We start from the raw sequence: 68,969 nt of genomic DNA, 5'->3' as shown, positions 1-68,969 counted from the left end.
CGCACTCCAACAGAGATCGTATCGTTGCTACAGCGATATGGGGGTAGCTTCGTCGACGGTATTGTTGCGGCGTGCTACGGCTCCTCTATCACTGTTTGGCTCGTCCTTTTCTCCAACCACCCACCTTTCCCGTGCAAGGGAGGACAGTTCCGGCCCACCGTCGTGCGATGCCGAGTAGAGCGGAGCGGAGGAGGGAGGTGGTGGTGACGGCGTCAGTCGGCGAGGTCAAGGGCGACGGTGGCCACCAGCACGCCGACCACCAGGTCGATGCAGCGGAGGAGGAGGATGGCACGGTGGCGGAGGGAGGAGCTCGAGGAGGAGACGCGGTGGGGAGGGAGGAGCGGAGGGAAAATGGAGCTCGGGAGGGAGGAGCGGTGGGAAGAGAGGAGATAGGGAGGGGGGGGGGGGGGCGGACGGAACGAGGAGGAGGCGGAGTCTTGAAGGAAATCAATTTAATATATAAGAGAGAAAATAGAAGATGAAATATAGAGTTTCTGTTGGAGATGGATGGAACGAAGGAGAGTGTAATAGTGATAGGGGAGACTGTAATAGTGTTATAGGGAGTGGATTTTTAGAGTTTCTGTTAGAGATAGCCTTAGTATTCGTGAATATTCATCGATTTAATTCGCACCAAATTCATAATTTGATTGATTTTTGAATTTGGATTTAAAAAATAAAAAGCACAAAAAATTATAAAAATACTAAAGATAATTCTAAGAGCTTTTGTGAAAAAATAAAAAATAATATTGTTTGCATTATATTTCATATAAACGAAGTTTGAAAAAAAGAAGAAAATATTGAAATGGGTCGTATGAACCGGATGATTTTGACTCATCACATTAAAAAAAAGTTTAATAAGCAAACACATATTTTTCTTGTGTAGTACGTATTTTAAGAGGATCTTTAAAATTTGTTTCACTTTATTTAGAAATTTATTAATTTCTCTATAATTTTTACAAAATTCACCAGCATAAAATGGACATGGTAAGAAACAATACTGTAATTAACTTTTTCATATCTACCATTATTTTTCCTATATAAATAATAGGATAAGTAAATTAATAAAAATAGTTTCACTAATTTTGGAGATACGATGGGTTAATTATGAATTAATCTAGTTGCAACACATTTTCACTCATTTTGCATGTTAAAATAACTATTTTTTGGTTTTACAAGGTCAAGCTATTTTTTGGTTTTTTTTAACTTCATTGAAATTCTAGAAATGCACTAGGCAAATCAGAAAATTCGACCAGTTTTGATGAATTAGTTCAAAATGCAGAAATTTCAAAAAATCGCTCGGTAAATTGGAAAATTCGCTCTGGTTTTGGTTGAATTCGATCGGTTTTCGCTGACTTGATTCGGTCAATTTTTGTCTCTAATTTACAAATTTGACCGATTGAATTTATTCGAATACTTACCAAATTTCACTCGAAATTCTGGTTTTTGTGAATTTTAAAAAATCGTTGGGTCCCAGTTTTCGGGTGCCAAACGATTTTGTAAACCCTGGTAGCTACTTTTAGTTATTATTATCATAGTACTACTAACTATATCTTAGGTGTGTTTTTATCGTGAATATTTTAGAATTTGATTCCATAACGTCAACTTGTTGAGATTATAAATATTTGTAAGAATAAGTCGAATCCATCGTAAAATAAACATCGTTCGTTAAAGCTTGAGTATATGAAATATGTGACTATCCACTAGACTTACTTCATACACATAGAAAGAATATGTATTGGTTGTCAACAAATTTTGAGAGTCTATATAAAAGTCAACGAATTCTCTCTCGTAAATAAGTTAAATCTGAAGTATTAATTCCAAGAGAAATTCACTAATATCATGACGGTTTCAATAAATCACTCGAGTAGCAAATAAAGAAGTGGATGCCACTTCTCCCTCTTCCCTCGCTCCCTTGCATCGGCATCCACAGCCATCACCTTCCCGGCATCTATGACTTGAAGGAGATCGAACCCCCACCCAAACCCCAAAACCCTAAGCTAGACCCACCTCAGCTGGCGCCGCCCTAGCTTAGTGGTGCATTGACTGACACTTGGACATGGCCTTGTACTCTGACGACCAGACAAGAGCTGTCCACGGTGGCACCGCACCTTATCCGGCTCCAGAATCCCAGCCACTCAATCACAATCCAAACCAAACGGGAGCAGCAAACTCCAGTGATCTGAGCCCTCGCAAGCTTGGTTCCTCTCCGCCTTCGATCCCTGAGCTCCCGCGCGCGGCAGCAATGGAGACCCTCCTCTCCCCCTCCACACTGCTCACCCCTCTCCGCAGCTCCAAGAGACCGACTCTCGCTAGTGTCTCGTCCAGGTCCACCGTCTCCTGCTGCGTGCTCAAGAAGCAGAAGCCGGCCCTCGCAGCTTCCAGTGGAGACAGCGTCGGCGTCAGGAACTGGGTGTCGTTCTTGCACCATGGCCTGGCGGCTGCGGCGCTGTCGCTGGCCATCAGCCTTGCCCCGGCGCCCGCCCCCGCGGCGGCGTCGGAGTTCGACGTGCTGAGAGACGGCCCCCCCGTCGACTCGTACGTGGTGGACGACGCCGGCGTGCTGAGCCGTGTGACCAAGTCCGACGTGAAGCGGCTCGCCCGCGACCTCGAGGCCCGCAAGAACATCAGCCTCAACTTCATCACCGTCCGCAAGCTCACGGTACGTACGCCGCCGGCATTGCCGCGCATGCATTGACACCGAGTCCTCGTAGCTAGCTTGCCCATGATCGATGGATCAAGGATGCTGCAGAGCAAAGCTGACGCGTTCGAGTACGCGGACCAAGTGCTGGAGAAGTGGTACCCGACGATTGAGGAAGGCAACAACAAGGGCATCGTCGTGCTTGTCACCAGCCAGAAGGAGGGCGCCATCACCGGCGGCCCCGCCTTCATCAAGGCCGTCGGCGACCAGATCCTCGACGCCACCATCTCCGAGAACCTCCCAGGTACGTAGGTGACGCACATGCCTACTCGCCGGACCGGCCGTGCTCTCGCCGCCGTGAATATATGTTTCATTTCAAATTTTCAACACGACGGCCGCAGTACGTGACTAATTAATGCGTAACTTGCAGTGCTCGCCACGGACGAGAAGTACAACGAGGCGATCATCAGCACGGCGAAGCGGCTGGCGGCGGTGATCGACGGGCTGCCGGACCCTGGAGGCCCATCGTTCAAGGAGAACAAGCGGGAGTCCAACTTCAAGACCAAGGAGGAGACGGAGGAGAAGCGCAGCCAGTTCACGCTTGTCGTCGGTGGCCTACTCGTCATCGCCTTCGTCGTGCCCATGGCGCAGTACTACGCCTACATCTCCAAGAAATGAGTAGCTTGCTGCCATGCGTGTACAGTAAATTCATAACGAAGAGGAAAAATCAAGGCATCTCCCAGGTTTTCTGCTGGAATTTTTAGAAGTGAACAGATTATGATTAATACAAGTGCACACCCGTGCCGGTTAATTTTTGTTGCGGTAGTATATATAACTGGATATATTTCCGTGATTACCAGGTTCATTTGATGCAAATCAACAGTTCATTACCTCAGTTCCTCGGCAACGACTAAAGTTATTTCCCCCCTCCTGGAGTAGCATAGATCACTTTCTCTGCCTGTTTCCAGTACTGACTGCATCGTGAAACTATGCTACAAACTTGGATAGTGCAATAAAACCTTCGAAATCGGGCATAACAAGCTATTGGCAACTGAAAACAAGCTATATATGATTATTGACAAGTAATAAATACATCGTTTTTGTAACCAATGCAAAGTTACAGTGGTTGATTCAAGAGAAAATAAGTGTATGCTCATTAGAATCTCGGTTTTATGACGAATGGCATCTTGTCCACAAACGGGGGATCCGAGTATCTGCCAGTCAGGATCTGTGATGAGATGTGGAAATTTGCAGCTTCCGTGTAATGTATTCCGTCCCAATTGACGTATTCAGTACTGTCACTGCACCCTTTTGCACTTACCGGATTACCATTCAGAGACTTCGTCTGTCCACACGGTACTCTACTATCGTAGTTCAGGGGTGGCCCTCCATATCCACAGCATGCTTGTATGGGATGCTCGAACCCTGTCAAAAAGCACAAGCAGATATTAGAGCTGTTTCTTTAATTATTATTCACAAAAACTGCTTCTTAGGTTTCAGATGAGCTAGCAACAGGCCTACAATACTGACATTCGAGTGAAATGTCAAAATCCACAGTACAAAGTCAAAGAAGGAAAATGTTGCATACGTGCAGGCAGAGTGATGCAAAGTGCCAAACAAATAAAGCATCTTTATTTTCCACCTCTTTTAGTGGGGTTTATTAGTGCAAGCACTTGTTCAGGATTGATAGTGGCATTTCATTGTAAGTCCTCTCTTTGAAGCATGTTTAACACTCGAGAAACATCTTTTCCCAGTGCTGCAATATGCCGACAAATTTAAATGATATGGATGCATAAGTTTTTTTTTCCTGATAACTACGTCATGTGGAAAGTCTATGCTGCATACCATATCGAGAGTAGTTGGCGATGAGGCTGTATTTGATGGTGTAGATATCTACATAAGTGATGCTGGCCCCGGCAAGTTCAGATCTCAACTTCGTACAAAGTGCATGCAGCTGTAAGTTGAAAAGCTTTGCAGCACGGTTGTGCTTTGCTACACAGTGAAGCTCATCCAGTTGGGATGGGTCTTTTCCAAAAAACGCTACGTTTTGAGGTAAGCAGCCGAGAGGGCCTGTGTTGTGAATCCAGAATTTCCTAGCACCTTGCTCATATAGTTTCTGAAATTAAAAAAAGGGAACACAGGAAAAAATTAGGAGTGAAACTTCGAAGCTCCTTGTTATCAAAGCAGCGCATAGTAAGAAGAGTATGGAAAGAATGATAATGCAGAATTTGAGGTCTATGTGAGTTATCATGACCTGGTCTCTATACAGAATCACTTACAGAATTTAAAGAAAAGGCGCATAAAGCTGTAAGGATGAAAATGCACTAAATTTTACAAACCTTGAGCCCAGTTTCAAATTCCAACAAAATAGTCGGAATGGATGCAACGACTTGGTCCTCTGTTTTTGAGTAGAATTCGCCAGCAAGATCATTTTGCCCAATATCGAACATGTAGAGTCCCTGTGAAAAGTAATCTGCCTGAGGAATATACCGCCTATACAAATCTCCTGCAAATGTAAAATAGAAGTTACTTCATGTCTTCACCAACACAACTCTGTAGTCTGGATCGTTCAAATCAAAAGCTTTGTCTGGTTATCAATTGTAGTATGGAGGAACTTAGTATTCTTAAACATCCAGCAGATATATATTCATTCAAAACCAATTAAACACACTGGAAGCCTGTCACAAACCATTCAGATAGCCTAATCCTAGACCTATTACAATACCAAGAATTAAAAATAGTATTGTGTTCGGTATAATAATTCCAAACATGCCATCGCTTCTATGTTTTGTTGGGTTGCCTAATGTACTCCTAAGATGAAATAATGGAATCTTCTTTGGTCTGTGATTTTTTTTTTATATATCTTGAGAATTGTCAGTTCTTTGTAAATCACTCAATATTATGTCTTATTCATTTTTGATGGTGCACTTTACTTTGCTGAGAAGGTTGTATGCTTATGGGATAGGCAAAATATATTCCTATCTTGCTTTGCAACCCACAATTCTGAAGGTATGGCCTAAAAGAACGAACTTTCATACCTTTGGACAGGAGCTTAGTAACTTTGTCCTTGAAGGCAAAGAATTGCTTAATCTGAAGGCCAAATGAAAATGGGCTGACAGATGTCGGATTTGCTGGTGTGATTGAACATCCAGCTTGAGCAAAATTAACACCGGTCTGAAAGCTAGCTTCACCAACAGAATCCAAATATGCATTGAGGAGCGGCATATCCATTGCCTCCACTGCAGGAAGAAGTTTATGAAACAGGTTACGATTACAGACAACACAATTCCGTTGTGTGACATAAAAAAGGGAAAATAAAAAAAACTTGGCATCAAGCCCTTCCTGATATGAATAAACAAAATTGTTGTGTTATCAGCTATTCACCTCTACATAATTCTAGTTTGTGCAAACGAAACTGATATACTGTTTTTCATTGTCCTTGTCAAATCAGCTGTAAAGCATTGTCCTTGTCAAACTGCTTAAGTGCAAGCACATGGGAATGCTCAATTAGTACACCCAGGAAATAAGGCAGCTGGATTGCGACCAACTAAATCTCACAAGTTAACCATATATAACAGTAATTCCCCCTAATTCCGATAAATTGCATCAAGAAGCAGCACTCGCTTTCCCGCAGATCTACCGAATCTTGCCAAACTATCGCGACGAACAGGGGGGGGGGGGGGTGGCAGATTGCCGGAACAGGACCGCATACACTCACAACAGTTCCTCAACGGCCAACGTGTGTTAGCACAGTGCAGACAACCACCAATGACCATTTGCAATAATGCCTCAATCTCCGCTTCTAACCACCGCATGGACGTATTCTGGCCTATCCTGCCAAGGAACCATCCTAACTAAATCTCCCTTTTTCCAACAACCGCCCGGACCAAATGGGCACACTGCGTTCAAGAATCAACGACAAGTCATATTATCTGTACACCGGCGGTCTTCCTCTTGCTCCACTCGGAGGGCGCCAAGAACAAAATAGCAACAAGTCAGCTTCAAGAATCTGAGCCATTAACGATTCTACTCGCGCAATTCAAGGAGAATCCAATCGTCCGTGCACCGATTCTTTCTGGTGCAGTTCATACGGTAACATTTTGCAGCACTAGCGAAGCAATTCAAGGACATGGATTTGTGAGGAAAGGGAGGGAGAGGGTGAGCGTACTGAGGAAGTCGACGATGAGGCGGCCGTCGCAGAAGCGGCCGGCGGGGCCGCCGAAGAAGGTGGAGCCGTAGGGCGGGAGGATGGACTCGAACCCGGCGGCCACGCGGCCTCCGGTGTCGGAGTTGGAATCTCCGAAGTTGAACACCGCCGGGAAGTTGAAGTCCGTCGACGCCGCCACGCCGCCGAGGCAGAGCGCCACGACGAGGAGCACTAATGAACGCATGGCGACGGCGGCGGCGGCGGTGCTTGGGGCTCCCTTGCCCAGCTCCCTACTCCACTCCACTCTCCTCTGCTGTGTTGTTGCTTGCTACTACTCCAAGTGAGGAGGAGGAGAGGGAGGTGAAGCCTGGAGGTTGCTGATGCTTGAAGCTGAAGCTTGCGAGGAGTTGGGGCAAGGCAAAGGCAGATTTGATTTGAGTCTGATTAAAGTGTGTGCCTACCTTTTTGTGTTGATTTTGTAATTTAGTCCTTGTGGTGTTAGGGTATTCTGAGAGTATTCTAGCTTGACCCAGTGATTACATATAATCTTTGGAGAAATCATGGTTGATCGTACATATCCACTGTTTTAATACCACGTCTGATGGATGCAAATATATGTATTCAGTCTGGGATAGAAGTAACTAATTATAATCTTAATTATTACATCCACTCATGTAATATTAAATTCGATAAATTAAATAAAAATTCAGCTCAATATGTTTAGACATATACTACCAGTCAAATACTCTTATTTTTAATAAATATAACTTCTCTTATCTTATTTCTATTCAATCAAACTGTACGGTAGAGCTCTACAAAACCTCCGAGATAGCCATATCAAATCGAATCATGAAAAACCCGTAGGTTTCCTGCCTGATGCGTACTCGCCGAAACTCGAATGTGACCATTTGCTACAAGACAAAGGCTCATGCTCGACGAGCTAGCCACTAGTTGCCAGCCCGCATTTCCCAATAAGTTTTTCGTCGTTTTTCTTCCAAGAGTTGGGCAGCCAAGATATTGCGGTACCTCCTAAGAAAAAACGATTCCCTTTAGAAAAGTGAATTTACTCGGCTATATAGAAATTTCTTTGGAAAATACAACTCCACGTGATTTTATGAACGTATAACATATCTTGTCTGTCTATTTCTCTCGCATAATATTCATCAATTAGTTGATTTTCTTGTCTATTCTATGATTTTTTTACCCACACTCTAATATGAATATCAACTTAAATAAACAGTCTTGATAAAACATGTGCAAAAGCTAGTGGAAATTTCATATTCGAATTTCTCGTGCGGAGGCTGAAGAATATTGCGGTTGAAACATCACCTCAATGCTTAAGCTAACGAACTTGAACTTGAGAGGTGGGGGCATAAAATTACTAGGTAAAGGTAGTTGGTGGTGTGGTGCCAAACGGGGTCATATGTGGCAGAAAACAACGGTTTCCGCGAGAGATTTGCGATTTGCTTTGTCCCCACCCCGTTTGCTTGTTCCTGTAGATGTCGTCTTCAGCGCCAAAACCACGCCTGGAGGTACCACTGTATCAGCGATCAGGATCCTCTGCAATTGCAGAACATAGAGCTATAGTGAATTGTATCAGGAGCACTCACAGCGGTTGATTTGGAGATGATGGATTGCATCAATTGCTACAGTACAAATCCGTGCTACAGTAGGATTAAACATTGTTGCTGCAGTATATACAGTAAACAATGATTAATTAATATTGAGGACTGTAGCAACAGACTTATACTCCCTCTGATTGTAAATGTAGGTCGTTTTAGTCTCATTAACTATTCTCTAAATATAAATCATTCTCGAATTTATATGCACTTTTTTCCCCTTCTTGCCCTTATTCAATAAATACTATCGCACTCACAAATTAATGAATTATCTTTTCTAATACAGAATAAATAAATGACAACAAGTTTATTTGATCTACTTTCTTAATTCTTGTGCACAAGTCTAAAACGATCTACATTTGTAATTGGAGGAAGTATTATTGTACAAACAGTAATCTTCTGTATTAATCGTCATTAATGCAGAGGATCCCTGTCCTGTACCAGGCATTCTGCAGTAGTTAGGGCGTCACCAACGAGATACAGTCAGCTAGCTACAAGCTGATTGGAGTACTATTTACAGATAACGTGGAGCTTCCTTACAGCAAGCAGCTATCTACACGCTCTTACTGTTACTTCCACGATTGTAGGCTTGCAGCAAATGAATACCGTGTTGACAATCGGGACCGGTTGGTGGTGAAAACACGAACTAATAACAGCTCTACCGTGTTTGTTTTCGTGGTTTCTCTGCACACGAGAATACAATTTTTTTTGTTAGGTACAACTAACTGTACAAGTGCGAAAGGAACAGGCAGGCAAATGTGGTTAGGAACATGTCTCAGATCTCAGATCACAGGGGACTTGTATGCATAACGACAATATAACAGGTATTAGTCAACAGTATAGACCATAAAAAAAATCGAATCCAACGAGCTGCATTCCGGAAAACAGCCATAGATATTCCATACATTCGATTTCAAATATAAGCCATTCTTGACATAAGATTGGTAACATAAGAATCACAACGTTTGCTAGGTTGGGCTTGGGCTGGCTCGGTCTTGAAGTTTTTTGGTTGGGTTTTCTCAAAGCCCGGCCCGGGCTTTGACTTTGACAAGGTCTAGTTTCACCATGTGGCTAGTGGCTACCTGGTTAATCTTCCCATTCCATTGGCCACTTCTGCAGACACCAAACAAATTGTTGTCATGCCAACATGCTATTGCTAACATGCCTAGTGTTTCAAGTCCTGGTGTTATGTGACCGGTCTTCCTGGTACTGACCGGGAGAACAAATCACAATCCCAAAACATTTTTGATCCAAATGTAAACTTTTGAATTTAAATAGGTGAACATTAATTTAAACTAGGACCATCAAGAATCAGTCCAATACAAGTTTTGCATTACAACTAAATAAATCGAAAGAGAAACTGGCTAGAACTGGTGTCACCCTGGCTCCATTATTTTCTAAAATCCGGAATTTCAAACCCACAATACAAATGTTTTTTGTGACCGAACAAAATGTAAATAAGGTTCAGCATCAGCTTTGCTTATTCAATAGATAAATGAATCAAGGTGCAGAAACGGTTTGGCTATCCTTACAAAACCGTGTTCCTCAGCTTTGACTTTGATCACTGAAGACCCACTGAATTAATCGCAATAGAATGTTCAAAAAGTATGTTGATATCACAGTTTGAACCGCATGGTAATGTTCAGTGGAGAGATTGTCAAGAACAATACAGCGATCATCGATCACGAATCAACCTGGCTATGATAAACAGTTTTCTATCCTTTTACTCGGCGCAGCGCTACTGCCACAACTGAAAAACATAGTGTTCCTCAGCTTCAACTTAGATCAGTGAAGAATAATTGAATTATTAGCAATAGAATGTCCAAAGAGTCTACTCATGGTAATGGTCAGTGAGCTGATGGAACAGATCAAGCACCAAACCTGCGATTTCTTCACGGCCGGCTAACTATATTTTGCTCCTTGTGCCAAAGGACAACATCCTTGTAGGGCAAATCTCCTCCAAATATATCTAGAGCACTCCCAACCGTAACATCAACTTGACTGTTGCCTGCTTTCTTTATCCTCTCTAGGTCGTCCATTGTTGACACACCCCCAGCATAAGTTACAGGGATCTACAAAGTCAAAGATACAATTGTGAGCTCATAAACAGTACAAGTGCATATCCATTATCCAGAGACTCAAAAACCTGAAGCCATCACACTAAAAGTAGACTAAAGTTTCATCTGAAAATAATCTTCAAGAGTTTTGACAAGGTACAATAGTTCTAGTTCAATAGAAACAAGCATGGAAAGGTGACAAATCAACTGAGTTTGACTTGACTAAGTTTTACCACTCCAAAAAAAAAAAAAAAACTTGGCTGAGTTTTAAGTTATGACCATACTTGACTTGTTATGTAGCTTTTAGAACAACCATCACCACCACATAGTATTTGCTATCCAAAGGAATGAAGTACTTTTTGCTTCACCCTATTTAGGTATTTAATTCTCTTACAGCATTGTAAATGCTAAAATTACATGAAAACTAGAGGAGGCAGTCACAAAGAGAAAGTAAAGAATGAAAAGAACTATATGGAAAGAAACTGAAGTTCTTTATTTAATGTAATGCATCAAGTATAGAACTGCACATACAGGTGAATGACGCCCCAATAGTGCCACAAGTTCCTCATCAATTCCTAACCTGCAATTCAAATGCTAACTTAAATAAGTGGTGACTGCGCTAAGAAAGCTTTACACTCCTACAGCAGGACGATCAGAAGTGATGTCAGCAGATAAGAAATCTAGTTTTGGTGAGATCGAATGTTTAACATGGATGAATATACAAATGAACTAGATAATGCACACTAACAAACAATTCAAAAGGCACACAATGGTTTGAACTATTGGACACATTCCACTCAAAGTAAAGAGTAAACTGTAACTAAATACATATAGAAGTATAAAAAAATTCCTTCCTTAACATAGTAGTATTTCCTTTTGGGAGGAGGACATTAACTTCAATTGTTCAACAATTTGTCTTCAAATTTACATAAAAAACTCACAAAAAAGGGATCTGTATAGAGTAAATCAGTATATTAATGCTGAAACTCAGGATAAACTGCACATATGAAGTCTAGAAAAGGAGCCATCATACAAATTATAGACAGATGGAATGTTACAACTAAAAAAATATCCCTCGTGAGCAGATATACAAAAGGTGGATTAAATAAATAGGAACATAGTTCACCTTTTGCCCTCTACATCAACACCATGAACCAAAAACTCGTCTGCATAGGCAGCAAGATGTTCTAATGTTGGTTCATCCACAAAGACATCACTGAACTTTTGCCACCTGTCAGTCACGATGGTGTATCTGCCATCCTAACAAGAAACATTTGGTTAGAAGATAATCAAGGATCGAAAGAGCAGTCATTAAGATGATAACAGTGGCCATAATGGAAAAACGCTTGCTTTCTTTCTGTGGATTACAATTTATGCAGTGATCTTCTCTAGTAGCTCCCAGTGTGTTCAGCTAATTTACAGCCACTTAGCACCACTAATTGCACCCTTTCTTACTTTATTTTTCTCTTCATAAATTATATTTGCTATTTTTGTTGGCAATTTGTTAATTTGCAGGCTAGACGATTTGATTTTGCCAGGCTCAGGCCTAGGTTTTAAAATGATTTTTAATATATATTTATAAATTTACTCCATTAAAAATAGTATTTGAAATATTTTGAGTGCACACTTAACTCTATCCATTTCATTGCACTACGCAAATATTATTAGCGTAATTCAGCAATTCACAACTTTTACATTTTTTCTCTTGTTTAATGACAACTTCAGTCCCACATACGAAAGTACCAAAAACAATAGTGTAAAGTAATAACAATGTGTAATGTATTGAATAAACTTTTGAACAAAAGAAGTCTGATGTACTTGGTACCTTTTTTCGACAGCTAAGGTCCAAAACAAGCCTCTGTTTCCCAACCAGCTCAACAAGTTGCCTTAGCCTTTCAATGTTCATTTTGCCATTGCTAAACACATACTACGTAAACGACACCAATGCATGAGTCAGAGGTATTCAACTGATAGATAAGGGCATAAGGCTAACTTCAGTAAAGGCAAGTTGCAGGTTAACTGTGCCAAGAATAATATAAATAATGAAAATACTTTGTCAAACAGAGCAGTTATGTACAATAAAAAAATAAATGTTAGGTGTTGAGAAAACAATAATATCATCATCATAGACCAATGAGGTATCAAAATATTGTACAAACTCTTTTTTTATAATGTAATTACATGGTAGGGGCTTCCCCTACTGTATTCCCTAAAAAAATTGTACAACTACAGAAAACAGGTAGGAAATGTGAATATAATGGGTTAGGCTCTAATCTTATCCTCATACATACACATGTATACATTAACAAACATAACATTAGAAGGTTTCACAAGATGAAGGAAAGGAGAACAAAATAATTTACACAAACTTAGAGCATGAGCACGTACAGAGGTTACAATCACATGACTGGCCCCTTCATTAAGGTAAGATGTTGCATTCTCCAAATTTATTCCACCTCCAACTTGCAAACCACCTAGTATTACGATAGCCCAAGTTTATTATATTATGTCATTGATGGTGCCTCAAGGCTTACATATAAACAAACTATACTAACAGAGGCACCACAAGCAGAAGGAAGATACTCTCTAAATTAAATACTTAGTTGGTGACAATGGCACAAAATATTAAAAAAATCTCAACAGGCTCTAGCCCTAATGTCATCATTTACAGCATAATCTCACAGCAGCTTGGGGTTTAACACGGGCAAATGGAGCTGAAGTGAATGAAGTATCAGCTGCTAGCCTTCAACCTGCCTTTGCTGAAATCTTCAGTGGGGTGGAAGGCACATATCACATGCCAATGAGCTAATCCTCACCGCACTAATTTTAAATCTATTATTGATTGAGTAAACTTCGAGTCCAATGGGCATAACTATAATATCCGACTTATCAGAATGACATTCAGAGCACTAAAATGTGGTACTATGATGCACACATATCTGACAAAACGAGTTCATCTACTACATAAATATAGCTTCTTAACAGATAACACAAAAAGGCACACATGTACACATAATCATATATTTATGATATCCATGGTGATCAATTAACAGATTCCACACCTAATTTTATTGCATAGATCATCAGTATAGCTGTTAAAAAAAATGAGACAAATATAATTTGGCAACTAGCATCAGCAGTTCAGCACCATCTGATCATGCATTATTTACCCGGTCAAGTATGCACAGTTGTACCCAAGAGACTAATCCAATGAGCAATCACAGTTCTTGTAGTAACCAGATAACACATTCTCACCAGGATATGCACGTAGTGCCTCCAGGGCAGCAGCCTGGCTTGCAGGATCTGCGCCAAGCATTATCACGTGCCCACCAATAAGTTCATCTTCTTTATAAAGATTTGCAAATTCTGCAGGAGATTTGTCTGATTCAAAGTTCGTCACAAGTGCTGTGCTATCATTCAATGAATCCCGAAGAGTAGAGCCAACAATCTGTTTAACTTTCCCCTGAAATTTTAAAACATAGCCCATCAGATAAATGATGCTGATAATGACAGAAGGTGTCTGAACTTAGATTATTACAAAGCACTCGCTTAGCAGCGTGAATCAATGATCAGTGACCACAGTTCACTAATTTTAGCACCATTAGTCCACTACCTTATCACAACACAGGAAAACGAGGAACATACAGGTCGTAAAAACTGGTTGGGGCACTAATTTGCAATCACGTCGAAGTTCAGAGCAAACACTGACCACAATGTTTTCTTTTTTATTTCCCACAAGAACAAAGCAAAGGAACCATTCCTACGCACCTTGTGGATGTCGATGCATGGCCTGAAGCTAACGGCAGCGTAGACGACGGCACGTCCTCCTGCCAGAACGCACGTCGAATCTCAGGTTCCCGGACCACTCGTAACCAAACACCACAGCATCACATCTCAAGCAAGAGGGGGGGGGGGTGCGAAAAGGGAAACATACCTGACGCGCCGCATTTCGCCAGACGTACCGAAGCCCGCGAGCCCGCCCAACAGCGCTGCGGCGCGCACCGCGGAGACGGCACCGTCGCCGCGCATCTGGACGCCATCCTCCGGCTGCGGTAGGTAGCGAACAGATAACACCAAAGACGCAAATGAGGAGAGAGACCTCTAAGCCACCGATACGGAGAGATACATGTATCCAAGGAGGGGTGCTCGCCCGTACCAGGAGCGGCGTCGCGGCGGCCAGCGGTGAAAGGGTTCGGCGGGAAGGGGAAAGAACGACGGCGGCTGCGGCAGAGTTTTTGGTGAGAGAGCCAAAACCTAGCGAGAGTACCCCGTAGCAGGGGTGAACCGTCGCATTGAACGGTCCAGATGCACGTAGAGATGGGTCGGACGGTTAGGACGCCACGTGCGCTGGTTAATACCCTCTTGTCGCACGGATCTAAGCATTAGGCCACTACATTAATAAGGCGTCTACCTAATTAAAAAGGTGATATGACCAGCAATTTAAATATGGTAGAAAAAGAGTTTATTTTTTATTAAAGAAAAAAAATTGTTCTATAGTACCAAAAGTTTATAATTTTGGATTTATACACTGAAAGTTCACGATTCATTTTAATAGCATTTTCCCTATGTTCCTTCCTGTAGCATTTACGTCCCTTCTCACCGTTTCACTTTATATTTAACCCTTGCTGACTCGGATGGGCATGCGAAAAGACCATCCTACCCTCCTCTCTTTTGTCTAATACAACACAAGTCTATCTCCCCCCCCCCTCTCTCAACTGCATCGCCCTCGATGTCGGCGCACCCGCCCTACTCCCGACGCCCCCTCCTGCCGCCACCTACATGCCGCGTGGCCCCTCCTTCCTTCGACCAAACTCCCGGTGCCCCCTCCCGCCACGTAAGTCGTCGAACCGCCTCTCTCCTCGACCACGTTGGCAACCATGGCAACAAGGTCAGTTGTGTCTTCTTCAATCAACAATGTTGTTTATCTTCCTCTAATCCAGTGCAACAAGTGCCATATAGAGTTGATTTGGTTGTGTACCACAATGAGAGGAACAAAGGGAAAGTGTATTACAAGTGTTGTAACAATTTTGGTGCAAGTGAATTGCTAAGTTTAATTTAGGCAACAATTTTTCCTTTACCTTATTCAAGTGTTGACTGCACATGAATGCCCCTTATCGATTCTTCAAGTGGAAGGAGGATTACAGAGAATTTATGCTGTCTCTTGAGCATCTTCAGTCAGATCAATATCTGCAACAATAAGTACCAATATAACATGGTGCGTAGACAGGATTGTATGGAAATACTGGAAGTGCTGAAGCAATTGAGGCTTATGGTTGTCATAGTTTTAGCTTTGTGTGTTCTTGTACTTGCTAGCATATTTGCCTGAGAATATAACTAAGTTGCTAGCAGATTTGTCTATGCCTGACAATGTATGAATGCACTTGAAGTTAATCATGTATAAAATGTTACAATTTTTGTCTTAGAGATTTAGATAATCTGAATTGTTCTACTTATTTTGTTTTTGTTATAGCCCTACCTAGTCCAGTACATGATAAAAGAGCATACTTTGTAAACAATAAATTTAGGATATGGTAAATAGATGTGCTTAAAATAAACAACACTGCATGCCAAATAAATTCTGAGTTCTTTCAATACTTGACTTGTTGGAAGAATGAATAATCAATCCTTTCTAGTCTCTCACAGAAATAGCACTTTTTCTCATATTGTCCATTGCGATAATTGCATTCTTTCTTATCAGCTAGAAGAAAATTTTATGTTTCAGAGGCACTTTCATCTTCCAAAATATCTTCTCTTATAAAAAGGAATCTGAGCACATTATTGTAATTTCCATATAATGCCTTCACAACCTATCTACCTGAGACACAACTTGTCCAAAGCAAAAACATCATCTTCTTCAGTATACAATATTGGTCTAAGTTGCAATTTCTAGAATGTAACTTAATTGCTGATATTTCTTGAATACACTTTGACAGTCTTTGGTGTAAAATGGTAGTTGTACCAATACATCTAGAAACAACAATAGCAGCAGGGGACATTCAGTTCTCAAAATAAATAAGAGGAATTAGTTTAGTACTTGAAACAACACAAACATAAATTAGTTCAGCGTATAAAATAGGCTTAGTTCAGTACATAAAACAGACTGATTTTAACATAGATAGAAATTAGTTCACTAAAGCTCTCTTGGTGGCAGGTGATGTTGTTATAGCGTTCGTAGGAGTAGTGGTAGCCTTGCTTCTTGTACTTGCCACTCGCTCCTTAGCACTAGTACTGGCTTCTGTCTCTGCCACTTTCTTCTTTCTGCAAAATTATCAAGTTTATTTTACAAGTTTCTATTGGAGATACTAAAATTACATAATAAATAGCATACATGCTACACATTCCTTCCAGGAGGCGAAGTTGGGATTATATCATCAGGTTCAACTTAGGGAAGATCACAAGTCCTCTCAATATGGCCAAACTGAAAGCACCTCTTGCACTAATATGGACCCCTTTTATCCGGCTCTCCACTATACTTGATCTTTCTTTTCCTAGGTCTGCCTGCAACCATCTCTAACTTTGGAGGCCTCATATCAAACCCGGGGTCAACCAAAGGCCACTGTGACTTGTCATCCAGTGGATTAATTGTACATTCATACATTGCCTTGAATCTTTCTACGGAGTAGTAGTCATGCACAAATGCCTCAACATTACACTTCCTAATTGAGCCTATGAAGGCCATAGTATGAGTGCAAAGTTTCCCTGGCACATCCCATTGTCCACATGAGCATGTCTTTATTTTCAAGTCCACACAGCATCCCAACTCTCCTATCTCCTTGCTTGGTCCTTTTACCTGAGCTTTGGTGGCAGTCCTCCTTTGAATGGTATAATGAAGGCATCTACTCTTTTGGTGCAGCTCATGTATGACACTAGGAAGAATTTTACCATGCAAATTATTGGCTATCAAGCTTCTTGTGTATATATTCTGCATAATCTTATCTCTTATCTTGTCCTATCAAATCCACAACTGGGAGGTCCTTCAGGTCTTTTATCCAACTGTTGAAACATTCAGATATGTTATTGTTGACATCAGTGGCGAAGCTAGAGCGAAATGGAGGCGGGTGCAGCCCACAAGATTGGATCGAGTGGGTGCAGGAGTTTGAATTGAGGGGGGGGTGCATTAAGGGTAAAATCTTAGCTGTGATTTCCGTTTTCTTTCATGAGTGCTTGCACCCCCTTAAAAATATTGCTCTACCCCACAAGTGATTGTGATACATTTGCAAGTAAGTGATGACTTCTGGACAAGTGGTAGTAATATTGTCAATCAACCTTTGTTGTCTTAAAGCTCTACATGCTCAAGCACAAGGCCACATATACTTAAGAACATCTCCTTTGAACTTCTTTCTAGAGTTACTCAAAAGGTGTCTAAAACACACTCTATGTTCTGTTGTATCTCCAAAAATATTAGCACCATCATTCTCAAGACCCTTACATGCATCTGTATGGATGGTCAAACCATGGGGATGCCAATTGCCCTTTTGAGATGTGTCATGAACCACGTCCAATTACTTGTATTCTCCTTATAGAAAATAACATAAGCCACATGATACATCCACTTGTGATCATCTATGGCAGTTGTTGCAGTAAGTTGTCCATTGTACTTTCCAATCTGGTGGATAAAATCCACTCCCAAGTAAGGCCTGCATCCAACCAAAAATCCATCCACACAAGCTCTAATAACCACAAACATCCTCGAGAACATGGTTTTCGCTCCTACCTTCTTGCAGTCTATCTCCACTACACTCCTAGGACATGCTTCTTACAAAGCCTCTTTGAACCCCTATAGCATCTTGAAGCTTTGCTCCCTAGTCCCACGAAGTACATCTTTTGCCTTCTTTAAACCAACTCATACCTTGTTGTATGACAAGTTAATATTGAATTGATTTTGAAGCATTTCATGCAAATCCTTTGCCTTAAGTCCAGGGGTCCTTATGAGCATCTCCTTCATCATGTCACATATCCAAACGCCGAAGCCTCCTTGTCCTGCATAACTGCATTCTACTTGTGCTAGTGCAAGTGTGAGTAAGACCTATGTTCACAACCTACAATAGCAACGTTATAGCATGTTAGTAAGAGGAACCAAATAATGCTACATAGTAAATAATTAGTACGCATATAAAAGTTAGTACGCATATAAAAATTAGTAATACCATAATCATGACATTACCAAGATCTCTCTTTGAATAAACAACCCACTTGCAATTAGGGTCCACACACTTTGCCTTATACCGATCGTTGTTACTATGTGTGACGTTAGTCTCAAACTCCTTCTTGATATTGTCTAATAACCAGAACAAATGCATTCTTTTCAACAAATGTGTGTCCTACACAAATTCCACGATCATCTGTATCATAAGATGTATGAGGAACAAATTCCGTATCAAGGACAACAACCTCATCTCCATGGACAATGTTAGGATCATAATCTCGAAGGTTCTGCTGATTCATGCCTAACTCTTCCTGTCTTCCCTCATTCTCATTAAAAATCTGTTCATCTAGAAATGTCTTGTCTTTTTTGAAATATCTTCACTCTTCATTAGCTTCTGTTGGCTCATCTCCATCAGGATCAACACCTACCTCCATGTAATTCTCCTCGTCTTCCTCTTCTACTCTAGGTGGGCCAGCAGCTGACACTCCAAATTCTGTTTTATCTGCCAACTCATCCTCACCATTGCCATTGAATAAGTCAGTAAATGTACTTTCATAATCATACACATCTTCGCTCTCATCTACTACTTGACTCTCATCCTCACCATTGCCATTGAACAAGTCAAATCTGTCAACTATCATGCCAAACTTCACAATTCTATTAGCCCATAGTAGCCCAAGCAACTCGATATCACTAGTTAGCTTCATAGTTTGCCCATTTCTATCATACCAAAAGCTAGCCTCGTGATAGCTTCCCTATTCATAATAGGCTAACATGTCTCATTCCATCTCAATGATTGAGTATTCCTCTAAGTCAACCTCGAGTACAACCATCAAACCCCTCTTATACTCTTTCCCCATCAATTACAATCACATACGATGTAACTTTAATCTCTATCTTACGTGACATGTTATGATCCACCTTGAAAATTTTAGAGGCATACAATAGCCATTGCCACTTTTTCCAACAAAGTGGCAAATGAAACATTCTAGAATACCGACCATGCACAACACTCGAACAAAAAGGTGAAAATAAAACAACAGTACAAATCTTACTCTGCCGGGAGGAGGGGTGGCGGCGGGAGGGGGCGCCGAGAGGAAGAACCACGGTGGGAAGGGGCGCCGAGAGGAGGAACCACGGGTGGAAGGGGCGCCGAGAAGGGCTGGTCGCGCGATGTTGGGGCCTAGCGGTGTCGTGAGAGGTAGTCGGGAGGAAGATAGACCTATGTTGCATTAGACAGAGGAGAGGAGGGTAGGATGGTCTTTTCGCGTGCCTATCTAAGTCATCAAGGTTTAAACATAACGTGAAACGATTGGGAAGGGACAAAAATGCTATAGGTAGGAACGAAGGGAATTTGATGCTATTAAAGTGAACCACAAATTTTCAGTGCTATAAATCCAAAATCGTGAACATTCGGTGTTATAGAATCAATTTCCCCTTAAAGAAACTAGCTCTTTCAACAATTCTAGATGACTAATTGTCTTAGAAGTCCTTAAAAAATGAACAACATATATACATGTATTAGAAGATTATTTCTTAATATTAATTTCTTACTCTATCTCTCCTCTTAGAACCTATTTGTTTCAGCTATGAATTATGAAAAATAACTTGTAGATTATATATTGTAAAAAGCTGATGCAGATTATACAATCCATCTTTTATAATCTAGCTACAATCTGTAAGCTGAAACAAACAAATTCTTAGACATAGTATAAGAGACGAGGCATTGGGAGTGACTTACTCCTTAGGTGGTGTTTGGATGGTCACTTGGATAGGGATAGGGAAATGAAATAGGTTGTGGTAATGTGGGTTTTAGATAGGGTTATCAGTATTCTATACCATTCTCTCGTTCGACAATGGGTGGAAATGCTGTTGAATATAATATGAGTTGACAAAAATGTCTTTGTTTTAAAAACATGAAACTTTGGATATTGTGAAGTAATCTACCGTATGAAATCAAAAATGAAAAACATGATCATGCAAATTGATTCGGGATGTATAGATCATCAGGGCCTTAACATGGAAAGCAAATAATTAAATGAAGCTGAAACAATAGAGAGAAGAAAGCAAAAAAAAGAAGAAGCCGGATCCAGATCCAAAATCAATCTCCTAGTGGCCTCCTCATGTGCTGGCTGCAACGAGGCTCTTGGCCATGCGATTTGTTGAGACTTGGATGCATACTCGACCCGGAGCCTAGAGGTAAGAGCATGTGACCAACGACCAGGTCAACATTTATTGGGTAGCTGGGGTGGCAACGACGAGCGTGACATTCCGTGGGTGGCTACGAGCGCGAATTGCGGCGGATGGTAGGTGGAGGCGATGATTTGCAACGGATGACGGGCGCCGAGCATGACATGATGGGCGGCTCTCGGGAGCTGACTTCAAGCATCCACCAGCAGGGCTCTCTCCCATGGATAGATGGTAAAAATTCAAAATTAGACAACATATATGAACGTATTTTCTGAAATAGACAACATGCAGTCGTATTTATTAATTTAGCATCTGCATTCGGTGCACGATGTATCAAAAATGGATTTTCGGTACATCGTGTACCGAAAAGGCCATTTTCGACACATAGTGTGCCGAATACGGTACTGTTGCCCGTATTCGGCACACCGTGTGCTGAAAATGGACATGTGCCGAATACAGGCAACAATGCCGTATTTGGCATATCGTGTGCCGAAAAATACTTTTTTGGTACACGGTTATGCCACGTCTGCTTTTCCGGTACACGGTCATGTTGGTATGAAAAAGTATTTTTCAACACACGATATGCTGAATACAGTCCATATTCTGCACATTGTGTGCCGAATACGGGTAACAATACCGTATTCTGCATACCGTGTGCCAAAAATGGCTTTTCGGTACACGTACGCCGAATACGAATGCTAAATTAATAAATACGACTATATGTTGTCTATTTCGGCAAATACATTCATATATGTTGTCTAATTTTAAAGTTTTGCCTGGATAGACAAGTATCATCCAATATGTATTTCACTATCTAAACCCACCTCCCCCAATAGGTTTAGGTTTAGGGTATTAGGATATGGGACACCTATTTCCTACTCTAAACTTTTCCATATCAATTTCCCTATTACCAAACACGGGTTTAAACTTATCCTAATGCTGGTTTCCCTATCCCACGTCACACTTCCCATAATACAAACACCACCTTAGGACTAGCCATCCTCGAACCGGGAAAGCTCCCCTCGCCTCGCCTCGCTGCAGGCCGCCGCCGACCCTGAGGAGAGCGAAGCAAGATGTTCTTCCACATCGTGCTGGAGCGGAACTTGCAGTTGCACCCGCGGCACTTCGGGCTGCACCTCTGCGACAAGCTCGTCTCCAAGCTCATCAAGGACGTTGAGGGTACCTGCAGGTAGGGTTCCTGCTCCCCCTCGCGGATGGTCAGGTTAAACCTAGCTAGGGCTAGGACGAGACCTCGTTGGGGGCTGAGGTGACAGGCGGGTTCTGGCCCTTGTCTTGCAGCGGGCGGCATGGGTTCGTGGTGGCGATCACGGGGGTGGAGGACATCGGCAAGGGGCTCATCCGGGAGGGCACCGGCTACGTCACCTTCCCCGTCAAGTATCAGTGCGTCATCTTCCGACCCTTCAAGGGCAAGATCCTAGAGGCTGTGGTCACCATGGTTAACAAGGTAGATTACCTTCCTCCCCCCTATTGGGATTGTGCTTGTTGTGTTCAAATTCGGCGTGATGTGCTATTTCGCTGGGTGGTTGTGTTCTTGGTGTTGGAGGAGGGATTGCCAGGATTGGTTTAGTGGCTAAAACTCTTGTGTTCTTAGCTTTGCAGATGGGCTTCTTCGCGGAGGCTGGGCCGGTGCAGATCTTCTTGTCAAACCATGTGAGTAACTTGTTTTGTTTGGAGCTGCTTTGTAGTCAAATTGGTTAAAGAAACTTCAGAACTTCTTTGACTGATCATACTAAATGTCACATATTGTTTGGTTAGATGGCTGGATCGAAGCATGCCACTTCGTAGGAAGTTACTAATACTTAATTTAAAAAACTATCACTACTTTATCAGTTTGATAAACTCATTGTTGCTTTTTACAGTTACAGGATCCTAACATAGACTTCTTGTTGAACTTTTATGACCAGACAATATTGTTTTGCTGAGTAATGCTTTGTTTCTGTATGCTCTTCAATTGCTACGCAGTTGATTCCTGACGATATGGAGTTCCAATCTGGCGATGTACCAAACTACACAACTTCTTATGGATCGGTATGCTTCTTTGCTATAAGTAGTTATAATTTTTCTTATCATCTGTAACTACTGCTGGCTAGTTGGATTGGAGTTCACAGTAAACACTTTCTGATGGATATTCATTGGATTATTATTCTCTTGCTCATTGTTTACTCTCGAGTCTCAACCCTTGTTGATGATATCTCTGAAATATTTTTTCTTGTATTTTTTCTTTATATCCAATTGCTAAATCTGCATGTTGTACGAATGTGTGCTTGTATAAATGAATAATGAAGATGTTTTCAAAAGTGAGTAGGTTGAGTATTGGGTATCATGGTGAGAGAGAAGGTTGTTGTTGTTCTGTTGAAGGTTATTTACTCTAGTTATTTTCCTGGGCTCATTGGGAGTGGCTTGTTTGTCCTCAGGTGAAAATTCAAAAAGAGAGTGAGGTACGGCTGAAGATTATTGGTACTCGTGTTGATGCAACAGAAACTGTAAGTTTATTGCCCTCTACGTTGTTTTACAAACAACTTCCAACTTCGATGTGCTCGGTCTTCTTTCAGAATTTTGAGTGTGGATTTGTAGATAACTACCATAAATTATGCACTACCACTGGATGATTGCATATGATAGCTTTCATTTTAATGTGTAGGAAATATACATGCCAGATTGATCACTCGAAAGTAATAAGAAGTGATGTTCTGTCCTGTAGCCATGATTTGTAACTAATTGAGGCTTAGTCCCGTTTAGCATTGACCTAGAAGATTTGTTGTATGCACTACTACATATCTGTGAGAAGATATTTTGCTTGTTTATCTCTTATTGAAAGCATATTAGAAACCTAAGCAGGAAGATGATGTTGTTACAAGACTTTATTATGTATTTGAATTCATGCTTTCTTATTGCCTCTAAAGCTGGTTATACTTTTTTTTTTCGAAAAGAGGGCAAGAGCTCTGCCATTCATCAGAGAAGAAAGTTTTTACAATGAAACACACCCCTTGCTCAAAACGAACGGGATGAGAAACTACATAATATCAAACAATAAAGATGTTAGCATATAGCAACAACGTACACCTCTAATATGCACACAAAAGAGAGCTAAACAGACACCTAAAACGCTCATATTTTCTGACGACGTCTTCATTTGCCAAGATTGAAACCTGACTTGGTTGAAGATCAGAATTTTGGAAAGCTTGTTATACTTGTGTGCAATGTTCTATGTTCTAACAGTTCAATCCCTTCCGTTGCAGTTTTGCATTGGCACAATTAAAGATGACTTTCTGGGTGTTATCAGTGATCCTGGTGCAGCAGTGTAAATGGTTGAAGAAATGAGATTGCACTCTGTTCTGGGTGTTATCGACTGACTGATGCAGCGTAACTCTGGCGCATCTAAGCAAGGGATGTACGGATATTGGAATCTGTATTGAGATGCCTAGGGTTTCTTTTAACTATAGTGAACTATCCTTTAACTATATTGGAATCTTTGATGGATTGGAATTCACGTAGTTGTCTGTCATGAGCTACATCCATCTCTGAATATCGTATCATAGGTTGGCCAAGTATAAATAAACAAAAGAATAATTCAATGCTCTCAATTGGAGTAAAACCATCTTTCTTGTTACAGTTTTGGATTTCACTCGTAGGATAGTCGTACGACAGTTTAATACAACAGGATGCCCCTTTGGACAGCATTCGTTAGCAATATTCCTTTTTGATCATAGGATCAATTCTAACAAACATCATCAAACACAAACACTTAAAATAATGTGCGCTTAGCCTTCCGCTGCTGGCTTTTCAAAGGACGCATGTAATGATGCGCCTACAAATAACAGAAATCAGTTGGCATAATCAGAAACTTCTTCAGAACAATGGACATTGACATGGACATCTCATCTTTTGTTTAGATATAATAAAACACATATACTTAACTCACCGGCTTGGTGTCATGTTAGTGTAATAAAGCACATATACTTAACTCACCGGCTTGGAGCACATATATACACCATGAATTCTAGTTTTTTATCTCAACAAATCTTGTTCTTTGTTTTGCACAGCATTGAACGTGCTGCTCCAAGAAGCCCCAAAATTGATTTTCTTTAATCACATTTTGGTCCAACATTGGGATGAAGTTCACATGATAAATCTTGACCAGTTCCTGAAACAATGGAGAAGATGCTAATAAGTTTGAATGTACCCAACGTCCCCACGATATCAAACAAGTGGACTCGCATACTCTGATATTATGAAGCAATGTCACCGAAATAGACAGTGATTTGAGTCTGGATAAACAATATTGTAACAGTATTTACTGTAGCTATTTTCATGTATAGTGCTTTGATATAGCAGACAATCAGGTATGTCCGTTTCAGATCTAGTGGTTGATAGGTTAATGTCACCGCTACTGTTCATCAGTGCTATTACTTTAGCAATGTCAGAGGATGCGAATCTCAAACAAGTGGATAGATTATGAATACCTTTTTGGTACCATCAAACCAACTGATCAGAAAAGGAAGCGAGGCCCATTAGAGCAAATAGGCAAAGCAATGAAAAGAGATCCACAATGCCAAATGAAGATTCTGTAAGAAAGTAGATCTTGTGATTGCTTGGATCACCGCGAAATCCTCTAGCTATCATTGCCTGGACAAATCAGATAGACTTTAAGAATAAAGAGGTGAAGCAATCAAGCACATAGTAATTTCGTCTACAGCGGTATTTTTAAGCCTTTAGAGCGTATCCAACAATGCATGTCAGCTAGCTATAATGTTGTCTATATCAGATTTTTGCCTGTCTAGGTGAGGGAGAGATGTGAAGAAGAGAGAGAAAAGCTAGCTCTTAATCTGTAGATAGACTATAACGCATGAGGCATGAAATACAAGATAAATGATACATGGCGATTGGTTGAGAGAGAACATGGGTGGTTAGACTAATTAAAACAATTGTGCTATAAACCAACCATTGGAGAGGTAAGCTTTTGCACTATCTATAGATGACGTGGAAGAAATAGTAGATAGCAACTGTTGGAGATGCTCTTTAAGGGATATATGCTCTGGACAAAAGATTTAAATGCCTTGAATGCTAAGCATCAGAACAATGCACTAATCAAGTTTTACATTTTTATGAGCTCCCGTTATCAGTGGAAGAGCGCTTTTCTTTTCATTAAGGCTGAGCACTGTGCTGGCCTTAGGTCTATCTCAATGGTACGTGATTTGGGCATAAGCCTTCACATATTCTAACTGTGTAACATACTTGTGTGATCCCTAACAGTTTGGCCCAATGTTCCGTTCAACTTAAAAAAAGAACTAGTGCATCTTTCACATCAAGGGGTACTTAATATTGGACATGGACCAACACAAACATATGATATACATCCTTATAGCAAAAGGTCAGGTAACTGAAGGCTAGGCAATACAGCTACGACTGTATGGATGCATCAGGGGGAATAAAAATTGCATGTTGGTTCGTATGCCAGTACCAGCAAGAGTTGACAAGCTTGTAACTAGAGCCAATGCCTTACACAGGGGACAAGGACTAAGTTTACAAACGTGTGCTGTTAATTCTTCTTAGTGACAGAAGAATCCATCATGAATTTCTAACTTAAAAGATCATGCAAATTTGAATTTAATACGGTTCTCTAGTGCATGTTTAGAAAGCGTTCAAGGTAATCATCCTACTACCACAATCCTTACTTATAAATATAAAGTATATGTGACCTATGACCAGGAGAATTGGATTCAAAGAAATTTCTAATAGATGGTAAGCTCAATATATCATAACTAACCCACAGTCATGTTCATGAAATTACTTTTTTGAGAATTGCGAAGGATCACACTTCGTTCATTGTAACTCAAGTCAATGACAGCAAAAAAAAAAAAAAAAAAAAAAAAGGAAAAGGAAAGAAAGAAACTAACCTTGGATATTTGCTCTGAATGATCAAATATATTTTTAAATATTCGCTGGACATAGTTGAAGAAAACTACATGTTGCAAACAAAGCATATTTCAGTTAATATTTCCAATTCAGATAAAATATGAAGGCAATTAACGGTAGCCCTGGCGTATAAAGATATCCTGTAAGGGAAGCATGCAATAGGAACAGAAGAATTGCAATATAGAAGATACAACTGAAATTAGTTGTGGTACTCAACTAAGAGTTTATGCTCTGCAGGAGTTATTTTATCTAACTAACTCAAATGAGGAGCCATTTTTAAAGTTGCAAAGTACAGTTTAGACTACTATACTATAACTTAGTCTTCATGCATTTCAAGATGGCCAACGTCGCCTTTAATTTTAGCGATGCAAGACATTTCATTCTTCCTTCAATTTTGTCACCAGAACAAATTAGGTGGACAACAACTGTTCATTTCTGAAGGACTGAAACACAAACGCCTGATGTGTTGCTTACAAAATCATAGGTGAAACACAAACACTTACTATCTATAGTTTCCATAGCTGTCAGCATTTTCCAATTTATCCGGCGCGCTACAATCGCCAGTGCTGAGTTGCGAACCTAGTTAAATATTTGAACAATATTACACTCCAAGTTAGGTATCAAATAGCAGAACATCTTTCTAGATAGAAACAAAAGGTATAACCATTACTTTGACAGTTACCATATACACTTGCCTCATCAAATACTAAATTAATGAACCTCAACGAGAGTAGTAGCGTCAGTATTATCTCAGGTACTGGCACACCAATGTGCTTCAGTGGAATCACGAACCACCACAAAGCAGAAGCAAGCTGCTCAGGAGTGGTTGTTGTCAAGCAGAGACTTGCACTTTGGAATATCTGCATACAAACAACAAATGTGAGAAATTGGTAGGTGCCCAGGGGATCCAGCGTCCCCTTTAACGAAAATACGAATGATCCAGCATGTTGCAATGTTTCAAAATTCCATAAAAACTCATGTGTGTAGTACACATAAATTTAAGTAAACCAGCAAAAAAAATCCAAATTCATCTTTAATATCGAGATTCAAAAAAGACAAGTGGTACTGTTAGAACATGTTGAACAATGCTGGACTGGCTGCTTGTGTTTTTTGTTTCTTGACATCTAGGATGAATTGGTAATTGAATTTTTACAGCTTTACTTAACTTTATGTGTACTACATACATTATTTTTTGACGAATTTTTGAAACATTACAACATACTGAATTTGCTAATGGGGACGCCAGAACCCCTGGATACGAAATCCACACTCTATAAAGTACATACCGCAAAGGAGAGGCTCGCCGAAGTACTTGCTACTGATAGGCCTTTCCTTGTAAATTGTAGTGGACCCAATTTCATGATTGTGTAAGAATACCCGCTTGTGGAGCAAGGAATGCTCGGTATGCCTAGAACAGAAGGGGGAGGAGTTCTCGTCTGAACTAATGAAGGCACACCATCGGAACCAAATCCCAGCATTATGAATATGATTCCTGAAAGGAGAGCAACCCTCCCAAGTTGATCCTACAGAGTAAATATAATTTGGTTTACAGGTACAAGAAAACACATCTCCACAACAGATTCAATATACAAGGTATGAAGCAAAAAGACAACATTAGCTGAATCCAAGAAAATAAAATAGCAACTACATAAGAAAAAGATGGACGGCTGAAAGTGGTTAAGTTAAAGCCAGATATTATGTAATTTCACTAACACTTTGTATGTATGTATCACAAATCATAAGGTGCAAATATGTACGGAAAAAGATTCACGCACCATGTATCAACATCATAAAGAAATTCAAACAACTAGGAGATAATCGAAACCATAACTGGCTAGCCAAGCAAAAGTTAAATTCTGCAAACGCATTTCGACAGAACATCGAATCATACCTTCCAAACATGATTTGGCAAAACCCACACTGAAAGAAGAGCCAGGAATATTACCAAACCAAACCGCATATAAATATTTGACCTGGCTGGTAGGACAACAAGAGCCAAGAGCCACACCTGCATAAAGAAATATTTGCATTGTTTAATTGTAGCAGGAGGGCAACAACTACAAGGCCATTTAGTTGATCTTTGAACTCGGTCAAAATTATGTTAATACAGAGAAGAGGATAAGAAAAGACAGAAACTAGTAAGGTTATGTGACAATATCAGACATCGCCAAATAAGAAAAATGAAGTTTTAATCCATCAGGATATGCATGAATAATCTAATAGATTCTTCGGGCTATTCCAGGTATAATTTATACAGGTGCTTTACACTAGTGGTCTGAGACACTGATTTTACTTAGGATATGAAATATAACGGGACACAAGAACTTGAAGCATTCCATATGAATACTTACTATAAAATATTGAACTTAAAGTCAATGATTTACAGTTGAAACAAAATTGCGGTGTTTGAGGATTCAAGCACTTCACTCTATCAGTGACACACAATACACAATTTGATCAAGCATATACGAGGACCCTTAAGTTCAAGAGCATGACAAATGGCTCTATTGATTAGAAGAGTCAGGACAAACTCTGATATACAGTAAACAAAGCCAAGATTTTTTTTTTTAAAAAAAGTTAGAAAGAAGGTGCTTGCAATAGCCCTCCATACAGCTTCTCAACTGGATAATTTTAGTTCTAGCTGGCTGGAAATGCATTGACATAACAGCAGTAACTTTTTCTCAGAACATAATTCCGGGAAATCAAGCAAAGCCATTGTCATTTACAGTAAGGAACTAATGTTGACTGAGATGTTCAATTTGGCTATTCTCGAAATACTACAGCACTATCAAAACATAGCCTTCTCCATCCTACCTCTCCCTATATTTTTTACAGAATCTCTTTGTTAGCTAACAATTTCTGAAATCACAATAGTTGGAAAAGTAAAGTAACATGCGGGTGTTATGTTATCTTTGTACTTTCATTTAAATCCATGTCGATTGATTACAAGGGATATAGTCCTGTAGAAGGATACATCAAATTTAACAGAACAACTATGACTAGCTCCCACCAGCATTACTACTCGAAGGTAGGGAACTCCTAAACAATCATCCGTTACACATAGCCTGCTGTCATGAAAATGACAAAAGCAGGGTAGACGTCCTCGTGGTTAACCCAAGAATGTGCACGCTTGTACAGCGGCTCAGAGGGAATAGAAGAGGAAACAAGGAATGCGGCTCAGAGGGAATAGAAGAGCAAACAGGGAATGCTCGTCCTCCCTCCTCCCCCCATTCATTCATTCATCACATCCCAGTCACCGTAGCACTGGTACAGTGCGACACACCCGCATCCGATTTATCGTCTCATACCACTGATACCAACGGCGACATTTTCACAAGCACCTCCCGTGCATCCTCGGTACTCAACTGCTACCGGTGAGTTATCCGAAACAAGTGGCAAGAGAGATAACATGCTATTTACCAGCTTGACGCGCGGGTCGACGGCGTGGAGGAAGGTGCGTGGGCTGTCGACGAACTGGCAGACGGGTGTGGCCGCGGCTCCGGAGATGAGCCTGAGCACCTGCTCCGGCCCCACCCCGCCAGCTACCGTGCGCGGTATCCACTCAGCCCACCTGGCCGCGGCCGACGCGGCGGCCTCCCTCGCCTTACCCCCTCCCGAGGGCTCGGGGGTCGAAGCAGAGCAAACGAACAGAGTGAGGCGGCTGCTGCTGCCCCTCCTCCTCGCCCTTGCTTTCCCAGGGAACGGGGGCCAGTTGGGCGCGCTCCTCGCCGCGGGGAAAGGGAGATGGAGAGGGGGGGCGAGCGAGTGGAGTGGGCGGAGGTGCACGGCGGCGGCCATCGGACGGGTATTGGGCGTGGCCGGGGGCAGCCAGGGCGGGCCTCTCGGCGGAGGGGAGCGGCGGCCTCGGTTTTCTGCTATGGACGAATAGGCGCTGCGGCTCGGGCCGAACTGCGGTTGATGTGTCTGATTTACCGCCCCGACCAAAGATCCTTAGCAGTGGCGGATCCAAGGCCGGAGGAGCCTCCTCTTCTTACTTTTTTTTTCTTCTTTCTTCATTAAAAAAATTGAAAAAAACTTAATAGCTCCTAAGCAGAAAATAAATTATATATAATGGTGCTGCAGATATATCCTTAGTGCAGCACTACTGCTTTGAGATTCACGTCAAGAACAAGTAGCGGCTATCCAGGTGCTGCTGCACAATGATACATCTGCAGCATCGCTCATACGATGATTTATTACTCAAAAAATTAACCATTTGATTATAATATTACTTATTTTAATAAAATATGAAATTATTTAAGTCAATAACCGTGAGCTAGAGTAATAAATAAACGAAGCTATTTCTTGTTAGTAGAAAAAATCAATGGGCTCGGCTTGATCCCCTCCGTCCCATGGTGGATCCACCCCTGCTTCGCTTTAGAGCATGTTTGATTCATTGTGTACTTCCATTGCAACCCTGCAGATCTTTTCTCCATCACCGTTCACCACTAGACAGAGAATCCGTGATGAGAACACAAAGCGCTCGGAACTTTCTGATCCTTTTGAATACGTTAGCCAGATATACACGATTTTCAGTAATCGGATGCACGCTTGCGCAGCATCAGTTGGTGTTAACTCCATGAAAAGGGTCACCATAACGTACTTTACTGGAACACAATACAGATTAACGAGTAGACAATCTCACCAGAAAGCGCACGAACACACGAACGGCACATGTAAAGCCACACACATCGGTCACGCGCGCACGTACGCAGACACACGTACACAAACCAATCACACTACTGCCAAGATGACGCGTTCTTGTACGAGTTGATCGGCCTTGCCCCGATCGACGATCACACTCGGCCACCGATGGGCGTCTCCAGGATGGCCGCGTGCGCGCCGGCATGGAGCGACACGGCGCCGAGCAGCTGCGTCCCGGCCAGGATGATCGTGAACGCCTCCAGGGTGCGCTGCACGCAGGCACAGGCACTTTCGTCAGTTGAGATACAGAGAGAGGACACACGACGAGAGGTGAAAAGACAAAGTGGGGAGGTTCCATCGATTCGTACCAGGCTCGCGGGCCTCCCGCTGACGCTGATCTCCTTGCACGCCAACCTGCCATGCATGATTGCACTGTCAGAATCCATCTGCTCAACGAGAAGTTTCTTTCGTGTGATTCAGATGGTGCTCGAGAGTTAGTACGTACCCCATGGCGAGGAGGGTGAGGGTCCAGGTGACGATGGCGGAGGCGGCGGCGGACATCATGCTGGCGGGGTACCCCTGGCTGACGTCGCGGAGGCCGGTGAGCGAGGTGGAGATGCCGACCACGCCCGTGATGAGCGCGAAGATGACGAAGAACCCCGTCGCCAGGTTGCCGATCGGGAAGTAGATCGGGAACAGCCGCACCGGCGGCGAGACGCCATTCACTGCACAAGCACGCACGCACGCACGGGAATGAACAGATCAACAGGCTGTGGCGCACACTTGTCACGAAACTTTTCGTCATCTGTTGAAACGGCGACACTTACGTGAGTTCTTGCTCTCGTCGATGCTGTAGTTGATGGCCCAGCCGGCGATGATGGCGACGACGACGTACATGATGAGGTTGAGGAACAGGAGGCCGGACGCCATGGACTTGGTGCCGCCGTACGCCATGCTGCTTACGGCGAGCAAATGCCTACACCGTGGCGTGTCGCTGTTGGGTTTGTGCCTTTGCGGTGCGTGTGATCAAGGCTAGAGTGCAGCCGGTATATATATAGAAAATTTCTTATTTATCATTGGAAGATAAGATAATTTTTTATTTACCGTCATATGAACTGAATTTTTTTATTTACCACTGCTTCTAATTTGACTCCCTAATTTTCATATATATATATATATATATATATATATATATGTATGTATATGTATGTATGTATGTATGTATGTGGTTGAAAGGTAAGATCGGCAGCAAAGGAAGGCAGATGTTCTTGCGTTTTGCTTTGCAAGGAAGCCAGGTGCTATTCCTTGCTGCTTCTCGGAGGGATCTCCCTGCAGGGGGAGCAACGCAGATTCGTCGGCCGGGCAGTCTAATAGATTATCCACACACAATAGCTGAAAAAATGAGATCGTTGGAACTTGGAAGTTTCGGCCGATCGTGTTCAGGTTTGCCTTGCTTGGTTGATTGCTACTTGCTCGTATGGAATTGGATTGATGGTGAAGCAAGGACTCAATTTGATGGAACTTAAGCCTTGTTTGCAGCTGCACTCCGAGCAGATTATATGGAATGATTTGAGTGGAACCCATCTAGATATTTTCTTTTTTGAAACAACACGTGGGAGGAACCACATGTTTATGTCATAAAGCAAAAATAGACATTTATAATTTAAGTCAAAACGATTTTAACTTAAATGATCCGGACGTACATCTACATCCATAACCAATAACGCTAGACTTAGTTCCTATCCGGACATTTTATATGTGGGCCGAATTTGATTCTTTCCTGCTGTCTTGGAATCTGGCCTAACAATAACTTTAAGGATGTTTCTTGCCAGTCCATTAAACCAAGTGTTCGCTTCATCAAGAAAGGCCTTATTATATAATAACTGGAAAATATCTGTACATCAAAACATAATCCGTTGTAGTCTAGCTGGTTAGGATACTCGGCTCTCACCCGAGAGACCCGGGTTCGAGTCCCGGCAACGGAAACTTTTTGTCACTTTGTTGTATTCGGCTTTGTCTCTCTCTCTCACACTTTTTTTTGTGAAGTGTAAAGGAGCTATATACAACCTATATGTATGTATCAATTTGTCGTCTAAAAAAAAAATCAAGTTCTGTAGCCCATCTGCTTCTTCCCAAACTCTCCTTCCTAGGTCTATCTACCCCAATTTACCTCAGTTTATCCACCCAGGACCCTAACAATTGATATCTCAAATTAGCTTTGCCCTCTAGGACAACAAAACTGCCCATTGAGCTCACAACAGTGCTACATCAGTACAGTACATGACCGAGGCCAGAGAGTGCTGCACTGACGTGCGGGTTATTCAGGCGGAGCGACTGCGTCTACTTCCTAATACATGAGGCCGTGGAGCGCGGAGCTACTTATTCAGCTGATGCTACTACTGGAGACGTGTTCCTAGATCCCTGCATGCAGCTGGAAGCTCTCTGTCTCAGTGCTTCAGATGTTTGCCGAACCAGCTGATCATGTCCTTGCGGGCTTCTTCCGCGGTCTTCACGGAGAACGGATCGCTGGAGTTGTACCTGCAAGCGAAACCATGGGGTACCCTCGGGAAGATCTTCACGAAGTGGTCAATCTGCAACCATGAAGTATTTTTTTTTCACATTGAGTGTTCATCATCAGGAGCTCATTGCTAAGGAATATCTTCTTTCAAAAAATAATGCCAAGGAATATCAACGACTTTGAGTGGGAAACATCATCAAGCTGGCGCTAGACTGAAGCTGGCGTGATGTTTCAAGTTCTGAAGCCGTCAGATAAGAGCACTTCCTTTGCAAACATTAGGTGCAATCAGTAGCTCAGGAAGGAAGATACATCACACATGATCTTTGCCGATAAATGTAAATGTTTTTGTGGCAAGAGGTGTTAATGAAATCAAACCAAATGAATCCTTCCAACCTACAGCTTTGTTTTGCTCCAAGGCACGCTCAAACTGGTGTACTAGCTTTGGTGGAGAAAGGGCATCAAGTTCACCTCCGAGAACCTCAATGGGGCATTTGATCTCTGAGCATCAGGTAAGCATAATTTAGAGAAGAGGATTCAGAAAGGCGCAGCGCGTCGCGTCTGAACAACGCTTAGGTCGTGAAAGCATACCCTTCATGTCATCAACAGTCACTAGTGCAGGATGCGAAATGACAACCGCCTGGATTTCATCAGTTTTTGCTAGTTCCACGGCCACCTTAGCTATTGAGAGAGAGAGAGAGAGAGAGAGAGAGAGAGAGAGAGAGAGAGAGAGAGAGAATGTCTCATGGTTAAGGTCAAATGATGAACAGAGGATGCATTTTCCTGAAAACTATGTCTTGTCGAGAGTTCAACTCACCACCCCAGCAATAACTGCCTACTCCAATCGTCTTCCATTTCTTCTTCAAAGCAGCAATGAGCGGCTTGACTTTTTCAGCTGCATCGGCCTGCAAATGCTATGAACAATTTGAGTCACATTTTCTGGTATTGAATCAGTCCTTCATTCAGATCACAGACTACAACATTTCCTTGTATCAGGCAAGATGGGTACCATTTACATTATGCTGAATCTTTTTCACATTAAAACGCTGGAGTGAAAAATATGAAGTGAACATGGGATTGCGTTGGAACAATGAATTGGATTTTTATGAATGACTGAAGAAACGAACCGGGGAGTGTGTTTTGAGCCATTCCGAGAATGAAACCCCTTCCTTGTAAGGATCGCCATGCAACAAATCGGGAACCACAACGTAATACCCAAGAGCTGCAACTTGATCTGCTATTTTCCTTTGGAACACATGATACATAGAACCGTTGTCAGCTTCAAACTCAGATACCACAGGGAAAAATGAAACTGAAAGGAATTGGAAATCCTTATCCGCACATCAAGTGGACGATGTCCAGATTCTGTAATAACACAGTAACTGGTTTTAATCATGCCGGATTGATAACTGGATCATAAGAAAACATATCGTAGTGCTTCAAAATATCCTATGTTCTTCGTGGTGTGCCGGCACAAGCCTAGGGTTAGGGTTGACATGGATGTCACATGCTACAGCGATTGTGCTACATCTCCCATTCTCCTTAGATTGTGCTGGGAGATGTGCAGTTCATCATTAATTCATGGACACAAAACAAACACATGGTTCTGCTCGGCATCCTGCTCCACATGTTCAGTTTTCTTTTTAATTTCCTGGTTAGAAAGCTGATCCATGTTTATTACCAGGCCACAAAAACTGAAAAACAGCAGTAATTTATAAGCCACTCTTCTCCACAAAAATAGCTTTTTTTTGAGATTTTGAAGAGCGATGAATAAAAGGAGGGAATATTTCAGGGCAATCCAGCAGTTTTATGTGCGTACCTCAGTTTCGGTGCTTGAAACCCTGCAGGAAGGAGGAGAGGTCACACATACCACGTCGTTAGAAAGGAGCAAATCTCTCCACGAGGCTAGAAATCAATCGGATGCATGAAGCGCACGAGCTATATACGCGGCGAGCACTGACCGTAGTAGTCGGAGGCGAGGATGACGGCGCGGTCGGTGCGTCGGAAGCTGGTGAGGTACGCCCTGAGGCCGTGGAAGTCGTCGGCGACGAAGCCCGCGAACGTTCCCGTGGCCGTCATGTCCGGCGGATTGTCCAGGCACGGGTGGTGCTCGCGCGATGACGAGCCCGCCCTCGCCCCCGCCGACGGGAGCACGAGCGGCGCGGTGGCCTTCTCGGCCGAGGCGAGCGCGGCGGCGGCGGCGAGGACGAGGAGGAGGCAGGGCAGGAGCAGCGGCGCCGATGAGCGCGTCGCTCCGGTGGCGCCCATCATGGTGATGGCGAGGTCGGTCGATCGTTTAGTGGTGGTAGCTAGCGACACTCGCTTCAGTTGTGCCGCGGGGGCGAGGAGACGGAGATGCGGCTCGGGCGATTATTATAGCGCGGGAAGGGGGAGGCAGGACCGCGTGCGATGGAGCAAGCATGTGCGGCACCGATGGGTCTGGCAGAACTCCAACTGCCAGCTTCGTAGATAAGTATTTATAACTTAATATAAAATATCTTAAGTATTTATTTTTAATTTAAAATATAAATAAGATAACTCCTTTAAACATCTCTAATGTATCTTTAACTTAAGCTTTATAGATTTTCGAAATTAATAATACTCTACTTAAAAGTTGAGCTGAAGCTACGCCAACACATCCTCCGAAGAACGTTATAAGCCTGGCGGTGTGAGTGTGCGGCAGGACACTGGGGATCAGACCCTCGTGCAGGGAGCCCCTGCATGGCGTGTGGGTGACTCTTTGACAACACCTGTCCGTCGTGCGTGGGATTTGGAAGGCGTTGGTGCCGTTTGATGGAGGCACGTCACATGTTTTTCTCATGAGAGACTTAAACTAATCATGGCGCGATTGCGGAAGAAGACTCTGATGTGCGCTTCTTCTTCTTCCCCACTGGGCTAGGCTATCGTGGTTTTCAGGCCACCGGTGAGCTTGTGGTTGCCAGGTGGCCATTGCTAAAGCCCAAAAAGGTGTTACCACGAGCCAGTACAGTTATTGGACAATTTACAGTTCGAAGACTTACCATCAGACTGTGTCACAGTGATACTGTGACTGCACGAAGGCTACCTAGAATTTACCGCTGCTTCAACTCATTGTTAGTTCTAATCGCCTCTCTAATCAACATGAAGATCTACTATAGAAGTTGAACACCTAAAATCATACGGAAGCGCGAACATACCCGATATAGGTGGGGCCATTAAAGAGTTGGTGATGTCTCGAGACAGATCAACAGTGTACAAGTGTAGTTGTACATGTCGGTGAAGAAGTCGCCGGTTTTAGGTTGCTGTCGATGGATTGCTCTGTGTAGACGTGTGGACGCAGCGGCGGTGGTCTTTATCCTGTTCTCAACACTCTTAAGGATCATATTAGGATTTTAAATATGAGGAGAGGCAGCTTAAGCTTGCTGTGTGTTGATCGATCTTTATGCCGAACTCTCCCTCATCTATTTTGTAGTGTTGTACAGTGTGGGACCGTAACTAATGTGTTTTGCACCCTGATCAGAACGCGTACGTGAGGGACAAACTTCCCTCTTCTCTCAGTTCGGTTAGAATTCTTGTCAGGTAGCCAAGATCAAATCCAACACTCATCCCTCCACCATCGTGCCAGGCGATCCTTGGAGCTTCCAGGTTCATCCGCTCCAAACACAAATCTAGTAGCATATAAAATCCTAGTGAGCGTAAAAATAGTGCCAAATCTTGAAGGTGTTTCTACACGAGCCACAGGTGCATGAGGCGACTGCAGTGTGTTAAAACCGCGGCATGTATGAAGAGTTACGCCCGGTTCCGCTGCAAAGCCTGCCATCAGCTGCTACCGGCTGCTGATCATTTCTCTAATTCTGAACTGAACTTTCACCGCTGAAGTTTTGTTGGCTCTGGTTTGAAAAAAGAACTGCAAATTCATGGCAGAACGGGACCTAGACCTATCAAGAACGCACGGTAGCATTCTTCCATTATGAATCAAATCTACAGTACAATAGCTCGCTTCGTTAACCGCAGAGGTGCTTCAGAATTGCCAGAGGATAGATTTGGGACGTACAGAGCCCATGCCTTATCCTGTCTGAGCGCCATGAAACACCTCAGGCAGGCATGTTAAATTCAGTAGCGGGTACCAGTATCAGTTACTACCATTGGTGACCGTGTATGCTAGCTACTCCCTCAAAACATTTAATTAGAGGTCGAGAGTAGAAATATTACAATAACTATACTCTCAATTTTCTCGATCGATAAACATTTTGAAACGTTTTCACCTACGACGGACAAACACATTGAAACGAATGGAATTTTTTTTTTCGTTTTCGAGGTTACAGTGCGGGACCTACATGTTCACTGCAACTCAATTTACTACGGAGTACCACCAATAAATAACAGTAGTAGAAGTAGATCACTGCTCTTCATTTTTAGGCATTCGTTCTCTTTACTTTTTTTTTTTGACCTGTAGATCCAGTGTCGATACTCGACACATGGTCTTGCTGGCCCAGCCACCTAGCCTCTTCCCGTAGCGCACACACAGCCTGCCTTGCGCGACCGTGCGCAAGCGGCAGCCCACTTGGCTGCTCCCGCGGCCTTACCAGCTTGATTCGTCGTGTTCGGTCGAGAACATACGCCTATAGGCGAAAAGTATCTCACATCACTTGAGTGCGTAGCGACACCTGTTTGTTGTCGGCACGAGCCGTCGGCACGAACCACAAGCTTTTTAACTAGGGCTGGCAATATGTTAGATCAGATTAGGTGGAGCAAAAACATGTCTGACTCAAAACCCGTAAACCTCACAATAATCGGAACCTGACATAGGTAGCAGGTGAAAACCAGCCTCCGAACTCGTACTCGACGGGCACAAGTCGGGTTTCGGTGCCCGTCGGGCACTCAGATCTGGATCTTGGGAAGCCGGTGGAGACAAGGGCTTGGGGCGGCACGACGCCGGTGACAGTGGCACGGGGCGGGGCGACACCATCACAGGGTGGAGATCGAGGTGCGGGGCGACGTGACGCTGTCGCGGGGAGGTCGGGTCGGGGCGGGGCGAGCGGGGAGGGGAGGCTGTGGAGACAGAGCCGTGCGGGGAGGCCGGGCAGGGTAGCTAGGGAGGGGAGGTAGACAAGAGGCTGGGAGGGGCGGTGGTCGGGCGGGGAGGATGTAGAGACGGGGCCAAGCGGGGAGGCCGAGCGGCCAGGGTGAGGAGGCAGACAGGAGGTCACGGCGGATGGGAGGGAAAGCTGGCAGTGAGTAGCGACGGCTTGGCGAGGAGGCATGAGGCCGGGCCGTCAGGGTGGAAAGTAGGGGAGGCAGAGGGGAGGGTGGGGAGGCCGGGGTAGTTTGATTGCTCATTTGATATTGGGCTGAGGGGGGACCGGGGGAGTTTGATATTGGGCTAGGTTTCGGGCGACTCGTGGGCACTCGAGGGCAAAATACAAACCCTGAGCCCAACCCGACCCGATGGACCCATGGGCAAAAAACGAAACCTGAACCTGGACTCATCGGGTGCAGAATCTATGGGTACCCAAACTCACGAGTCCAATTGCCAGCCCTATTTTCAACAACACAAGGACATGTTGACCTTTATTCCATAGCTGACTGACCATACATACATGGGCGTTTGCATAATTTTTTGATAAAAAAGCTTCATTATCTCTTATCATTATAAAAAAGAGATACAACCATATAAGAATTTGCTCTCGATCTTTGTACCACCAAGATGCACATAGCCCAAAAAACAAGTACGGACACCACAAACAAAATTCATCTGATGGAGAGAACTCGAAGCTGGAAGGGGAAGCGGATGGAGGCCCCATGCATGCCCGGTTGCTTGCCCCTCTCACAGGATGTGACACCTTTCTCCCTGGCGGCCACCTCGGTTACCGGAGGCTAGCCTTTCACCGCGGCCACTGCGCTGGGTTCCGCGGAGGCCAGGCTGGCCATCCCCAGCGTCCACAAGTTGAGTTGGTGATCCGGCTCCTCCGCGACAAGGTCGACTTCCTCTTGCTTTGCCTTCTGGGGGCTTACATCATCGTCGGTCTTCTTTCGTGACGCGGTGCTGGGGTCGGATATGTGCGTGGCCTCCGACGCCACCTCGGCTCCTCCGCCCAATGGTTGCTCCTCTGCGCTGGTGCCACCTCCCTCCGGCCTCATGGTGGAAGCGGGCTGCGCGTCCTCTCCGTGCCACCCTCGGCAAGAGGCTCGCCCACCTCCGCGTCTCTCGCTAACGCCACCGCGTACCACCCGCCGCTAGGTCTTTCGTCAGCCGCCAGTGGTGGATGCGGATGGTTGGCAGACTATGCGACACCATCGGGTCTAGTGCCCCATCGATTGTGCGATGCAACCGCCTCACCACCTGGGACCTCGGCCGGTACCTGTAGACTTGGTTGGGAAATGTTTCTACTACTTCTCCACTGCTCACGTCACCGCCGAGTGTTCGCACAACTCTTGCTGTTTCCGTTGTGGGCTCGAGGGCCAGTCGGCGCGTAGCTACAAGCGATCGTGCTCTCCCACCAACATCCCTCTAGTGCGCGCATGCCTTACACCTTGGGATGGAGCTCGTTGGGCCTCTGCCTCCCTTCCATGGGGCCCCCTTCCCTTGTGGTCTTAGGCACCTCATCGAAGACTCGCTCGCATCCCTTCTCTGACACACCATCGCCCTCGCGTCGGGGCTAGTCCCTGACCCTGTCTGGCACCATGCCATCGCCACCCCCTCCCTCTTCGCCAGTCCCTGGTGCCCTCGAGTGCCGACCAACGATGGAGATTGTGGTCGTTCCGCGCTCGGTCGCGGTGGTGTCAAATGAGCTTGTGTTCAACAATGCTGGTCGCTCTCGTGGGTGACGCCCACCCTTGCATCTCGATTTGCCAAGCGCGGATGCACATCAAAGAGAACTTCGGGGTGCCCGACGATGCCTTCGGTGTTCTCCGTGAGCATCCGGATGACTTCCTCATCACCTTTAAGGAGAAAACTGACCGGGGTCACGTCTTGCATGCTCCACCATTGTCGACCGTGCTGCTCCACCTCCGTTTCTGACCTTGGCGTCGTCAGTCCTTGGCTTCGGCAGGTTCCTTCTACTACAAGGCCATTCTAGAGTTGGAGGGGATCCCGGCTCACATGCTCCATCACTGGTCTTGCTCCGGGCACGGTCGCTAAAGAGGACGTAGGTGTCTTCTGAATCCTGGCCTAATGCGTACGCCCCTCCCTCATTTCGCGGGAGAAGATCCTGTTGATCCCTGACTCTGACATGCCTCCGTTAGCCTAGTTGTCGGAGTTCAACATGGCAAAAGGGATGAGCTTGAGTTACCGGATCATCGTCCATCTGCGTGAGGTTGTGGAGCTCCATCCCCTAGCGGGGCCGGTAATGTTGAGCAGGACCTAGGTGGGATCAATGCCATGACAGTGATGGACGAGGACCGAAGCAGTTTCGCTTCTCTTGTGTGGCAGGTCACATCGATGGAGCACGGTCGTCACTCCTACTAGGAGTCGGTGGCATGATTGGGATTTCCAGGCCCATGCAAGGCGATGGCGAGATTCTTCCAGTGGTGATTCCCCTGTGCGATTCATCACCGTCGGCTTGGCGGTGGGGTCTAGACCTGGCGCCATTGTTCATCGCTTTGGCTCTGTCGGCATTGGATTCCCTGCCGGCTGTTGCCATCATGTTGCCAGCGCCACCATCCTTCAACCAGATTTCATCGTCGTCAAGCTAACTGGTTGCAGCTGCCACCCCACCGGTGGCCAGTTCGGCGTTATCTCCACCGTGCTTGCTGTCAAATGAGGACACTAGAAAAGCTGATGGAAAAAGCACAATTCCCACACTTTTCCCAAAAGCTCCCTTGTCTTCGGCCGTGGGACGGGGGACAGGAGACTGCCACCCCTCTAATCCCCAGGATGATTCGCCGCCATGCCATACTTTTGCAAAGCGTGGTACTGCTTTCCAGGATCCAGTCGCTCTTTCTGTTGGCACCACCTACACGCTCCTTCCAGGTCATTCGACCCCATGGAGGAGGAGGGGGACCGCAGGCTGGTGTCTTGGTCAAGGTACGGCACAGTCGCTGTGAGACCTTTTGGAGCCTTCCAACTAGGCCGCTGAGTGGGCTGCGAACCGAGGCACTCTAAATCACCCCAGGTGGTTCTGCTGGGCCACATGCTGGGAAACATCCTCCATACCTTCAAACAGGCCTATGATGCTAGTGGTCTGGGCATTGTCGAATTACAGCCACGCCCTATCCATGCGACTGTCGGCTGTTGCGAGGTGGCCCTCCACTCAGATCTACCGGTGTTGTAGGAGATGATTGTGTCTGGCTTTGTGGGCTTACGCTATGATGGGCCAACCTTGGAGTCAGTCCACTTCACGGTTGTCCCAATGGCCATGATCCAGAATAGGTCACCCTCCTCCCCTGCTGTGCATGACTTCAGACACATCACATTGACACGTAGGTCCTCACCGGCCTTGTCTGATTCCAACTGCCTATTTGATGTTCTGGTGCAGGAGTTCGCGGGCTTGGTCCCTTGGTTGTCCTCAACATTTGCTCTTTGTGCCATGCTGATGCCTCTATCGCTGCCCCCTACGCCCCAGGATGTTACCACCCACAGTCAAGATTGGCTCTTCACCAGGTTGGTCTCCAAGGCATTGCAACCGCCTCTGCTTTTGCCAACGCTCCGCCCCCATTAGGTGTGTAGGAAGCAGCTGATAACGGAACTCCCTTGCCATAGCGACAGACTTGCGACCAAAAGTTGCACTCACATTGACCTTAAATCCTCCGCAAAAAACAAGCTCATGAAGCAGATGAAGGTTACTATGGTTAAAGCCCTGGATGCGAGTGCATTCCAAGAGTACTTGTCCACCTTCAGTAGAGGCCTCTCGGATTCCCAAGTGGCTGACATCTGCACCTTGTTCCCCAAGGGGCCGCAATGTGTGGATGTGGCCGAGACGACAATCTTGGACTAGGGACCCTCCTATTCTTCTTATTTTGGAACGTGCGAGGACTTAACTCCTAAGCACGTCATGATGTGGTTAGAACCTTGGTGGATTCAAAACGGATCTCGTTGTTATGCCTGCAAGAGGCCAAGTTAAATGTGATCTCTGATCTTGTGGTCCTTGATATGGTTGGGTTGTCCTTCACGTTCTGTTATTTGTCGACCATAGACACCCGTGGTGCTATTTTAATAGCCTGGCATACCACAGACTGGCATGGGAGCAATATCTCCTTACGTCAGTTTCCATCTCGCTGAAGCTTACCTTGCTAGTCGATGTGAGCTGTTGGTGGTTTATAGGCAAGCGTATATGGGCCGATGTTGGAAAGTGAGAAACCAACATTTCTTCAGGAGCTCCAGGACGCCCATTCCAGTATCCATGGTCCCTGGTTTGTCTGTGGTGACTTCAACCAAATCTATAGAGCGGAGCACAAGAATAATTCCCTCCTTAATAGACGTGCCATGGGTCACTTTCGTCATTTATTGGAGGACTGTGATCTCAAGGAGTTGCACCTCGCGGGTCGGCTATTCACGTGGAGTAACGAGCGTGATCATCCAACTCTTGAGTGGATTGATCGTGCTTTTGTGGTGGTTGAATGGGAGTCGCTCTACCCATACTACTATCTCCATTACCTGTCCTCATACCACTCTGACCACGCGCCTTTGCTTCTACAGACGGATGTAGCCATTCTTTCGCATAGATGTTTTCGGTTCAAGGTCTTTTGGACAAAATTCCCAGGCTTCTTGGAGGTCATGGAAAAAGTTTGGCAAGCTTCATGCCCTCTGGGGGACCCCTTTCATACCCTCGATCACCTCTTCCGAGCAACGACACATGCTCTCAAAGCGTGGAGCCAGAGATGTGTTGGCAGTATACGCATGCAGCTTGTGATGGCTCGACAGGTGGTGGAACACCTTGACATGGCACATGATCACCGTCGTTTGTCGCCTGCAGAAGTAGTGTTGTGCAAGGACCTTAAGGCAAAATGCCTCAGACTAGCGTCCTTAGAGAGGACTATCCAGCGCCATCGATCGCACCTGCTATGGCTTTCGAAAGGGAATGCAAATACCAAGTTTTTCCACCTCCATGCCTGCCATCGGAGGAGAAAAAACCATGAGCATTCCTTTGAGCATCTGGGGGAGACGATCATCGTGGAACGCAGGAAGGAGGAACTGGTGTTCAACTTCTTCAATGACCTCTTATGTAACTGTAAGCCACATTCCCACTCCCTAGACTTTGTAGCCCTGGGGCTCCCTAAGGTCGACCTCTCAGGCCTGGACAGCCCCTTCACGGAGGAGGAAATTTGGAACACTAGTAAAGCACTTCCATCAGATAAAGCTCTTGGGCCAGACAACTTCACTGCTCCCTTCTACAAAGTTGCGTGGGATATTTTCAAACCGGATGTTATGAACATGTTTATAGACTTGGACAAGCCAGATAGTACAAGCTTCCATCACCTTAACCAACCCATGATGGTCCTCTTGCATAAGAAAAAGGAAGCAAAGGCGGCGACTGACTACCACCTGATTAGCCTGATTCATAGTTTTGGCAGGCTTGCCTCCAAGGCCCTCGCAAACCGTATCTCCCCGAAGCTTGAGGAGCTTGTCAGGCTGAACCAAAGTGCTTTCATGCACAATCACATGATTCATGATAATTTTCGCTATGTGCAAGAGACATCTAAGTTGCTCCATTATCGATTGAAGCCAAAGTTACTCCTGAAGGTCAATATTGCGAAGGCCTTTGATTATGTATCTTGAGCTTTCGTTCTTGGTCTCCTGTAGTACTTGAGCTTCTCTCTTAAGTGGACAAATTGGATCTCTATCCTCCTATCCATGGCTAGTACGAGGATCCTACTCAATGGGTTGTAGGGCAGCCACATTTTTCATGCCTGGGGACTATGTTAGGGTGACCCCCTATCCACCATGCCTTTTATTCTAGTAATGAATTGCCACAACTTCCTCATCCTCAAAGCGGAACAGCTTGGCCTCTTTGTCCCTCTAGGGCCCCGTGCTATCACCCATTGGGCAGCCCTATATGCAGATGATGTGGTCATTTTCCTATCGCCGGTCGCTCTTGACCTTGAGGTTATCACCTCAATCCTTAGGTGCTTCGAAGGTGCCATGGGCCAATGCACCAACTTTGACAAATGTCAGATCATGCCAATTCATTATGACCCGTAGGATTTACAGCTGATCGCTTCCATAATATCTTGCTCCATAGTGCACTTCCCCTGTAAGTACCTGGGGATACCTTTGTCCATGATAAAGTTGCCTAAAGCGGCTCTGCAGCTTCTGGTCGATTCAATCGCTGATCGTCTACTGGCTTGGAAAGCTGGACTAATGAACAGAGGAGGGCGTCTTGTTCTCACCAAAGTCACCTTAAGTTCCATACCTATTTACTTCTCCATTGCTTGTGTGCTACCCCCTTGGGTATTGCGGGCCATTGACAGGATCCGTCGGGCATTCCTGTGGAAAGGAACCGAGGTCGTCTCTGGCGGACTTTGCTTTGTGGCGTGGCCTCAGATGTGCAGGCTAACTCACCTAGATGAGTTGAGTCTTCTTGATCTGAACCACATGGGTCATGCCTTGTGCTAAAGGTGGTATTGGCTTGCATGTATAGACCCTAACAAGATTTGGTCGGGGCTGCAGTTTCGCATGGACTACACAACTGAAGCTATGTTCCAAGCTTCTCTCATGGTGGAGGTTGGAAACGGGGAACATGCCCTTTTCTGGCATGATAATTGGCTGGAGGGGGCTCCCCTCAGTTCGGTTGTGCCTAACCTACTCCATGCGTTGCTGAGCGTCGCATTAGGTCTCACACTATCAACGAGGCCCTAAAGGATAAAGCTTGAGTACGTGACATCACTGGTGCCCTCACAGTTTTGATTTTGGTCTATTATCTTCGCCTATGGGATCGACTGAACTCCCTCATTTTGGATTCCGGCACTCCAGATCATTTTATCTGGAAGTGATCGGCCTCAAACACTTACTCCTCTGCCAGCGCCTATCATGCCTTCTTCATCGACTAGACAACGATCCTTGGAGCTAAGCAACTGTGGAAGACCAGGGCTCTGAATAAATACTGCTTCTTCATTTGGCTAGTGTTGCTCGGTCATTGCTTGACGTCCGATCGCCTCCACCGCCATAATCTACCAAACTATGGCCCTTGTGCCTTTTGCTATCAAGAAATAGAAACTCTCAATCATTTTCTAGTGGGCTGTGCTTTTAGTCGCGAGGTCTGATTCTATGTCCTCTGTTTGGGCCCAATGCATCGCCTAACTCCCTCTGCTCACTCTTTCGTGGTGGACTGGTGGCTCGGGGGCCAAAAGGTGGTCGCAAAGGATCTCCGATCTAGTTTCGACTCCCTGTTCATCCTCGTAGTGTGGTGGATATGGAAGGAGCAAAACGCACGCGTCTTCAGCCATAGTAGCTCTTCTCCCCTTGCCTTGGTACGTAGTACCCGGGAGGAGGCTACTCTTTGGCAGTGGTGGACCCAGAGGGTAGTCCAGGTGGGCTAGGACTACCCTGAGATTTGATCCAAGTTTGATTCAGTATGTGACCTAGCTCACGGTTCGTCCAAAAAAAAATGAAGAAAGGAAAAGCCTAATCGGATGCCTACCCAACGCTCTGGCACTGGGTCTGCCACTGCTCTCTGGAGTCTAGCGGGTTTTAAGGGCTTGTCGTGTCTCTTAGTTATGTTCAATGCTTAGTCTCTTTCCTCTTTTGGTTGGTCCTTGGTCGTCATTATTTTTTGGTAAGTAATTTACCTCTCTTGTTGTCTCATGCCCGGATCTCCCCTGTGGCATTGGGTAGTTTTTGGGAGCCTCGACTTCTAAGTCTTGTATCGTACTCTTTCTTGTTTCTCCTTAATGAAATACGTGCATCGCAGATTCTAAAAAAAAGAGAACTCAAAGCTGACCGTATTATTGTGGTGGGCTCATGATCCGAAGCTTATAACCTCATCCACGTCTGGGAAGAGCGTTTTTATTGTCTGCTCCAGTTGCATACATGCCACAACTACCACATCTTGAGACTCCATCTGCTAAAGTATATACCAAGTACGGAGCCAGTGTGTACATGCATATATAACTTGCAAAGATGATGAAATTTTTTGCTAGATAATGTCATTTCTACATAGCCATAGCGACCAGTATAATACAGCTACTCTAACCAGTATAAGTGCTTTTAATCTATTACTAATGCCTCGTAGCTAGTTTTCTATCATATGAAATACACTGCAGGGCTGGTAAAGGTTTGTAGCAGTCTGGATGATGAACCATGCGAAACAGGTGAATTGGCAATCAAATAAGAGGTGCTTAATTGTCTTATTTTTGTGACAAAAGCAATACTTCTGACCTCCTTATCATTTTCTTTTTACTAGGTTATCCTTGTTTAGTAGAACTCCTTGTCGAATATACCAAAGGAAGATTTTGATTTTAATTGATACTTTCAACTTTATATATTTTTATTTATATTTGTTGTATTAATAAATTTTAGGTTGATATAAGGAATTCATCGTGAATTTTCCATTTTTGGTCAAATTCCATTTGAGCTCATCCCGTTCTTTTGTAATATTGATGTCGTTTAGCTTTGTCAATAGGATGTTCCAAGCTAGGAATTTTGACCCAGTTAGATTTTGTTAGAATATAATATTGACATGAGGTGGTAGTATCATTTGGGACACAATTTTTTCTTTATGCCGTACTATATTGTACAGACTGGGGTATTGATCGTATAGTGATGAGTTAACTAGCCACGTATCTTCCTAGAATCTGATTTGTGATCCATCTTTGAGAATAAATGTAGCAAGGTGGAGCATATATTGCTTCACACTCATCATCCCATCCTAGAAGATCTTGTTCCCAAATATTTGTTCCTTAATAATTCTTGCCATTGTCATCCTCATTAAATAGTTTAAATATCTATTTATAGAGTAGAGATATATTCTACACATCGAGGTCTTGGATCCCCAAACCTCCTTGTTCTTTGGGCTGGCAGAGGTCTTCCATTTCGCTAGGCGGTATTTCTTTTATGACCGTCATTTTGCCAATAGAACTTTAAGCGAAATTCGTTTAAGGACCCCTCATGGGATTTTGAGAACTGACATCATGTGCATTGGAAGGCTAGAGAAAACCGAGTTTATAAGGACAAGTCTATCACCTGATGATAGATATTTGTCTATCCAACTACTCGGTCTCTTTTCAATTCGATCTTCTACTCCTTTCTAGTCTGCATTTCTCAGTTTTCAGTAGTGGATTAGAATGGCAAGGTACTTCATTGGTAGTTGGCCCATCGCATGCCCAAAAAGCTGACTATATTGGTTGGCTTCGTGATGTGTCTCCCCAAAACAGAAAAGTTCACTTTTATGAAAGTTTATTTTGAGATCGGATAACTGTTCAAAAGCATATAGTAAGAGTTTCATGTTTCGAGCATTTTTCGAGTCACGTTCTATAAATATGGTTGTGTCATCCGCATATTGAAGGATGAAAAGTCCATCCTCAATTAGATGTGGAACAACCCCACTAATCTATTCATTATCTTTTACTCACTCTCCTATAAAAATTACTAACATATCAGCCACAAATGTTGAAGAATACTGGAAAGAGGGGGTCTCCCTGTCATACTCCTTTTTTTTTTGTTTGAAAGTAAGGTTTGATGTCATCATTAACTTTTATGGCTACACTACCCTTGAGATGATGTTCTAAACCTAGGACCACAACTTCTGGGAAAAGCCTTTCATCCAAAGAGTTTGCATGAGGAAAGGCCATTTGACCTTGTGATACGCCTTTTCGAAGTCGATTTTAAGAATGACTCCATTCATTTTCCTAAGATGTAGTTCATGAATTGTTTCTTGAAGTATTACCACCCCTTCTAGTATATTTCTCCCTCGCAGAAAGGTTGTTTGTGAAGGGTGGACAATCTTATCCACAACACTATACAAGTAATTGGTTAATACCTGAGAAACCAAATTAAAATGTGTCTTGGTTTATTTGTGATGAGTGATTGATAAGGTTGTGGATTTAGTTTGTTGATTTGTGTGATTGAATAAGCATAAATATGTGTTGCATTTATGATCATGACTAATCAAAGTTGCAAAGAAAAAATAGAGTTGGCGGTTTTGTCTCTGAGTCTAGAAAAACTGTACACGTTGGATGATTTGGTGTTGGAGATTTTGTACGCGCCGGATGGTTCGACGTTTAGATGAGTTTCACACCAGAGCTTTTCAACTTAGAAGCAAAAATGAAGTACACACCGATGGTTTGGCACTGAGCAGCAATACACGCTAGAGCATTTCTTGCAGAGAAATTGCAAGTTGTCTCCGGTGGACTTACACTCCCCGGATGGTCCGACGCTCAAGGGGTAAACGCTGGATGCTATGCTGGAGCATTTCATACAGAGAGGATGAAAAATGGTGGTCTGTTGGAGTTGAACTTGCTGGATGGTCCGGCGATGGAAAGCAATACACACCGGACTAATTCTTACAGAGAGGTTGCAGAATGATGGTCTGGTGGAACTAAACGCACCAGTGATAAGGTTTTGGCAACACCGGAACATCAGGCGTTCATGTTTTGCTGGTGATGTCTCTTTCAATAGAGATTTTGATTTCTTGTAACTGGAGATGTGTTACATCCCGAAGCTGTAATTACATAATTAAGCCTAATCAGGCTTCTTAAGCAAGATTTAATTTTGAGTAATTTTGTTTCGGAGCATTAGATTACTTAGTTTTAAGTCAATTGCACTTTTAAGTTGTTGTTATGCATATTGTAGCATACATTGTTGCATTTCATTCATGCTCATCATTTTATGCGTTCTTCTTTAGTGAACGAGGATCCGGAGCATGACGCGGGTGTGGTTGAAGGTGACACCGAGCCACATGGGTTTTGTGAATTCTATGTGGGTAGCATCAGACAACCGCCTGAGAAGCAAGACAAGCATCTAAGCATATTGCACCATTTGGTTCAAACTGAATGAAGTCTAAATTGATATGTGTGGGTAGCATCAGGCAACCGCCTGAGAAGCAAGGCAAGAATCTAAGCATATTGCACCATTTGGTTCAAACCGAATGAAGTCTAAATTGATAAATTACTGCTTATGTATGGTTGCATATTTAGTGAGTCAATGTTGAGCTTATATGGGTAGAACCTATGTTGATTGGATCACCTCTACCTTGAGTTGTTGTTTATCCATATACTTGTAGCTTTGATAATATTGTTAATATCTAATTACAAGTCTATTCGATATGCTTAGCAATGCATAAGTTATCGGTAGAAGTCGAGTAATGGTTCAACCATTGTTCGCGAGCTTAGGAATTACTTATTGTTCACAAATACAATGATGATATTGAGATGTATGAGATATGAGGATACAACAAGATATGGACGGTGCTAGGGGTAGTTCGAGAGAGGAGCCCAGATGCCGTAAACCACTTGCATCGGTTAAGCACTGTCCGTTAGTGCTGTTGGCTTTAGCACTTTTCTGTACTTACCACATACTCGGATATTGGATGGGTAAGCAAAGTACCGTAAGTCACAACGTTCATTTGACCTATACGTTGAGATGTGAGCGGGAATGCTTTTAGGGGTGCCTGAGATTGTGCCGGTAAGTCGTGGTATGAATGGGATCTAGGTGGCCTCCACATTACTCAACATGGGAATAAAGGTTCGGGATGGGTATGTGAAACGGTTGATACGTGAGTCATCACTCGCAACTGACGGGTTGTTTGGGCGGTCTCGCCTTGTGTGGGTCCAGGAGTACTCCCCTGTAGGGTGTAAAATCAACTCAAATTGCCGCGCTCTCAGTTATGAGCATGCTTCTGTCCATCTGTATCGGTCGTAGAGTCACCAATGAGGGGTCATAGTTTGGTATGTTGGATTGTTGAGATGGTTCTATTTTTATGGATATGTTTTTTATGTTTCCAGTTACATTTATGTTTCAGTTGGTGTTTACCAAAAAAGAGAGCGATTGTTTGGTTAAGTATAGGTGCACACACATAGGTCTTAAGATTGCTACCACATATAAAATTACTTAATATTGTGGCCTATTCTTGCTAAATACTCAAATGTATAATCCTTGGAGTCGGGTTATTATATGTATTCTATATGGATTAAGTCTTGCGAGTAACTTCATACTTATGCTGCTCTTTCAGGTTGCAGGCGAGGAAAGGTTAGCTTCTGGCTACTTCATGTCCGTTGATGCCGATGGTAGGCAAGAGTAGTGTCGCCAACTCGTGTGGCGAGGTGTTGGGTGGAGCCTATGGGCATATGGCTCCACCAGTCTTTTTGTTGTTGTTAGGTTTTAATTCTTCCGCTGCGTAGTTTATCTCTTTCGATGTAAATTGTTGTAAATGGTTGAATGCTTAAGAATTTGTAATATAATGTTAATTATTCACTCTTTCTTAAGCTTTTTTTGTGATGTTATATGTTGGAAAGGTATGTGTTCCGATCTTGAGCACAAAACAAGTGTCAGAACTACCGAGACGGTATTCTGATTAATCATTATAGTCATGATTATGTAAATGATCAACTTAATGATTAATTAGAATACTGTTTGGACGGTTCCTCACTGCGTGGCATCAGAGTTTGGTTTAATGAAGTAGCCTAAATATAATTAGAACATTGTTTAGTAAGTGTGTCAACTTCACTTAAACAACTCACTAAAATTATTTTGTACCTCCTCTGGTTAATATGTATGAACTTGCTATATTATGCCCCTAAGTGTAAGCGTTGTTGTTTGCGACGCTTAGGTCATTTGGGTTTCACATTTTTGGTTGTTGCATCGATGAAAAAGGTAAGGAACGCATCCCGATGGTGGTGAATATTAAGAGCTCAACCAGTGCGAGGTAGGGGCCTGGTGTGTCCCGTATGGTGATGGTACGAGAAGTGAATACGTTAGGAATAATGTATGAACATCCACCGTATAATGGTAGTTATGGTCATGTACCTATGTGACGATTACATGGGGTGTCCCGTAAGGTGAATGAACGAGAAGTGAATACGTTGGCAATAACGTATGAAACATAGCCTGTTCGGTGAGTTGCACAAGCACCGTTCGTGCGAAAACTTTTTTTTTTCTCATACAAAGGGTGATGATTGTGATTGTGATGCTTGTTGGGGAGTGATGCACTTGAGAAAGAAATGTGTAGGTAGGGACCGAGCATACTTTTTTCTTTATATTGCTCTTTTTGCACGCATTTGCCTGTCTTGGGATGTAACTCCCACTTGAAAAATCCACAAGTCTTATCGTTCTACGGCAAAACAACAAAACAACACAACACATCAACTCCAAACAACATCGATAATATGCAAAAATGCACAAATTCGAACCAACTCACCGGTTTGTTGTTCTCACACTTGTAGAAAATTCGGTCATAAGTATCAGGCTGCTTGCTCTTGAGCTTAATCACAGGAATTCCACAGGCTGGACAATCAACAAGTGGTAGGTCTTTCCCCTTTTTGCCAGTTGCGTTCGACCCTGACATCAGACTCCCTCTAACCCTAAGCCATGACATGGTGCTCTGCGTCAGGCCTGTTGGGATTACGACTAGCTCCTTCGCAAGCCGAATCAAAGGTCAAAGGCAAGGGACGTTGTACCTTGTTGTAGGGTCGTCACCGTCAGCCACCGCTATTTGCTTTCCATCGGTCGTTGCTGGACCATGTCGCTGTAGATAGGGTCGATGATGAGCGTCTTCCCGGACCTTAGGTGCCCTCTGCCTCCATTGCCAGTGACGTCCAGTCGCTTCCGTCGGGCACCAAAGCAGTGGGTTAGGGTTCGTCGAGCACGAGAGTAATGACAACACGAGCTGGTCGGGTCGAACCAAGGACTCGTATAAGTTACGGTGGGGCCAAATCATCCATACGGAAATACAATAGCCTGCAAGCGGATCCAAATAAGACGGACGTGTACAAAATGGCATAGTTCAAATTTGTATGAAATTATAATGGCATGGATCCAATTTCTAACTATGCAGTGGCATATTTCAGAACCCGAGAATTTATAATAACATGAATCCAATTAGACCTTCTGTTTTCCTCTTTCGGTCTCACCTATTGACTATTGTCTCAGAAGGAAACATATAGATTAGGATTGGGAAGCACTTAATATTCAAAGAAGAAAAACAGCATCGGCTATCGAGTGAAGTGGTTGGCGAGTAAAGACGAGATCCAGGCATCCAACACAATATTTTTGATGAAAAGATTTAGTCACGTTGGGTGTCGTGATCTCACTGTTGATGAAATTCTAGATAGTGTTGGTTTCGGTCGTTCATGCTTGTCTGGTTGCTACTTTCTGCAGTGAAGAGTAACGTAATGCTGAAATCTTGCAAAGTTGCAATGGTAGCTAATTCGAACGGAAGGAAATTATGTTTGTTCCTTTTATTTTTTGTTCTTGATGGAAATGATCATGTGTCTCGAGCTTAATTGGAGATTGAATAGTACTATTAATGTACACAATTGACCCCACAATATCACATTAAAAAACCATAAATGATAAAATTACATAAAGGTCCCTAGGTTGCTTAGATAAGAGGAGCAAAGAGGAGGGTCATACTTAGGTTGATTAGGTCTGGATTCTCCATGCTTAAGTGGGTAACGAATTGGGACACCAAAATACAATCAAGGAGTTCACAAGGAGGACTAGCATCATCTTAAGGCGATTCAACCTAGCAGTAGCCAATGTCAAGGACAACAATGATGTCAAGGCGGTATGCAGAGCTCCCGTAAACAACAGATGGTGCTAAAACACCATAGAGTGACATAGGAGCAGTATGGAGTTGGTTACCACTATTAGGCTCATTACTACATATATTTTCTTGGATCTTTGTGTAAATTCAATGGGAAAACAAAGTTACTTATAAATGTAATGGTGTCTATTAGTACATGCAGTCGTTGCTGCCCCAAGGACTGAACATGAAACCTTGCAAACTGTCAATTAACCAACCATTATCTTTTTGAGGAATAACGGCAGGATCACTGCCCATTCTATTAAAATGAAAGCAGAGTACGAATGTATGTGTCCAATTGTCCATTAGGAGCCTAAGCTGCACACGGACCAGGTGCCAGCTGAGCTCTGGGAACTGGGTTACATAAAGCAATTACAAGTTATAACAAAGAATTGACCATCGACAATGGCTCCTAGATCGCCCTCACGCTCCCACCCAAACCATCGCGCCATAGCTCGTCGCCCCACCATTGCTAATGTTGCATGGGAGACCGGCGTCTACCTTCATGGAGGACTAGGACTTCTCGCTTGAAAAGAAATTCCAGGTGTAGGCCCTTTGTCGGAGGATGAACTCCACAAGCGGGGATCCGGAGGGACTTCCTTTGAGATTCGGTCGGGGGATGATTCTGAATCTACTTCGTATGTGAAATAAATGGGAGTAAATGAGATGCAGGTGGAAATGAATGCTCAGGGAATTTTAGACAGGTTCGGGCCGCACGGAGCGTAATACCCTACTCCTGTGTGTATGCTATAAATGCTCAAGGAATGTCTCTTTGAGGATCTGCTGTGTTACAAGGATGTTTGTCTAAGTCTAGAGCTTCGTGTTCCTTGTTCTTCGTCGGCTTGTCTTCTGAGCTCGTTCGGTGTGTTTCGTCCTCTATCTCCGGGGAGCCCGCCCCTCTTTTATACTCATCGGAGCGGGTAGCGTGCCCAGAAAGTATGGTACAAGTTCCAATGTGCCATAAATGGAAAGCAACCATCATGGGCTGTAGCTAGAGGTGACGGGGAGGGTTGAAAACGCACCCCCGTCCTGTCTTCGTCATCATCATTCCGCTTTTTGACGGGTGCAGCGGGGAGGGCCTGCCGGGCAGCCACCGAGCGACCCTGCATGCCCGCCCGGTCAGAGCAAGCCTGACACAGCAGGGCGGCAGGCGTTACGCCTCGAGTCCTGCGACGTTATCCCGAGACGCACCGGATGACGCGTGATGGGACCCGTGCATTAAATGTCCCCACACCTCCCTGCCAGACCGTGGCAGGGATTGACAGCAAGCGTGGGGGGAGTGGTTGGAAGTGACAGGCCACGTGCCCTCTTAAATGCAGCATCGGGCCTTTCACCAATTGACACCTCACCGCTGAGCCCTCGTGAGGACCACCGGCGAGAGACTTCTCAGGCCCTCGGGGAACTGTGAGTGCTCTGGAATTACTGTTCACAGCCCTGAGCACTCTCTCCCGGATATGCCCTTTCTTAGTCTTCGGGGAACTCGGGTGCTCGGGGACCACTGTTCATGGCCCTGAGCACCCTCTCCCGGAACTTAACTGCTCGGGTCCTCGGGGAACTCGGGTGCTCGGGGACCACTGTTCATGACCTCGAGCACTCTCTCCCGGAACTGACTTCTCTTGTCATCGAGGAACTCGGGTGCTCGGGGACCACTGTTCATGGCCCTGAGCACCCTCTCCCGGAACTTGGCCTTCTCAGGTCATCGGGGAACTCAGGTACTTTGGGACCACTGTTTATGGCCCCGAGCACCCTCTCTCGGAACTTGGTCTTCTCGGACCTAGGGGAGATAATCCCTGAGGGAGGGCGCCACGTGGCACTCTGCTGTTCTGGCCTCGGGACTCGGGGACCCCTGGTTCCCATATCACCGACACCCTTGCTCGCTTTGGATCAATGGTACACCACCCTTCCTCCTCTATCAACAACATCTTCTTCATGCTTGCGGTCTTCAGAAGGTACACTTTCAGGCTCATGGTCTCCTCCGTGAGTTGGGCGCTCCACTTTGTCTTGAGTGGAACCCCAGATTGTTTTCATGTTCATCTTGAATCGGATAGACATTTTTGTTTCTCAGTTGCTTCTAAGCATGTTGGGCTTCTTATCTATGGTCTCCGATGTATTATTACCAAGTACTTTGATGTGTACTTCCATCCCTAGAGATATTGGGGCGTGGATTGGATCTGAGAAAGTAGGAACTGGTCTAGAGAGGAGGATAGTCAATGGTCCCTGGTTTCTCATAGGAAGAAACCCAAGTTCAATTCTTCCTATAAACATGTCTCCTTTGCCTCTTCTCTTGTGCTTCCAAAGCCTCCTAGACGTTGGACACCCTTGGTTCCAGCTGGTTGCATCATTTTGATCAAATTTAGACAACTCTCATGCTCCCTTCCTCAACCCTGCCATATTCATCCTGTTCTTCCTTACTCTTTGGTGTGAAGGTCCCTTTCCTTTTCACCCTCTTCATCTTTAGTCCCCATTAGGGAAACATTCTCCCATTTGAATTGCTCTTTGTATTTCGGCAAGAATTGTCTTGTTCATCAAAAGTCGATTAGCTGGGCGGGCTATTCAATGGGAAGACCTAGTGTCTCAGAGAAGGTTGAGGGGAGAAAAAAGTATGATTTGCAGCATGCACGATCATGTCATGTCCTTCCCAAGGCAAGAAGGATGGGGCCCCTAGGTAGTGTCTTCGAAACCTCATAGTGCTCTGCAAGATTAGGCTCAGGGTTGAAAGACAATCTACTTTCTCAGCTGTCTCATTCTACGAGGGCCGGGCTCAACACACATCAAGTATCTCGGCACACTTGCTCAAGGTGTCTTGCCAGGGGCCACATATTAGTGGATTGCTATAACGAGATGACATGCAAGGGCTATTTTGCTTATGGTCATACATACAACGCGCACCTATATCAAGCTCAAGCTTAGGCATTCGTGGAAGTGGGCTCTTAAACTCTCTAGTACGGGCAAGGTCACGTTCCATAGCAACTTGGAAGCTCTCACCCCTCTTACAAACCACCCCACTACCCGCTGACCTGCCCCTTTATCTCCTTAGTTCTTCCCAAACTCACCTCCAAAAAACCCACTCCTACATTCTGTAGCCCACATTTCCCCTGGAAACCCATTGTCTTTGTGAGATCATATGATGCAAATTTGGTTTGAATAATGAAATTGGCAGAGTAAAGTGATTTAGCAAAATGACATTAGGATGATGTTCATGAGTTGCTATGGTATAGCTTGGATATGCTTGGATAGCTTAGATGGTTCGATGCGCTATCAGAAGTTGGGTATGCTTATGTTAGCATGATGACTTTGCTTGGTGTTTGCGTAGTTGCGCGAACTGATCTTGAGTCAAGTTAGAAAGGACTTGTGTTCGTATTTGTTTGTTGTTTGATTCATGTGCAGGAGTTGCTCGAAGACGAACGTGGTCGATGACAAATCGACAAACTAGGCTCAGGGAGGAACAGAGGTTCGACGACTAGGTTCATGAGGAACTAGGGTTGTGGTGATCGAGGATGCCATGCGGGACGTTCGAGCTCAAAGAACAATGCATATGGAGACAAGGTTTTACGATGGACGCATGACGCGATTTGATCGGGAGAGGACATGAAGACTAATTCATGTTCAAGTCAGAGCAGACACGAGGGAGTCGTGTGGTGGTTGGACTTGAGACAAGAGTTAGTGTCAAAGACGGACTATGAGTTGGTTACGTACATGCATGTATGCTTGTGAGATGTTGCATGAATGATTATGTGAGAGTTGTTGCTTAATTAGCTTAATTAGCGGAAGTTGTTTGCCCTCTTGTGATTATAGGAGGATAGAGACCAGGTTAAATATGATTTGGAGTTATAGTTCAATTCGGTTACATTTGTGCGTGTGACTATCTAATAAATAGAGATGTCTGTTGCATTGGGTAGACAACATAGCTGAGAGAAAGATAGAGAAACCATAGAGATGGCTGTTTTGGAATTTCGTGAAAATCCTTGCTAGATGCTTTGGACAGGCATCTTGTAAACTAATCCATGCAATGAAAATCATTTTTCGTAGGTTGATGATTTGCTAATTTGGAATTTTCTCTCTATTCTCTATTCCGCGTGCTTAGTTTTGGTTTTTGATTAATTTTGTGTTTTTATCAAGTTTTATCTTGGTTTAATCCATCTTAAACCTTGCTAGAACATCTAATGTTTGATCTGAGAAAATTTTGAGTGCTTTTTGTTTGATCTCGAGTAGCTTTTTGGTCAACTCAACTAGGTTTTGATCTACTCAATTCTTGTCGATACAGTCTACTTAATCTAGGCATAATTCTTGATCTGCATATCCGATTGACTCGATTCTTATTGCAATAGTTTCATATTTGAATCTAGTTTTTGTTTTCCAAATTTGAGGGCAATCAGACCAACAAATCTTACTCTACATTATTTTTACTGGAGTGTGTATAATATATTTCGAGTGGAATACCGAGCTTAATTTTGTTGTTGATTTAGGTGAATTTATCTTTGAATTTAGTTTCTGCAATCATCCACCCCCCTCTAATTGTCATATTATAGTGTAATTGGTTCTACAATTGGTATTGGAGCCTTAATCCTTTCTAATTGATCTTAATCGGTAATTAGAAATATGGCTTCAGATAGGTATTCCATAGAATCTTGTGTTTTCAATGGAGCTCATTTTCAGTTCTGGAAGGCAAATATGGAGGCCTACATCCAAGCACAGGGTTTTGCAATTTGGAAAAGGGTCTATAAGCCATATGTGGTTCCGCAGAATAATGAAGTGCGGCCCAGAACATGCCAGTCGTCGAGGAAAATAGCAAGACAAGAAACTTGATCATCCAAGGCTTGGAAAGGAGCGACTTCAACCGAGTGATACATCTCAAATTAGCATACGAGGTATGGAAAACACTCTATGATTACCATGAAGGTTCATCTACCATTAATAAGGTACGTCAAGATTTATATAAGAAAGAATACATGAAATTTGCGATGAAACCTGGTGAGTCTCTTGATGATTTCTTTGCTTGCTTTAATAAGATTCTTAGCAATCTGCATGTTGTTAATGTTGCATGTACTGATGCTGAAAATATATGACAACTAATAAGAGCTTTAGACATGTTAGTATTGGAGATGAAGATGACGTCTATTAGAGAATCTACTATCATAAGTATACTTACATTAGATGTTCTTTATTCTAAATTGAAAACTCATGAGCTAGATATCTTTGTTAGGAAGAACGCTAATAAATCAATTGTTTTGGTTTCTCAACCTAGCATGTCTCATATTGAATCTTCTTCATCAAGCTTTTCGTTATCTTCTATATCTTCTCTAACTAATGATCAGCTTGAGTTAATTCCTGAAAAAGATCAGCACTACTCTCTACTCGTTTATGTAAAACATTGCAGAATATGCGTATAAGGCAGAGAGGAAGTGGAGGTCCTTAAAAATGCTATGAATGTGGTGACCTCAACTATATTCATTCCAATTATCCTAAGCTTGTAGAGAAGACATCAAAAGAGGAGAAGGAGAAAAAGAAGCACTTGTTAAATGACAAGAAGAAGAGCTTTCTTAACCGTAAGGTTGTGCATCGATTTCTTTTGGCACTTGAATAAGTCAACTTGAGTGATGTTGATTCGGAGAACAACGAGGATGACACAACATCCAAGAGAAAGATATTGCGTGATTTGACTGGGGTGTGTCTCATGGCAAGCAACAAAGAAAGTTGTACCGAGGATGAACTTGACAGTGACGGTAACGAGGCTTCTCGAGCAAGGAAGGATAACATATAGTTAGTCAATTCCGGATGCTTACGCTATATGTCCGGTGATAAGAATTGGTTCTCCTCCCTTGTATGTACGTCGCGTGTTGAAAGTGTTACTTTTGGGGATGCTTCTTCTGCATCAGTTGTTGCAAAAGGTACAATATAGGTAAATCACAAGTTTATGTTCACGGATATTACTCTAGTCTTGAACTTGAAATTTAACTTACTTTCTATCTCACAAATGATTGATGAAGATCTTGAGGTGCACTTTAAGAAAAATGAATGCAAAGTATTAAATGCTTCAGGTGATCTAGTTTTTAGAATTTCGTGTTTTCAAAGAGTTTTTAAAACTGATTTTGATGCATCACCTTCTTCTAAACTTAGATGTCTTTTTGCTAATGTTTCTAAAGATCTATTCTTTTGGCATCATAGACTTGGTCATATTGGTTTAGATCATCTCACTCGAGTTAGCGGTTTAGATCTTATTCGTGGCCTGCCTAAGACTAAGGGTGATAGCGAGTTAGTTTGCTCTTCTTGTAGATATAGTAAAATGCATTCAGGTTCTCATCCACCTATTACCATGGTTATGACAAATGCGCCAGGTCAACTTTTACATCTTGATACTGTTGGAAGTTCTAGAGTTCAATCTTTTAGAGGTAAATGGTATGTGCTTGTTATTATTGATGACTATTCTAGATATTCTTGGATTTACTTTATGTCATCTAATGATGAAGCTTTTGGTTATTTTAGAAGTTTAGTTCTTAGATTATTTGTTCTTCTCCCATGATCCTTGAGAGCGATTAGATGTGATAATATACTTGAATTTAAGAATTCTTTTTCTGATCACTTTTGTGCTGAAGAAGGGATTGAACATCAATTTTCATCACCTAGAGTACCTCAACAAAATGGTGTAGTTGAAAGGAGAATAAAACTTTGGTTGAGATGGTTAGGACCATGTTAGATGAATTTTGTACTCTTAGAAAATTTGGGCTGAAGCTATATCTATTGCTTGTTATGTTTTAAACTGTGTTTTCTTGAGATCTAAATTAGGTAATACTTCGTATGAGCTACGGTTTGGACATAAGCCTAGTGTATCTCACTTTAGAGTTTTTGGCTGTAAATGCTTTGTGTTAAAATCTGGAAATTTGGATAAGTTTAAGCCCAGATCAACTGATGGTATTTTTCTTAGATGTCCTGCTCATACTCATGGCTATCGTGTGCTTATTTGGAGACTAACAAAATTGTTGAAACCTATGAGGTTACTTTTGATGAGGCTAGTCCTAAAACTAGACCAAATGATACCAAATGATACGAGTATATGTACACATATTTAGGGGGAGTTCGAGAGCATTTTTGTGGATAATGATGAGGAGGATGAGGATGAGATTTTAATTCCGATAACGCTTCAGCTGTAGATTCCTTAACACCTTCGACTACTCCGGCTACAGTTGGACATTCTCAAGCTACTACATCATCTGTGCATGTTAAAGGAGAAGAAGAGATTGCTTCTGAACTCAATGCTCCTTTGCACATTTAGCGGAGTCATCCACCTAATTAGATAATTGAAGATTTGCATGAACAAGTTACAAGGTTCAGGTTTATTGATTCTAATTCTCATGCTCTTTCAACTTTTGTTGCTTCTTTGGAACCCAAAGATGTTTCACATGCATTAACTAACGAATCTTGGATCAATGCCATGCATGAGGAACTTGAAAATTTTGAATGCAACAAAGTTTGGAAGCTAGTCGTACCTCCTCCAAATCATACCCTTATTGGTACTAGATGTGTTTTCAAAAATATACAAAGTGAGGATGATGTTGTTGTTAGAAACAAAGCTATATTTGTAGCTCAAGGTTTTACACAGGTAGAAGGGCTAGATTTTGAGGAAACTTTTGCTCCGGTTGCTAGACTAGAAATTATTAGAATTCTTTTAGTTTTTGCTGCATCTAAAAGCTTTAGATTATATCAAATGGAAGTAAAAAGTGATTTTCTGAATGACTACATTAATGAAGAGATTTATGTTAAGCAACCACCTGGTTTTTAAAATCCTAAATATCCAGATCATGTATACAAGGCTGGCTAGAGCTTTGTATGGTTTAAAACAAGCCCCTAAACTATGATATGATAAGTTAAAAACTTTCTTGCTTGAAAAGTTTTTGTAATGGGAAAAATGGACAAGACATTGTTTGTGCTCAAGCATGGTAATGATAAACTATTTATTCAGATTTATATAGATGATATCATCTTTGATTGTTCTTCTTATGATTTAGTGTCCTAGTTTTTAGAAACAATGAGCAGAGAATTTGATGAGTATGATGGGTGAACTAATGTACTTTTTGGGTCTTCAAGTTATACAAACCAAATAAGGTATTTTTGTTCATCAAAGTAAGTATATATAAGACTTGCTACGATATTTTGAGATGAAAAATAGCAAGCTAATCATGACACCCATTGCAGATATAATGACACTTGATCTTGATGAAGATGATGAGCCGGTTGATCAAAAAGAGTATAGAAGTTTGATTAGATCACTTTTGTATCTAACCACTTCAAGGCCAGGCATACAATTTATTGTATTCTGTTGTGCATGATTTCAAGCATCTCCATATGCTTCATATTGACAAGCTGTCAAACGAATTCTCAGGTATCTTCATGGCACTCAAGATTTTAGCATTTGGCTTTTTGGTTCTTCATCTATTAGCTTAAGAGCTTTTTCTGATACTGATTTTAGAGGTTGTAGAAATGATAGAAAAAATATATCTAGTACATGTTATTTATTAGGTAATTTTTTTGTTACATGATAATCTAGGAAACAGTCCTCTGTTGCACAATCTACTACTAATTCTGAATATGTAGTTGTTGCTAGTTATTATTTATAAACACTTTGGATAGTTGCTACACTTAAAGATTATGAGATTAATTTAGATAGTGTTCCATTTTATGTTATAACACTAGTGTTATAAGTATTGCTAAATACCCTGTGCAACATTCTCGAACTAAATATATTGACATCGTATTTCATTTTCTTAGAGACAATGTTGAAAGAGGGAACATTGAACTTTTCCATGTGGATACTGAACATCAATTTGCAAATATTTTCACAAAACCTTTAGATTATTCTCGTTTTGCTTTTCTTCAGGGAGAACTTGATGTTATTTATCATATGAGATTGTTTTGAGGGAGATTTTTTATATCTTGGAGTTTGTCAGAGTTTAAAAATAAGAAAATAATAAAATATAATGAACATCATATCTGATACATATGTGATTTTTAAAGCTAATGCTTATGCTACATGGGAGTTTTTGCACCTACATATGTAGGATGTAGTTTTTTTTGTCATGACTTCCTAAATCGAATGACAATTTGAATTAAATCTTGTCATGGTTAAACTCTCTTTATTGTTTTGATCTTTGATAAGAATGCTATATGTGAAAGATTCAAAGAAATAAAAAAGTGATAAATAATAGTTGATAGGTAAAAGATCAAGGAAGTATGTACTGTCGTACTTCTTCTTTACGAGACTGCTTATTATTGCACTTGATATGAACTTAAAAAAAGTCGTGTATGACCATAACCATTGTCTTAAGCTTATGATTGTCTTTTTGACATAGGCTTGATATAGTTGGATAGAATAGGACTGATGGTATATATAATTCCTTTAAAAAGAATATGAGACGTTTTTGACAACACAATTAGTATCTTGTTACATGTGATTTTAATCAAAACAATGACATACTTTTAGTATCCATATTTTTAATAGCATATAAATTGAGGATTTAAGTAGTTGAGATTGCGAGATCATGTCTTGCAAATAAATCATTAATTATATTTGATAAGTTGGGCTTACACTATATTTTTACATGTGTAGATGGGTTGATGTAGATATTCTTGATATGTGCCTTGGTCGAGTATCTATTATATATGTGGTTGATCCATGATGCTCATTATGATAACAACAATAAAATGATTTGATACACTTTATTAAATTTTTGATAAAATCATTGCCAAAGGGGGAGAGAGTTGCTCATTTCGGGAGAAATTTTTGTTTTTTCTCAAAGAGAGAGATTTTCTACGTCAGATTTTTTTTGCTTTTTTGTTTCACTTTCCGTTTGATTTTAAAATCAAATCACGTCTGTTAAGAGGTTCCCAATATTCAAATGAAGGCTGCCAATATTTTCATTAATAAGGGGGAGCTTGTGAGATCATATGATAAAAAATTAGTTTGAATAATAAAATTGGCAGAGCAAAGTGATTTAACATAATAACATTAGGATGATGTTCTAAGTTGCTAAGATATTACTTAGATATGCTTGGATAGCATAGATGGTTTGATGCGCTATCAGAAGTTGGCTATGCTTGTGTTAGCGTAATGGTTTTGTTTGGAGTTTGCATAATGTTGCGTTCACTGATCTTGAGTCAAGTCGAGAAAGACTTATGCTCGTACTCTTGTGTTGTTTTTCTCATGTGCAGGTGTTGCTCGAAAGCGAACATGATGGTTTACGCATTGGTGAACTAGGTTCAGGAAGGAACTGAGGTTCGGCGACTAGGTTCAGGAGGAACTAAGGCCATGGTGATCGAGGATGTCATGCGGGATGTTTGAGCTGAGAGAACAATGCATATGGAGACAAGGTTTCACGATGGACGCAGGAAGCGATCTAATCATGAGAGGATATGAAGACTAATTCGTGTTCAAGTCATGAGGGAATCATGTGGTGGCTAGACTTGAGACAAGAGTTAGTATCAAAGACGTACTCTGAGTTAGTTACGTACATGCATGGATGCATGTGAGATGTTACATGCATGATTACGTGAGAATTGTTGGCTAATTAGTTTAATTAGTGGAAGTTGTTTGTTCTCTTGTAGTTAGAGGAGGATAAGGACCAGGTTGAATATGACTTGGAGTTGTAGTTCGATTCGGTTACGTTTGTGCGTGTGACTATCCAATAAATAAATATGTTTGTTGTACTGGGTGGACAACGCAGCAGAAGGAAAGATAGAGAAACCCTAGAGAGGATTGTTTTGGAATTTCATCAAAATACTTGTCATATGCTTTGGAGAGGCATCTTGTAAACTCATCCATGCAATGAAATCATGTTTCGTAAGTTGATGAGTTGTTGATTCGAAATTTTCTGTATGTTCTATATCCTGCATTCTTGGTTTTGGTTTTTGATTAATTTTGTGTTTTTATCAAGTGTAATCTTGGTTTAATCCATCCAAAACCTTTTTAGAATATTTAGTGTTTGATCTGAGAAAATTTCGAGTAGTTTTTGTTTGATCTCGAGTAGCTTTTTGGTCAACTCGATTAGGTTTTGATTTACTCAATTACGGTTGATACAATTTTCTTCTACTAGGCATAATTCTTGATCCACATATCTGATTGACTTGATTCTTATTTGAATAGTTTGATATTTGAATCTAGTTTCTACTATTCAGATTTGAGGGCAATCAGACCAACCGATCTTACTCTACATCATTTTTACTAGAGTGTGTACAATCTGTTTGAGTGGAATACCGAGTTTAAGTCTGTTTTTGATTTGGGTGAATTTATCATTGAATTTAGTTTCTATAATCATTCAACTATGAGTAAGTTTGTGGACCATCTCCCTACTGATGAGGATCAAGATCCCTCCCCTCCCCCCCAACAATGACAATCCTCACCCATTTCAACCACCAGTCTTCCCTGAGGAACCAAAGAATCCAGATAATCAGTTGGATCACCATCAGCAGCAGCAACAAGCAGATCCAACATGGGAGGTGGCTGCCTAGAAATTCATACCATAACAACAGGTTTGGCTAGCTTGGTCGCAACAGCAACACGCCAATCAAGTTCTCCAGCACCCCCTCCATCCTTGGTGGTTTTGGGCGTTCCTTCATATAGTAGCTTGTGGGCCCCTAACTCTTCGTTGTCTGACTCTTCTTCTGGCGGGTCGCCCAGTTCCTATGTGCCACATCTTGTTCGAGGTCAGGATGATCTTAAGCTAGTGCAAGATGAGAACCTTGAGACTCAGCTGAATTGGTCACATCCTTTTGTCACCTCTGCCATTACTTATTTGCTCCAAGCTGCCTTTCCAAAAGCTCAAAACTCAGCCTAACGGAACCATTGCAAGCAGGCTAGTGTGTTCCTAAACGGTCCCTCGTAGCTCATCATCAATCTACCACAGGCAAGTAGTTCCAAGAGATGGCCAACCAAGGAAAATGTTTGGGGCACTGTGGTGATCTCGAAGTTATAAGCTAGTGCTGATTGTCAATTAGCCAAGGACAAGGGAATAAAGTTGGAGCATAAGAATGACACGTACGCTATCAAAGCTAGCATGAAGATCTTGAAAACTTCAATAGGAAGGCTATGCCAAGTGGTCCCAGAGGTCTCTCTCCTCACAACATTGGTAAGAACAAAATAACCAAGAGGAATGTGATCTTTGACCAAGTTTGGCTCCTTACAGACTCGCTCCATAGAAGCAAGAGACTTGGGCACAAGCTTCAGGGTCACATGAGTGATGTGATGTCACCTGCCACACACCGAAATAAGAGAAGCCCCAGATCACCGAAAGCTCCTAGTGCTCCTTCTCTACCTGAGGGTACTTCTTCTGTTCTTTCTTCCTACATGGGTTCAGTCAAATTCCCTTCTCTACAAGATCTTGAGAGCTGTCAAGAAACTTATCGTGAGCTTCCCATTCCTATTCTTCAGGCGGTCATGGTGGAGATTTGTGTCATGGTTCCTTCGGATGTGCCAGAGGAGTTGTTGATAGCACGTGACCTTGTGATCACGAATCCTCATGGCGTCGGCAACCTTTTGCTTCCCCCCTCCCTATCTAAACTATGATTTTCAAGCTCTTTTGTTCTGAGAGCCTGTTGGCTCTTGTAAGTCCTAGCACTTTGTGGTCTCTTTGCTACTCTCTAGCGGGCTGGATGAAGTTTTTGAACTTGGTATGCTATGTAGACACTCGTTATTATCACCTCTTATCATGCTCTCCGGAGATCTAGTTTGGGAAGATTGGTCATTGTAGGATCGAATATGCGCAAAATACCCAATTAGAGGGGGGAGGGGGTGAATGATTGCGGAAACCAAATTCAAAGATTAACTCACCCAAATCAAAACTCGATTTAAACTCGGTATTCTACTAGAAACAGATTGTACACGCTCTAGTAAAAACGATGTACAAAAAGATCTGCTGGTCTGATTGCTCTCAAATTTGGTCAGAAGAAACTAGATTCAAATAAGAAATTAACCCAACAAGTATAGAGTAAATCGGATATGTGGATAAAAAGTTATTTCTGGCCGAAGCAGACTGTGTCAACCAGTATCGAGTAGATCAAAACTTAGTCGAGTTGACAAAAAGCTACTCGAGAACAAACCAAATCCACTCAAAATTTTCTCAGATCAAACACTAGATATTCTAGCAAGGTTTTGGATGGATTAAACCAAGATTAAACTTCATAGACACATAAAATTAACTAAAAACCAAAACCAAACATGCAAAATATAGAACATAGAGAAAATTCTGAATCAGCAACTCATCAACTTATGAAACTTGATTTTCATTGTATAGATGAGTTTACAAGATGCCTCTCCAAAGCATCCAATAAGGATTTACACGAAATCCCAAAACAACTCTCTCTCGAGTTTCTTTATCTCTTTGCTGCGTTGTGCTGCCCTGTTCTGTGCTCTGTTGTATTCTACCCAATACAACAAACCTCTCTATTTATAGGGTAGCCACACGCACAAATGTGACCGAATCAAACTACAACTCCCTGTCATATTCAATCTGGTTCTATCCTCCGCTAATTAGCCAACAGCTCTTACGTAATCATACATGCACATCCCATGCATACATGTATATACGTAACCAATTCAGAGTCGGTCTCCGACACTAACTCTTGTCTCAAGTCCAGCCACTCCACGACTCCCTTGTGCCTCCTCCGACTCGAACAAGTATTCGTCTTCACGTCCTCTCATGATCAGATCGCCTCCAGCGTCCATCGCGAAGCCATGTCTCCATATGCATTGTTCTCTTAGCTCGAACGTCCCGCATGACATCCTCGATCACCACAACTTCAGTTCCTCCTAAACCTAGTCGTCGAACCTCAGTTCCTCCCTGAACTTAGTTCGTCGATCCGTCATCGACCACGTTCTCCTTCGAGCTACACCTGCACATGAATCAAACAACAATCGAGTACGAGCACAAGTCCTTCCCAACTTGACTCAAGATCAGTTCACACAACACCACGCAAACTCCAAGCAAAACAAACACGCTAACATAAGCATACCCAACTAATGATAACGCATCAAACCAACTATGCTATCCAAGCATATCTTAGCAACTCATGAACATCAACCAAATGTCATTATACTAAATCACTTTGCTCTGCTAATTTCATCAATCAAACCAAATTTTCATCACATGATCTCATAGTCATCTTTCCTTCTCTTCTTCCTATTCCTTCTCGTCTCTTGTCAAAATGCTTCCCTCGATGACTGGTGCTGAGGTTCCTGGTTTTGCCATGCCAGGTTGTTCTGTAGGCTCCTTTGTTGATTTTCCAACAATAATTCTCTATATTGTCAAACGCTGTAGGTCAGAGCCCTCTTCTTCGCTCTAGGATTGGGTCCCTAATTCTTATATGTATATGTGTATTATCATGTTCGTTCAATCGGTTTGTGGGTTGTCTTGTGATCTCTCACTCAGTTTATTGCTGAGGGAAGTGTTTCTACAAATCTGTTTATGCTAAGAATCTGACAACAAGAAGCTGGAATGTTCTGAATTGGAACGTTAGAGGTATCAATAACAAAGACAAATGGAGGGCTATTAGGGCCAAGATTGAAGAGAGCTGGTGCTCCATTTTCTGCCTTTAGGAAACTAAGAAGGGCTTTATTAATAGGCTTCTATCAGAAATTTTGTGCCCAAAAGGTTTAATCAGTTTGCTTTCACCCCATCTTTGGGTTCCTTGGGCGGTATCCTTGTGGCGTGGAATGGTTCTCTCCTTGTTGGGCATACAAAGGAAATCTTGAGACACACCATTACCATCAAATTTTTGTCCATCCATAATAACACCACTTGAAAGCTTTCTGCAATCTATGGTCCTTGCAATGGCCAACCTAAAGATGAATTTATTGAATAGATGAACAATTTGGACATTCAGGCTCATGAGGATTGGATGTTGATCGGGGATTTCATTCTCTATAGAAGTCGAAGTGATAGAAGTAGGCCAGGGGGAAACCTACAAGATGTGTTCCTTTTTAGTGATATTATTATCAAGCAAGGGCTTTTGGAAATCCCACTCAAAGGAAGAATCTTCACCTGGAGTAACATGCAGGATGACCTATTGCTAGAACAGTTGGACTAGTGTTTCACTTTTGTGAAGTGGACTTTATCCTATCCGAACACCCATCTAATCTCAGTGTCAAAGCCAACCTCAGACCACATTCCTTGCTATGTGCAAATTGACACTTTGATCCCAAGGGCAAAAATCTTCAGATTTGAGAATTTCTGGATTGATCAGCCTGGATTTGTGAAAGTAGTACATAATTCTTGGAGTGTCAATCCCAAGGTCATTAACAGTGCCTCCAGAGTGGCTGTAAAACTTAAGTTTCTTAGAAGGAACCTGAGAAGATGGAGCAAGTCCTTATCTCGTATCCACAATGCCATCAAGGAAAGCAATATGGCCCTGGAGGTCATGGATAAATTGGAGGAGC

At 42.9% G+C, this 68,969-nt stretch overlaps 7 protein-coding genes and 1 non-coding gene across 13 annotated transcripts; 3 read left to right on the top strand and 5 right to left on the bottom strand.

Annotated features, from left to right (window-relative positions):
- The first annotated feature begins 2,041 nt into the window (after positions 1–2,041).
- Positions 2,042–3,453, top strand: LOC133883953 (UPF0603 protein OsI_019212, chloroplastic-like). Its single transcript, XM_062323361.1, has 3 exons — positions 2,042–2,659; positions 2,750–2,942; positions 3,069–3,453. Exons 1-3 carry the CDS (start codon positions 2,057–2,059, stop codon positions 3,314–3,316), a joined length of 1,044 nt encoding a protein of 347 aa, XP_062179345.1. The 5' UTR covers positions 2,042–2,056; the 3' UTR covers positions 3,317–3,453.
- Positions 3,454–3,682: 229 nt separating this feature from the next.
- Positions 3,683–7,228, bottom strand: LOC133883952 (GDSL esterase/lipase At1g54790-like). The gene is made up of 5 exons (XM_062323360.1): positions 6,807–7,228; positions 5,677–5,877; positions 4,978–5,144; positions 4,484–4,754; positions 3,683–4,063 (listed from the first exon to the last, which is right to left on the bottom strand). The coding sequence occupies exons 1-5, from the start codon at positions 7,027–7,029 to the stop codon at positions 3,795–3,797; spliced, it is 1,131 nt and encodes a 376-aa protein (XP_062179344.1). The 5' UTR covers positions 7,030–7,228; the 3' UTR covers positions 3,683–3,794.
- A 2,071-nt stretch (positions 7,229–9,299) lies between these two features.
- Positions 9,300–14,767, bottom strand: LOC133883954 (1-(5-phosphoribosyl)-5-[(5-phosphoribosylamino)methylideneamino] imidazole-4-carboxamide isomerase, chloroplastic-like). 4 transcript variants are annotated; one of them, XM_062323364.1, is made up of 10 exons: positions 14,618–14,767; positions 14,396–14,508; positions 14,230–14,288; positions 13,717–13,924; positions 12,850–12,935; positions 12,287–12,388; positions 11,588–11,721; positions 10,993–11,041; positions 10,286–10,476; positions 9,300–9,517 (listed from the first exon to the last, which is right to left on the bottom strand). In XM_062323364.1, the coding sequence occupies exons 2-9, from the start codon at positions 14,499–14,501 to the stop codon at positions 10,297–10,299; spliced, it is 924 nt and encodes a 307-aa protein (XP_062179348.1). In that variant the 5' UTR covers positions 14,502–14,508; positions 14,618–14,767; the 3' UTR covers positions 9,300–9,517; positions 10,286–10,296. The 4 variants fall into 4 exon arrangements, 3 of the variants coding, with proteins under 3 accessions (XP_062179348.1, XP_062179346.1, XP_062179347.1); XR_009903034.1 differs by lacking the exon at positions 9,300–9,517 and adding an exon at positions 10,015–10,200 and having other exon boundaries at positions 10,233–10,476; XM_062323362.1 differs by lacking the exon at positions 9,300–9,517 and having other exon boundaries at positions 10,015–10,476.
- A 7,008-nt stretch (positions 14,768–21,775) lies between these two features.
- LOC133885046 (DNA-directed RNA polymerase II subunit RPB7-like) lies at positions 21,776–24,279 on the top strand. 2 transcript variants are annotated; one of them, XM_062324675.1, is made up of 6 exons: positions 21,776–21,986; positions 22,097–22,262; positions 22,418–22,468; positions 22,781–22,846; positions 23,233–23,301; positions 24,058–24,279. In XM_062324675.1, the coding sequence occupies exons 1-6, from the start codon at positions 21,871–21,873 to the stop codon at positions 24,121–24,123; spliced, it is 534 nt and encodes a 177-aa protein (XP_062180659.1). In that variant the 5' UTR covers positions 21,776–21,870; the 3' UTR covers positions 24,124–24,279. The 2 variants fall into 2 exon arrangements, with proteins under 2 accessions (XP_062180659.1, XP_062180660.1); XM_062324676.1 differs by lacking the exon at positions 24,058–24,279 and adding an exon at positions 23,460–23,759.
- A 94-nt stretch (positions 24,280–24,373) lies between these two features.
- Positions 24,374–30,692, bottom strand: LOC133885045 (protein ABCI12, chloroplastic-like). Of its 2 annotated transcripts, XR_009903184.1 has the most exons (9): positions 30,155–30,692; positions 28,626–28,742; positions 28,021–28,257; positions 27,430–27,594; positions 27,238–27,313; positions 26,716–26,780; positions 25,282–25,444; positions 24,788–24,962; positions 24,374–24,626 (listed from the first exon to the last, which is right to left on the bottom strand). XR_009903184.1 is itself a non-coding variant. In XM_062324674.1 (8 exons), exons 1-7 carry the CDS (start codon positions 30,530–30,532, stop codon positions 25,295–25,297), a joined length of 1,188 nt encoding a protein of 395 aa, XP_062180658.1. In that variant the 5' UTR covers positions 30,533–30,692; the 3' UTR covers positions 24,374–24,962; positions 25,282–25,294. The 2 variants fall into 2 exon arrangements, 1 of the variants encoding a protein (XP_062180658.1); XM_062324674.1 differs by having other exon boundaries at positions 24,374–24,962.
- A 613-nt stretch (positions 30,693–31,305) lies between these two features.
- On the bottom strand, positions 31,306–32,416 carry LOC133885520 (membrane protein PM19L-like). Its single transcript, XM_062325244.1, has 4 exons — positions 32,206–32,416; positions 31,884–32,103; positions 31,747–31,792; positions 31,306–31,647 (listed from the first exon to the last, which is right to left on the bottom strand). Exons 1-4 carry the CDS (start codon positions 32,330–32,332, stop codon positions 31,531–31,533), a joined length of 510 nt encoding a protein of 169 aa, XP_062181228.1. The 5' UTR covers positions 32,333–32,416; the 3' UTR covers positions 31,306–31,530.
- An 874-nt stretch (positions 32,417–33,290) lies between these two features.
- TRNAE-CUC (transfer RNA glutamic acid (anticodon CUC)) lies at positions 33,291–33,363 on the top strand. The gene has a single exon. It is a non-coding gene; the product is annotated as a tRNA-Glu (tRNA).
- On the bottom strand, positions 33,310–36,331 carry LOC133885143 (endo-1,3;1,4-beta-D-glucanase-like). Its single transcript, XM_062324798.1, has 7 exons — positions 35,855–36,331; positions 35,713–35,734; positions 35,021–35,138; positions 34,711–34,798; positions 34,485–34,574; positions 34,294–34,394; positions 33,310–33,969 (listed from the first exon to the last, which is right to left on the bottom strand). Exons 1-7 carry the CDS (start codon positions 36,162–36,164, stop codon positions 33,826–33,828), a joined length of 873 nt encoding a protein of 290 aa, XP_062180782.1. The 5' UTR covers positions 36,165–36,331; the 3' UTR covers positions 33,310–33,825.
- Positions 36,332–68,969: the final 32,638 nt, after the last annotated feature.

The sequence above is a fragment of the Phragmites australis genome, chromosome 11 (assembly GCF_958298935.1).
Source record: "Phragmites australis chromosome 11, lpPhrAust1.1, whole genome shotgun sequence".
Classification (NCBI taxonomy): Eukaryota; Viridiplantae; Streptophyta; class Magnoliopsida; order Poales; family Poaceae; genus Phragmites; species Phragmites australis.
This window is presented reverse-complemented; position numbering and strand designations above follow the sequence as displayed.

Coding starts and splice junctions, on each gene's coding strand:
- LOC133883953 (XM_062323361.1), top strand. CDS start 2,057: ATGGCCTTGTACTCTGACGACCAGACAAGAGCTGTCCACGGTGGCACC. Junction 2,660..2,749: donor TCACCGTCCGCAAGCTCACG/GTACGTACGCCG, acceptor AGGATGCTGCAG/AGCAAAGCTGACGCGTTCGA. Junction 2,943..3,068: donor CATCTCCGAGAACCTCCCAG/GTACGTAGGTGA, acceptor CGTAACTTGCAG/TGCTCGCCACGGACGAGAAG.
- LOC133883952 (XM_062323360.1), bottom strand. CDS start 7,029: ATGCGTTCATTAGTGCTCCTCGTCGTGGCGCTCTGCCTCGGCGGCGTG. Junction 5,878..6,806: donor CCTCATCGTCGACTTCCTCA/GTACGCTCACCC, acceptor TTCTTCCTGCAG/TGGAGGCAATGGATATGCCG. Junction 4,755..4,977: donor AATTTGAAACTGGGCTCAAG/GTTTGTAAAATT, acceptor TTTTAATTTCAG/AAACTATATGAGCAAGGTGC.
- LOC133883954 (XM_062323364.1), bottom strand. CDS start 14,501: ATGGCGTCCAGATGCGCGGCGACGGTGCCGTCTCCGCGGTGCGCGCCG. Junction 12,936..13,716: donor GGCACTACGTGCATATCCTG/GTGAGAATGTGT, acceptor TCGTAATACTAG/GTGGTTTGCAAGTTGGAGGT. Junction 10,477..10,992: donor TATTGGGGCGTCATTCACCT/GTATGTGCAGTT, acceptor TTGACTTTGTAG/ATCCCTGTAACTTATGCTGG.
- LOC133885046 (XM_062324675.1), top strand. CDS start 21,871: ATGTTCTTCCACATCGTGCTGGAGCGGAACTTGCAGTTGCACCCGCGG. Junction 21,987..22,096: donor GACGTTGAGGGTACCTGCAG/GTAGGGTTCCTG, acceptor CTTGTCTTGCAG/CGGGCGGCATGGGTTCGTGG. Junction 22,469..22,780: donor AGATCTTCTTGTCAAACCAT/GTGAGTAACTTG, acceptor ATTGCTACGCAG/TTGATTCCTGACGATATGGA.
- LOC133885045 (XM_062324674.1), bottom strand. CDS start 30,532: ATGGCCGCCGCCGTGCACCTCCGCCCACTCCACTCGCTCGCCCCCCCT. Junction 27,314..27,429: donor TTAATTTAGTATTTGATGAG/GCAAGTGTATAT, acceptor ATATTTAACTAG/GTTCGCAACTCAGCACTGGC. Junction 26,781..27,237: donor AGCTATGGAAACTATAGATA/GTAAGTGTTTGT, acceptor TGCAACATGTAG/TTTTCTTCAACTATGTCCAG.
- LOC133885520 (XM_062325244.1), bottom strand. CDS start 32,332: ATGGCGTACGGCGGCACCAAGTCCATGGCGTCCGGCCTCCTGTTCCTC. Junction 32,104..32,205: donor CGACGAGAGCAAGAACTCAC/GTAAGTGTCGCC, acceptor GTGCTTGTGCAG/TGAATGGCGTCTCGCCGCCG. Junction 31,648..31,746: donor GCGGGAGGCCCGCGAGCCTG/GTACGAATCGAT, acceptor GCCTGCGTGCAG/CGCACCCTGGAGGCGTTCAC.
- LOC133885143 (XM_062324798.1), bottom strand. CDS start 36,164: ATGATGGGCGCCACCGGAGCGACGCGCTCATCGGCGCCGCTGCTCCTG. Junction 35,139..35,712: donor TTTCAAGCACCGAAACTGAG/GTACGCACATAA, acceptor TGTGTTCCAAAG/GAAAATAGCAGATCAAGTTG. Junction 34,395..34,484: donor GACTGTTGATGACATGAAGG/GTATGCTTTCAC, acceptor CCTGATGCTCAG/AGATCAAATGCCCCATTGAG.